This window comes from Trichosurus vulpecula, chromosome 9 (assembly GCF_011100635.1).
Source record: "Trichosurus vulpecula isolate mTriVul1 chromosome 9, mTriVul1.pri, whole genome shotgun sequence".
Lineage (NCBI taxonomy): Eukaryota > Metazoa > Chordata > Mammalia > Diprotodontia > Phalangeridae > Trichosurus > Trichosurus vulpecula.
In genome coordinates this window covers 854,214-923,917 of record NC_050581.1, presented here as the reverse complement: position 1 = coordinate 923,917, position 69,704 = coordinate 854,214, and the positions used below count along the sequence as shown (strand labels likewise).

The 69,704-nt window shown below is 46.5% G+C and overlaps 3 protein-coding genes and 1 long non-coding RNA gene across 9 annotated transcripts in view; 1 reads left to right on the top strand and 3 right to left on the bottom strand.

Annotated features, from left to right (window-relative positions):
* The window catches only part of LOC118830718, a 3,074-nt gene extending 1,153 nt beyond the window's left edge, over window positions 1-1,921 (bottom strand). The window contains exons 1-2 of one of the 2 annotated variants that reach the window (XR_005009103.1): window positions 1,349-1,921; window positions 162-362 (exon numbers count right to left, since the gene is read on the bottom strand). This is a non-coding gene — a long non-coding RNA (uncharacterized LOC118830718). The remainder of the gene's footprint in view (window positions 1-161; window positions 363-1,348) is intronic. The other variant, XR_005009102.1, reaches the window with a different exon arrangement.
* Window positions 1,922-21,469: 19,548 nt separating this feature from the next.
* On the top strand, window positions 21,470-39,440 carry SRRM2 (serine/arginine repetitive matrix 2). 5 transcript variants are annotated; one of them, XM_036738834.1, is made up of 15 exons: window positions 21,471-21,716; window positions 25,263-25,533; window positions 26,292-26,399; window positions 26,748-26,912; window positions 27,123-27,200; window positions 27,673-27,735; window positions 27,821-27,853; window positions 28,032-28,082; window positions 28,292-28,384; window positions 29,075-29,285; window positions 29,669-36,612; window positions 37,528-37,818; window positions 38,091-38,204; window positions 38,356-38,463; window positions 38,840-39,440. In XM_036738834.1, exons 2-15 carry the CDS (start codon window positions 25,292-25,294, stop codon window positions 38,847-38,849), a joined length of 8,511 nt encoding a protein of 2,836 aa, XP_036594729.1. In that variant the 5' UTR covers window positions 21,471-21,716; window positions 25,263-25,291; the 3' UTR covers window positions 38,850-39,440. The 5 variants fall into 5 exon arrangements, with proteins under 5 accessions (XP_036594730.1, XP_036594731.1, XP_036594729.1 ...); XM_036738832.1 differs by having other exon boundaries at window positions 21,472-21,716; window positions 38,353-38,463; XM_036738833.1 differs by having other exon boundaries at window positions 21,472-21,724; window positions 38,353-38,463; window positions 38,840-39,439.
* Window positions 39,441-42,021: 2,581 nt separating this feature from the next.
* ELOB (elongin B) lies at window positions 42,022-44,990 on the bottom strand. The gene is made up of 4 exons (XM_036738943.1): window positions 44,912-44,990; window positions 44,529-44,663; window positions 43,579-43,684; window positions 42,022-42,206 (listed from the first exon to the last, which is right to left on the bottom strand). Exons 1-4 carry the CDS (start codon window positions 44,912-44,914, stop codon window positions 42,094-42,096), a joined length of 357 nt encoding a protein of 118 aa, XP_036594838.1. The 5' UTR covers window positions 44,915-44,990; the 3' UTR covers window positions 42,022-42,093.
* Window positions 44,991-46,406: 1,416 nt separating this feature from the next.
* Window positions 46,407-69,187, bottom strand: LOC118831102 (transmembrane protease serine 9-like). The gene is made up of 11 exons (XM_036738262.1): window positions 69,184-69,187; window positions 67,440-67,602; window positions 66,221-66,492; window positions 65,728-65,897; window positions 64,898-65,154; window positions 52,567-52,703; window positions 51,706-51,732; window positions 51,393-51,567; window positions 49,947-50,221; window positions 47,943-48,091; window positions 46,407-47,164 (listed from the first exon to the last, which is right to left on the bottom strand). The coding sequence occupies exons 1-11, from the start codon at window positions 69,185-69,187 to the stop codon at window positions 46,880-46,882; spliced, it is 1,914 nt and encodes a 637-aa protein (XP_036594157.1). The 3' UTR covers window positions 46,407-46,879.
* Window positions 69,188-69,704: the final 517 nt, after the last annotated feature.

Genomic DNA, 69,704 nt, shown 5'->3' with positions numbered 1-69,704 from the left:
ACAACCACCACCCCTGAGGACTACAGGGGATACACTCGTAGTCAATAGCAACCTTTTTCTCGATTTCATATCATGAGAAAAACAGCAATAGAAATCCTGCTGCCTCAAGATCCCATTTTGTCTCTCTTTTGTCCTGGAGAAAAGATAGGAAAACCACTTACCAGTACCCACAAACCCCATTATTTCTCCTCCGTCTCCTCTGAGGAGGAAATCCATGGTCCAGAGTCTTGAGGTCAGAAGAAGGATAAAGATCATAGAATGTTGGCACTAGAAGTTCCAGGACCTTAGAAATCACCTAGATAAGCTGCTCTTCCCTTGAGATCCATAGATGGATTTCCATGCAGTGGGGAAGGGTCTGTGAACTTGGATGCAAAAAATAGTTACATCTTTATTTTTACTAACCCCTAACCGAAATTTAGCATTTCCTTCAATTAATTAAAAATGTTATTGTGAGAAGGGCTCCCTGGCCTTTATCATACTGCTCGAAGGGTGTATAACACAAAAAGGTTAACTCCTGACCTAGCTCAGCCTGCTCATTTCGCAAAGGAGGGAATCAAGTGTAGGAAGAAACCTGCTTAGTGTGACACTGTTAATAAAATGGAGACCTGGAGCTAGAGTCCAGGTGTCTTGTCTTCCAGACAGATGTTTCTATAGCAGGGTCCCAGCCGGAAGATTTAAACCTATTAGTAGATTAAAAGCTAATGCTATTGGCAAACTTTCTTCAAGATTCATAGGAGAAAGGAGGAATACCACTTCTATTCTTTCTCTAGCTTCATTAGAGACTTTACCATAATCATCTGTCCCCACTGACCTCCAGGCCTGAGAGAGAGACAGAGAGAGAAGGGAGAGAGAGAGAGACAGAGAGAGACTGAAAGATTGAGAGACAGGGAGAGAGCGAAAGAGAGAGAGAGAGAGAGAGAGAGAGAGAGAGAGAGAGAGAGAGAGAAGTAAACCTCACACAAAGATTGGGAAGCCCCTATTACACCATTCTAACTTTGGTTGTCTCAGTCAAACAGAGACCTGAGAAAGAAATTAACTTAAAAAGGCCAAGGTCTCCCACCACGTCCAGGACCATCTCTAGTTATCCTGATCTATATCTGGCCATTGGTCCCAGGTGGCTCTGGAGGAGAAAGTGAGGCTGGTGCCTTTACACAACCCTCCCTTACTCAAATCCAATTCACTTGCAAGTCACGGCATCACTTTTCTGATGTCATGGTCCTTTTCAAGAATGAAGGACAAATAACAATAACCCAACTGAACCGAGCCCAAGAGTCCTGCTGCACATTCCCTCCTTATTAGAGGATAGAGCTTAGATAGGTCAGAAGTCAGGCAGAGGTGGCCATCTCACCTGTGGCTTTGGAGGTAATCATACTCACAAAAGTAAATCCAAAAATTGGAGTTCCTTTATACATTTTTCCCGTTCTTGTCTCTTGTTTCTGAGTAGGCAAGTATCCTGTAAGGCTAAATGCAGAATTCATTTCTCTGCTAGCCTACACTTTTGCTTATAAACTCACAGACCAGAGATCTCCATTCAGATGTTCCTGTTGTCTCCTTGATCTCAGGAATGCTGACTTTTTCCCTCCTCAACCCTCTTCCCCATCTAATCTCTTGACTCCATTCCCCTGCCAGAATGCAGTATCAACCCAACTGTAGCTTCACTTTAAATTGCTTTTGCTGGATCTCCATCCCTTCCCTCCTTTCACTGAGATCCGTCTCCCCTCTTCTTTTTCCTCTCTGCTTCCACAAACAACAAACAACAAACAGCTTCTTTTGCTGACCTTCTATCAGACTTAGAACCTCTCTCTCTCCTTATTTGTGAATAAACGTCAAGGATTAAGATTCCACGATAAAGGCTGAAGTTTAGAGGAAACGGAAAGCAAATTCTATTTACGGAAGCTCTAACTCCATGATCCTGCTAGGAATTTACCCTCATTGGCTTGAGACTGTGAGGAAGGAATGTGGGTCTGATTGATAATTAACAACTTTGGAATCTAACAGATGAGTAGTTAGTAGTAACTTCAGTAGTGGTTGGAGGAGGAAGAGTCAGGTGGTAATCAGCTACTACCACTCCTGTGGACGCTTGAGAGACCAAAGTCTAGGGAAGTGAGGAGTGCAAGGAACCTGGAGGCCAAAGAGTTCCGAAGGTTTGGGACTGAGATGAAGAAGACTGTAATTATTGGGAGTAGTGATAATGATGGAGAAGAGAAACAAAGTATCAAGGTGACTCATTAAAACTATACAGAAGAGAGCAGAAGGAAGTTCAGAAGAGGACGCAGCCAAAGGGGCAGTATTGTTACTCCTGTGTTAAATTGAATACTTTTTGAAAAATATGTTTTGATTATGTCATTAAATAGTTCCCAATTACATGTAAAAACATTTTAACAAACATTTAAAAAAAATTTAGTTCCAAATTCTCTCCCTCCCTCATATGTAAATTTGGAGGCAAAGGATTGTAAATTTAGAAAGAGAAGGGGCGTGGGGACAGGTTATTCAATTCAACCACCTCATTTTAGAGATAAAATTGAGCACCAGACAGATGAAATAAATGGCTGGTCCCCAGTTACACAGGGAGTAAGAGGCAGAGCCACAGGTCCTTGGACTCTACATAAAGAGGTCTTTATGCTGCACAATAACAGAAAGGTTTTCAGAGGGTGCCATGGGAAGAGGGGAGTGCTGAGTTTACTACATCTGGGCTAAGTGCATAAGAGCAGTAGTGGGCAGGGGAGCTTTGAAGGCTTAACTTTGTGACCTTATGACCTTGGCCTTGCTGGATCTATTTTCTCATCTGTACAGTGGGGATGATCCTCCCTGCCCTCTCTGCCTCACAGATTTGACCAAATGAAATAATGGATGTGAAAACATACATGTAAGAATTAAAAAATTGTTCAGATTTGGAGAACTATTATAGACCACTCTATTACTACAAGATTAAGACTAAGTTGCTAAATATTAAATTTATTGGAGTCAATAATTATTATCACTTACCTAGGATATACTATATATATATATAATCAAAGACAAGTAAACAATACTGTTTGTGTTCTAGATTCCTTAATCTATCCCTACCACCTTCTTCCTACAAGCCAAACTGTAAACTCCAGCCTATTCCCGTCAATGGTTTCTGACTTGGAAATATAGACCATCAGAGCCAGAAGGGACTTCAGACATCAGCTAACTCTATCCTCTTTCCCTCCTCTAGCCCTACTTCTCATTTTACAGAGGAAGAAACTGAGGCACGCAGAGAGAAATCGACTTGTCCAAAGTGATACAGCTGGTTGGTTGGCAGGAACATTGAACATTGCTCTCCTGGCTCCACTATATTCTCCGAACACAGATAATCTCTTCTCAGTTTCTAGCTCCCCCACTTTTCATTCTCCTTTAATTAACAATTCAGTCATCTGGGTCCTTAGCCTCGGATCCCCCTAGCATGTATTCTAGTCACTCTTAGGCTCTTGATTCTTTCCCATCAGCTCTGGTCCAAGCCCCTCCTCTAAGGGTTCTGAGGTTCCTGTCTTTGTCTGTCATTGACAATGGAACAAAGGGGATTGCATTGGGTTAGGACGGGGTTAAGTTTGGGGGCTGCTCCACTCACTTCTGAAGTAGTTGCCTTTGGGGAAAGGAGGGGACTTCTCCGAAATCATGTGACAGGAATTCTTATAAAGCCAAAGGAAGGAGGTAGTGGCAATGTTCCAGTCCAGGGTTACACACCCACACAAAACAGCTAATTTGCTCTCCTTCTCCCTTGATGTTCAAAACTAGGGTTAGGAATTCCTGCCCTGAAAAAATGCTTAAATTCAGCAAGTTCTGTGCTTCTGAATTTAAACGGGGTAGGAGTAGACAGATTCCAGAGATGCTGTGATTCATCCTCACTGCCACTTCAGGCCTTCATTTCCTCCCCCAATACATAGCTCCTTGCACATATCAGGTGCTTAATAAACACTTATTGATCGATTGCTTCTCACTTGACTTTGGTTATAACCTCCTAAATTACCTTCCTACCTCCAAACCCTCCCTCCTGTGATCCATCTTTCACAACCTGCCAGGTTAATCTTCCTCATGTATAGTGCCAACCTTCACAAGCTTTTCATTGTTTATGGAGTATCCCTCACTGTGCCCAACAGTTCCACATCATAGGCATTAAATAAGTGTTAGTTGAATGAATGAGCTCTGTTATCCTGGCATTCAAAGCTCTACAGAATCAGGCATCAACCTACCTTTCCAGCCTCATCTCACACTCTATCCCTTCATGTACTCCTTTCGTCAGACTGGATCATCAATCAATCCACTATTAATGAAGCGCCAGCACTGGGCACTGAGTTAGGGGCTTCCAATATAAAGATAAAGATCAGACAGTTCCTGCTCTCAAGGACTTTCTGTTCTATTCCAGAGGGAGATGACATAAATGTGCAATAGAGCTTTAGGGGCTCCATTTGTAATGAGGCTTTCATGGCTCATTTGTAGCAAATAAGGTTGAGTTCCAGGGGCAGAAGAACCCAGGCAAAGTCAAGTGTCATAATTCCTCTCCTGGCTTCCTCTCTCTCTCTCTCTCTCTCTCTCTCTCTCTCTCTCTCTCTCTCTCTCTTGCTAATGGACTTCTAACATTGTGCTGGTGTTGTATCTAGGGATGAATGCAAGTTTGATTATAGCATTCTACCTGTTCTTTTTTTACCTCTCTTGTGTATTTCTTTGGACTGCCTTAAAGCTCAGTGGGGGATGCAGCTGACACTCCAGGCAAGAGAGCTCACTGTTCTCCTACTTCCGTCCTAGGGGGTGTCTTTCCTACTGGGCATTGAGTGAATCTCTTATGTGCATTCTGGACCAAGTCCATCTCCTCTCACCTCCAGTTCTACCCCCAAATGATCACACAGCCAAGGCTAGCATGCTTTAAAAAAGTTCTATACATCAGAGATGATGAATTAGAACATAAAAGGGGGGAGGGGATCAAACAGAGTGCTCAGTGGGAGGGCAGGAGTTAATCAGAGTAGTTAATGTATAGCAGGGTCTGACTTGAGGGATCCAGAAGGGCTTTCTGCTTATACACTGGAGAGATCTTTCCCTCAGGGTGGCAGTGACAGGGGCCAGGGAGGGGATAGTGTCTATGACGGGGTTATCTTACCCAACTGGAAAGAATTCATTATAACACTCTCTTCAACGTTTCTGTCTGGATTAGTTATGCTGGGGAGAAAACAAGTCACTCCACATATTTCTCTTCTTCAAGGTGGAGAATGTTACTTCCCCTTGAACTCTAAGCATCTCTCTCTTCTTCCCAGGATTCTACACAAACCTATCCCAGTCATATACATCTATTCCCCAGCATCCTGTCTCTGCTGTTCCTTGAAAGTCAGGTTACTTACATATTTAAGTGTATGCAAATTACAGACAAAATAAGTAAAAAGTAATTTTGGGAAGGAAGGTACTAGCAGCTGGGGAGGGGAAGAGGAGGATCAGTAAAGTTGTCTTTAATATGCCCATTCAGACCAAGCTTGACCCCAACAAGAAATGAGAAGATGGACCTCCCTTTCTTCACTGAAGAGATGTGGAACTACAGGTGTAGAATGTGGCACACGATCCTTAGATACAGCTGATATGGTAGTCTGCTTTGCTGAACTGCTTTAAAAATTTTTTTACAAGGAAAGATTTGCTCAGTAGGGGAGGTCAGTATATTTGGAAACAGATACGATGTAAAAACAAAAAGACATCCACAAAACTTGGTAAAATAAAATGCACATGTGTTTGGTAAGTCCCTGAACCTTCAGGGGATAAGATACCTCAAGCTGGGGGGTATCTGGCTAGGTGGATGGGTAACAACTAAGGTGGAGAACTGTGAAAAGCAATGGAGTTTTGTTTGAAAATGAAGGAAATATGTCAGTTGGGGAATGGTTAAACAAATGGTGGCACTCGAGCATAATTAAAACATATTGTAAGAAATAATAGAAAGATAATATATAATATATAATTATACCATATATTACATAATATATGGTATAATTTTTAAAGATGTATTGGAGCCATTTGAATACAGAGAAGCACTAGAAGACTTCTAGGAACTGATACAACATGAAGTAGACAGAACCAGGAAAATGATCTACGCAAATGACAATGGGAGTGGAAAGAACACCATTCAAATGTTGAGAAATCACAATCACTAAGCTTTACCCCAAAGAAGGGTTACGAGAAGTTGCCTCCCCATTCCATCACCATGTCTTCCTTTCCTTCTTTGCAGAGATAAGGGGAGGAGGGGAGGAACAATTCTGACTACAGAACATGGAACAGGCAGACTTTATCAATATATTGGTTAGTTTTGCTGCAGTTCCCCCTCTCCCCCCACCCTTTTAAAAATCTTTATTATAAGGGATAACTTTGGGATCAGGGGAGGAGAAGGATACATTGAAAAATGTAGCTGATTTAAAAACAAAAGGTATAGCTAAAAATGTAATTTTAAAAACTAAGGCCATGATATGATAGATAGGGGAGGCAGAAAAGGACACAGCTCACTGATAGAGAAACAGGAACAAGATGGAAAGAAGAGAATATCCTATGCTTTAATACAGAGCCACTGAAACCATTTGGCAGAGAAGAGCTAGAGAACAGACAACAGAGGAACATCCTCCTCCAGACATCAGAAACAGAGGTAAAACAATAACTTCAATTGGCCACTGAATGATGGAATCAGGGGTAGAACAGGATAAGTATTAGAGTAACTGTGGTCTAGTAAGAAGACCCCCAGGTCAGGAGTCAAGATCCCTGAGTTCTGGACTATAGGAGTGGTATCAAACTTAAATAGGCAGAGAAGTTGGGTGAGTTGGAGGGGGTGCTACGTACATCCCTACATGAGGATCCTTGAGGGCTGTACATTGATTGTTTTAAACAGTAATATTATCTATGTTTTATGCATTCTTATATGTTAAATATTTCCCAATTACATTTTAAACTGGTTCTGGCTATATTCAGGAGTCCTGGGGACCACATGGTCATAAATACTTCCTTCCTCTGGACCTTTGTTCCCCCATCTGTAAAATAGGGGGTTAGAGTAGATAATCCTGAAGGCAACCTCTGGATATTCTATATCCTAAAATCTCTTCCAGCTCTGACATTCTGTGCTCTAATATTTTAATGTCCCTTTTCAGCTCGATGGAATAGTTTGCATGGTTCAATGAATGTAAGCCCCAGGGGTCAGAGACAGTGTACTACAGGTGTGTGACAGACAGTAAGGAGACTGGATAAGGCGCTTTAATCCAGAACCAAACTGATCGGTTGGCAGTGTGTTTGTAAGACACCTCAGCTGTGTATAATTTTATATGGAAATTCTCTCACATGGGAGCAAAGGGTTAAATCCCTAACCTGGTCATCAGCAACCTTTTAGGAGAAAATAGATCCATTTGGGATATAATCATCTTAAAATATGATTTTTAAAGCTGTATTTTATGTATATACATATATACACAGATAGATATACTCACACATTTGTAAAATTTAGTATATATCCATTACTTAAAATATAAAAAATTGATGACAGATTTTCTATCAACCCCAACTGTAATGATTTATATATTTTTATTATTTTATGCATATGTTGCTTTTCTAATAAAGTCCTATTCTGACACCTCATCCTGGTGTGATGGTGATCTTGGACTCTTAAATGCTATGCCAACAGCGTTCAAGCACTGCTAAGTATTGACCAAGCTGCCAAGTATTGACCTTGGGATGGAGGGTGCATTTTTTGTCTAAGGATCACCTTCATAAGTTTGAAGAGCCTTGTTGCTACCATGTAATGATTTGTTTTTGGCCATGGTCACCATGGATTTGTGATCCCTGCCAACAGAGGGAATATTCACACAGATAAATTTGTTCCTCGTTTGAAGTATTGAAGTTAGGTAACAAAATATAACTGAGTAAAAAATATCCTCTTATTAACATACCTTTTTTTTCTTCTGAAGCATATTTAACATTAGATATCTCTAACAGCAAGAAATATTTCCAAGGTTAATGATTTGTTGTTTATAGTAAGTAACTTATATTTGGTTACTGAGATGAGTTGACATATGCTACAACTAACTTGTTTATTTTAGCTAAAATAAAGGCATGATGCCCTTGACCTACTGGTTGTTGACTTTTCTCCTAATGCTTCTGACTTTTTTGTACCCAGGAGCAGTAGAGAAACCAGAGAGTATAGGGAAAATCCTCAACAGCAAAGAAATCACCTTTTCCCCCCTTTTGCCCTTGGGTAAATACAATAATCACTGAATGGGCCTTGCCTCAGTCAAATTGAGAATTGTTAATGACCTTAACTTGAAAAGTCCAAGATCCACCACTGCATTCTGGGCCATCTCCTGTTGTCCTGATCTGTATCTGGCCACTAAATCCAGATGGCTCCAGAGGTGAAAGTGAGGCTGGTGACTTCGCACAGCCGTGCCTCACTTAAATCCAATTCACTTGCATGTCATGGCATCACCTCCCTGATGTCATGGTCCTCTTCGAGAATGAAGGACAAACACAACGACAACAACAAATACAATAATCATGCCTTTTCAGTTTGCAAAGTCCTTTCCTTACAACAGTCTCATAAGATAGAGTTGGAACCCATTTTTACCTATTTTAAATGACTGCCACTTGTGTGAAGAAGGGGTTTACTGGAGCCAGCTCTGAGTCGAGTGTTAAATTTTCAGTATGAGCATTTCCACCTTAGAAATCTGCAAACTCTACAAATTAGGGCTTGATTTACTGTTTTTGATTATCTAGATTTAAGAAAGTGTTGATAATGCAGTTGAAATTTGTGTGTTGTGAGAACTTTTTTTCAGGAGATACATTGTTAAACTTTTACCAGTACACTGCTGTGTGAGAGAATTTTGAGTGTTTCAGCACTTTTTTTGTGTGTAGAGAAAATTAATACCTGTCTCATACATGAATCATATTGTACATTGAATACCTTTTAATATCCCACTTTCAGGGAAACCTTGCCTCTGTTACAGGAAGTAAGTGGCATGTTTCTTTGTGAGTCCCCTAGAATGATGACTGGTCACTGCCTCCATTAGCACTCCTAAGTCTTTCAAACTTGAGCCTGTTGCTATTGTGGTATATATTGTTCTCCTGGTTCTTCTCCTTTCACTATATTTCAGTTTATATAAGTCTTCTCAGGTTTCTCTGAAACCATCTCCTTTGCAATTTCTTAATAGTGTTTCATCGTATTCATAAAACCTAGCTTGTTGGTGCATTCCTCATTAATGAGTACCCCTTCAGTTTCTAATTCTTTGCTACTGCCAAAAAAAAGGCTGCTATAAATATTTTTGGTTTACATAGGTCCTTTTCCTCTTCCTTTGATCTCTTTGGGATATAGCCCTAGTAGTGGTGTTGCTGGGTCAAATGGTATGCACAGTTTAATAACTTTTGGGCATGGCTCTAAATTGCTTCCCAGAACAGCTGACCGGTTTAAAACTCTAGTGACAGTGCATTAGTGTGTCTGCTTCTCCACAGCTCCTCCAGCATTTGTCATTTTCCTTTTTTTGATGTGTGTCAACTTGGCCCAAATGCTGAGTGTGAGGTGGAAACTCTTATTTTAATTTGCATTCCCTAAACCTAATCTTTAAATAATTTTTCCCCGGGCTGCCAGGACAAGGGGTTTAATGAACCAAAAAGAATGAGAAAAGTGAGCCTATCCCACCTCTTATTGGAGTCCTTGGCTCCTCAAGGATTGAACTTGGTCCATACTGTATTCCTGAGTTCCAAGCAGATGAGTTCCTTAATAAAGCAAGGAGTGGTGCAATATTCCAGCCCCTTAGATGGGGGATTCATCTAGTTTTTGAGGGGCTCATTCTAACCAATCCCAAGCATACTTTGAACTAAACCCACTTACTTATACTATCATCAGATGAGTTAGAAATTCCATTTGGATTGTCTTATGCATTAACAAGGATATAGTGGGAAAATACAAGATCCCTTCTCTCTCTCTCTCTCTCTCTCTCTCTCTCTCTCTCTCTCTCCACACACACACACACACACACACACACACACACACACACAATTTATATTTATATATAGGGACTCAGAGAAAAATTTCTATCCAGACCTCCAGTGGAATCATCCTATGTGTTCAGGGATCCCTGAAGAAATTTTTGTATGACTGTTATGTTGAAGAGACCCTTGGAGACATTTTGTCTGCCTTTCAGTTGGATTACCGTATTGCTGGAATGCTTACCCAAGGACAGTTTAGTTCCTAATCTGAGGTGAGGGGTGTCACTTTCTGTTGACCCCAGCTCCCTAATTCCTGTGGGGTGAACCCCATGTGTTCTGGGAGTTCGCCTGGGACTAGAACAGGAGTGAGGAACCTGTAGTTTCCAGGCCACATGTGGCTGGCTAGGTCCTCAAGTGCAGCCATTTAGGCAAACGGCTGCAATTGAGGACTTAGAGGGCCACATGTGGCCCAGAGGCCGCAGATTCCCCAGCCCTGGACTAGAATTTCTCTTTCTGAAAAAGGAAGCTCTGTTTTTCCTTTTCCTTTCTTGATTTTTTTCACTGTGAGTTTTTTTATTCCAATTTTCAATTCCCCCACTTTCCTCCCCACTCCCTCATTTTATTGGGTTGAGACAGGACCTCTTTAAGTAGTAAGTGACCTCTGATAAACTATGTACAATAGTTATTACTTATTGAATTGGTGTAGCTCTTTATTCCATGGAGTTTAAGATCTCCAAGTCTATCAGCATAGTCCCTCCCCAAAAGACTGATTAAGAATTGTGTCACAGAGTCTGTTTGAGATTCTTTAATTGTAGGCATTGGGAGGGTACTTAAAGCGATAATGTTTAAGCCTCCCAGTGATCCCAGGATTGGGGAAATGGACAAATGTATTAAACGCAGGACTAAAACAACTAAATGCACCCCAACAGATTTACTGAGGATAGCAAATATTTAACCACGGGAAGACTAGTGGATATTGAATTGGCATATAGAAATGATCCCAGGCAGCATTTGCCCCTACGCACTCATGGGACTATCTGGGGACTGGAACTTAGTGATTCAATAGAATCTGTGCCAGGATTTGCAGGCAGCTGATCCAGCTCTGAGGCCTGAGAATCTGGGCATGACCTTCAGGACCCATCCCAATGATAGTTGAGACAGGGGCTCATCCAGTAGCAGCGCTACATTTGGATATGAACTTGGTGTGACGAATACCATGTAGGAACGTGGCTGGACTGTGGCAATCGGCTTGTTGAGCTCTGTGCATTAAGTCTCTCCCCTCTCCCAACCATCCTCCACGGAGCTGCCAATGTGATATTCCGAAAGCACAAGTCTGATCATGTGACTCCCCTCATGGGAGCCCTAATGGTTCCCTGTTACTCCAGGATAACTGCAGCCTCCCTTTCCTGGTTTGTCACCTATCAGTCTTTGTCACAAACTCTACATTTCAGCCAAACTAGCCTTCTTGTTCATTTTTACATTTGACACCCCATCTCTTACCATTGTGCCTTAGCAGGCTTCTACTCCATGCCTGGAATATACTCCTTCCTCACCTTTGCACTTTAGAATCTCTGACTCCCTTTAAAGCTCAGCTTATGTGGCATCTCTTATATGGGGACTTCCTAATCTCCGAAGGTAGTAGAGCCACCTCAAATGACTTCAGATTCACCTTATATGTACACTTTGGCATCTATTACTGTGGCCCAGGGGATAGAAAGCTGACCTGGGAACAAAGAAGGCCTGAGTTCAAGTCCTGGCTTCTCATGCTTACTGGCTGCGTGACCTTGGCCAGTGGTGAAACCTCTTTCTTAGTGCTCTATGCAACTTTCTGAGATTATAAATTGCAGACAAGGTCCAATCTGTGTTAGTAGAAGCAATTTCCTATGCTAATCAGGTCCATTTCCTATCCTATAATTTGTAGTTATGGGGGTATATTTTCCCCCGAATAGAATATAAGCTCCTTTGAGGGCAACAACTGCTTTACTTTTGTTCATTTATTATAGAGACTGGAATATAGTAGGTACTTAATAAATATTTGAGTGATTTCTTAATGAGGGTTTCTTAAAGTGGACAGACTTGTATAAATAAGTAGTAGGAAGAGAGCTTTGCACAGTTTTCCTCCTTGGGAGATGGTTAGTGGTGACACTGTCCTGTATTACTTCTGCACGTAATCTCTAAAGTCAACCGGCACATAACTTACTAAGGTAGGCCTGATGCTCCTTTCCACATGGTACAGCATATGGCCCATTTCTTTCTGCAAATCAGTAAACCATTTAGAGTTGTCTTAAATCAAAGGCTAAGACTATTAGGTCCAGCTTGAGATATGCGGAGTAAAAGCAACCCTGACAAAGGGAAAACTAATTCTCCTGTCTTTTCTAGTCTAACTTTTAAAGTCTAATTCTTCAAGCCTGCATATCTTATAAATATCCCCTAAATCAAGGGATGGGGAGCATTTTTGCTATTCTCCCCCTCCTCCTCCATAGGCAATAGGCAGCAGCTTCCAATCAATGGCTATTTTAGGAAAAATCAAATTACTTTTTTTTTCTTTACAGAGAAAAATATGAGGTTTAAACTGATTTTGCAAAAGAAATATCCTTTGCAAGGGGGTGAATGAGGTTGCTGGTTTAAGGTTAAGGCTGAAAACTCAATCTGGAACTTGGCATAGAAGCTGTGAGGATATAGAAAAGGACTACAGACTTTTTCTGGGATTCTGAACTGGAAGTGGGCTAAGTTAGTGGGCTGGGCAAGGTTATTCAGAACTTAGGGATCTCTATATCTTTGCATGGACTTCTTTCCTCCTGGTATAGAGTTCATGTCTTTAGAAATCCTCATGCCTAGAGTAGAATTGTAGGGCTTAGGACTGGAAGGTTCTTTGGTGATCATCTAGTTCAACACTTAATTTTATTTTATTCATTTATTTAATTTCCAGGAGCAAAAGGTGGAAGTTATGGAGAAGTATAGTCTTAGAGCAGTACTTCCTTAGAAAGTAATGAGGTACTCATCACTGAAGGTCTTCATGTGAAGGTGAAATGTTGAAGATGTTGTAGAGAGGATTCCTCTTTAGGTACAGGTTGGCCTACAGACTATTGACCCTACAGAGATGAAGAACTAGAAGGGATATTAAAATTATTTAGTCCAACCCCTCAGTATAAAGATATAGAGTTTATAGGTAAGGAAACTAAGGTCTAAGTATATTTAACTTGTGGCACTTAATAAATGCTATTGATATGTTGAGCATACACACATGACATATATGTATAACACACATGTGTGTGTCATAAATATTGCATATATATTGCATATATAGAGTATGTGCATCAGAGCACCTGATCAAACAGGGGAGGTTTCCCAATCGACTCTTTACTAGAACTTAAAGGAGTTTTCTAACCAACCTGACAGCATAATAGGGCATTGGCCATTGGATGAGGGCAACTGCCCAACCATGCTTTTGGGCCTTTAAAGAGTGAGTTGACCCCACCGAGTCAGTCAGCATGAAGAGTGGACTTGAGTCAGCTTTTAGTAGTTAGCTCTGGAGAAGGAACGGAGCCCTTCAGGAAGCTCTAATTTTTGAGGACTATCTCGTCATCTTTTTCCCTTGCAGCTCTTGAAGAATTGTGGTGAGGGGGACTTCTTCCTAACCACCCACCACTGGCAATGGCAGAGATACATGGAATGAAGCCTGAGAGGGGCATTCAAGGACACAGTCTTCTGAACATTAGCCTCTTATATAGAGGAGGGAGCATTTGGAATGCCCTGGATGGCATTTTCTTCAACTCTAGCCTTCTAGTCCAAAGAAGGGGGATCAGACAGAGGTAGCTGCTATCTACAATGTATAAGAACTTTATAGAGTTGTAGAACAAAGTGCTATGTGAGGTCCCAGGGACTTAACACTAGAGCCCTTTGGCTTCCACTGCTTGTGGAAGCATTTGTTGCATTTATTATTATTATAGCGAGGTTACATCTCACTGCTCTCCCAGGGTTCTCTAGAGCTCTAAAGAGGTGCTTAGGCTCTCTGTCATTGGCTCCAGCCCCTATTGATGGTGTTCCCTCAAGTGCAGGGGTCCCCAGCCCTACCAATTTCATGTAACCACTAACAGCATATTAACTTTTACAAAGAAACATTTACTTCAAAGCTGTGAAAACAAACATAGAAACATACTCCTTTGCCCATACTGTCTCAGTCTCTGAGGAAGGGAAGGAGATTAGATTCATAGCTTAGCTCCGTTCCTATAGAGGATTGTCCCCAACTACCAACTCCAAAATCCTCCTTGGACTGGTATCCCAGGCACCCTGGCTTCTTGGGGCCTCCCTGCTGGGATGGCTGCTTGTAACATACTGACTGGAGTCCTGACTCCAAGATCACCACAGCTCAAACTCTTGGTCCAGAGAGGATTACCTCCAATACCTGAAACAGCGAAGGACAAAGGAAACAGAACAAAAACAGAGACACTCTAGGCCCATTTGGGGGGATCTACAGGGTAAAAAGAGACAAAGGAAGAAGGTATCCCCATTCTAATTCAGTTCCTGGTACAGGTGCTGTGGGTGAACTGTGTGTCATCTTTACCCTCTGGAAATGGCAGAAAAGAGCGTCCACTAAAAAAGAGAGACTGTCTCAGTCTGTTAGTTTTAAAGACCGGGCTATGCAATCAAGAAAAGAAGGCTACTTCCACCCATGTGGTGTGGGAATTCAGAGAAGCAGTGCCTTCATTTAGAAGATCTGAGTGTGTACTAAACTACACTCCTTACATTTGCATTACAACTGATAACACGAATGGCTCACATTTACGTAGCATTTTTCATTTTCTCTGAACAATCTTGGTAGATAGTGGCACAAATTTTACTTTCCATATTTTATGGATAAGGAAGTTCATATCCATGGTTGTAAGGCGCGTAAGTATTGAAGGAGCCAGGGCTCCACTGAATGTCTTCTAAGTTAAGCCTCTTTCTGTTGTACCTCCGTGTATATACGCCTTCAGTATTAATGAACTATGTTCTCCCAGGCAATTTGGCTGCCATCATTATGACAATATCGCCAAGACTCACAAAACTGGCAACTAGGTTTCCCTGTCCTTCTTTGTATTTCCTCCTTAACGTGGAGGGACAATGCAAGTTCTGGGAGAATCATACGCGCTATGGCGGATAGAGGGCTAGACTTGGATTCAGGAAGACCTAAGTTCAAATCCAGCCTCAGTTACTGTTTGTGTGACTTTGGGCAAGTTAATCTCCCTCAGCCTCAGCTTCCCCATCTGTTAAGTGGAGTGAATAATAGCACTGACCTCACAAGGTCGTGGTGAGGGTCAAATGAGAGAAGATACGTAAATTACTTTGTAGATCTTAAAGAGCTACATGAATGCTAGCAGTTATTGTGATTATAGAATCAGATTTAGATCTAGAAAAAGACTTTAGAGACCGTCTAGCTCACATGTGAAGAAATAAATATTTGTTGGTCATCTTATAGTTTTTAACCTATCAGGGTTAAATATAGGGTTAGCCACTTAGCACAATCTGGGGGCAAAGGCATAGAAAGGTAAACATCCAAACCCATAATTATCTCTGCTTGTTTGAACACATAGCAAACCACCTTCCTTCTCACTAGAAACATACACACACACACACATTAAAGGAACCCATCTTAAGCTTACATCAAGTTCACACATGGGATGTTATAGGGTGTGTGACACAGAGGGAGTGGGATGAAACCACAAAAGTCTGGCGTTCTGTGAAACTGACTGATAAATGGCTACTCTGGCTGGTTGTCATTTGCCCAAAGGCTGATACAAATGTTTGATAATACACCTTGATGTATCCTGAGGACTTCCATCCATTTTGCCACTGAACCCTGAGGATCTTCAAGCCTCTGTATCTTCCCTGCAGTTGGACCCTCCTTTATGTGTTGTCTCCTCCAACTGGAAGTGAGTTTCTTGAGAGGGGAGGGGATGTTATTATCTTTTTGCATCCCTAGCAGTAGGTAGAGTGTTTGGCACACAGCGAGTACTTAATGGTTTTCCGTTAATTCATTAATAGGAAGCCCTTACTTCCCTTTAATAAGCTCACTAATGATAACAAAAGACTCCCATTCTTGGCCTCCTCCCTGTGGAACACAGCCAAACGATATAATGCCAATATATTATAATACATATATACATACTATAATCATCCATAATATAGACTATAACATCCTGTTGTGGTATTATGTATTACGGCACAACTTTTTAAGAGTTTCCAACAAACTCTAGGTCTGCAGAAGTTGCTGATGTACCACAGGGTATTCTAACATCCTTTGTTTGGGTTACTAGTGAGAACACAATTGATTAGAAGACCTCTGAACAATTGCTTTTTCCCAAGACTAGCTGATGAAATTATTTAATACACAGACAGGTAACAGAGACAACAAAGTGTTAACGTCTTAAATGAAGGGTAGAGAAATGTCTGCACTTCCTTGCCTCTTTTTGAGGTGTGAAATTCTTTAATCAAATGTAGAATCAGAGGGCAGCTAGCCATTGACTGGCCAAAGGATTGCCCCCTGGTGGCCCTTTAAAAAGCAAGCTTATACTATACTCTCTAGAGATTCAGGTGAGACATGAGGAGACATAAGCTTTCAGGAGTACAATCTCTGGCAGTAGAGAAGAGATAGCTATAGAAGAAAAAAAGGAAAGTGTGTCTCACTTTAGTGGGGGCAGAGGAGATTTCTCTCATTGTCCCCCTTCCCACGGGCTATGGCGTCTTGCATGAGAACTACAGTTGAACGTCAGTGTAGGAAACACCAAACCCAATAGAAAGTAGGCCCAGACGGTGAAGACATGAAAGTCGAGAACTTTGAGGAGTATGAGTTGTGCATTGATAAAGGAATGAGACTTAGTTGTGGAAGGCTGAACTGCAGAGACGAACAGACCCAGGGAGTTTGGCTGAATGAATGACTTGTCCAGGAGAGATGCTGCATCTCAGGAGAACAGTATGGGGGCTCCAAAAGGAAGAGGCCATGAGAAACCTGCAGTGCTGGAGGTACCTGGACCACATGTGTTCCTTAGGTGTTTGCCTCTCTGCTGAGGTACTCTATAGGAGTACCCATTCTTCCCACTGACAATATGTGAAGTTGTGGAAGACTGAGCTCCAGGTTTATGGGGGAATGTTTTGTTACAATTGTTCTTCTGATGTTATCTCAAGAGATGCCTCTGCTTTGAGCTAAAGGTACCTACTGGCTGACCATTAAAGGTAAGTGCACTGGTGGGGGTGGTGAGCTGTAGTTTTAGGATTACACACTCATAGAATACCTTGAACCTCGAGGGTAGTTATCTCCCTGGACACTCAACCTGAAAATGTGGGATTTGAGGGGTAGCCCAGAGAAGGGAGGTAAACTAGTGTTAAGGATGAGGCATAAGGTATCGACTACCCAAAGTTCAACCTCCTATAAAGTACTGCATCTACCTCTAAGAGCTTGATCTCCCACTACTTCATAAGATTCTATATTTCACCCAAAGAGCCTTTCTCACAGCTATCTGAACACATCTTGCAATTTCTCTATTTCTATGAAGTTCTTTCTTCCTGCAGTGTAAACATCCTGAGAGCAGCAAGAGGTTCTCTTTTGGTTTTGTATCCTCAGCACCGAGGACAATGCCTAGAACTTGCTGGGGCAGTCAGTTAGTCAATTGGTCAATAAATGTTTATTAGATGCCTACTATGTATCAGGCATTTCCTAAGTGTTGAGGATACAAAAACAAAAAAGAAGGAAAGACAGTTCTTACCCTTAAGGAACTTAGTGGCCTAATGGAAGAAGACAACACACAAAAGGAAGCTGAAAAGAGGGAGTGGGAAAGTATGTAGGGGGAAAGATACCCAGGCATGGGGAGGTGATAGATTTCACTCCAAAAGAGAGCGGCTGGTGGGAAACAGAGAGATGGCCGGCTTGGGAGGCCTCTTCAAATGGAGGTTTTGGGAAGAGCTATTTGCTCTGACTTCCAGCCCTCCTTAGAGGAGCATAGGGTACTGTGGGTACTCATGAGGTGTTGAGTGTCCATAAACGCTGGTTGATTAATTGATTAGAATCCTCATCTCCAGCTAACAAAATCCAACTCATCCCTCTCGTAGCCACTCAGTAAAGGGTTGGTCGAGGGATTCCCCACACTGGTGAAATCACAGCTTTTGAAGTATTTGAGAAAGTTACAACCTAAATATGTGATATTACTAAGGTACAATAATACAGTATTATGATGCTGCCTACTGAGTGTGTCTTCTGTGATAAATCCTTTGTGTGAAAAGGCTATCATGGGGGGTAATTAGTTCAAGGGTCAGGTATTTTTGAGTTTATGATTAGAATACATCCCTGAAGACTTTCTCATTCCCAATTGAACGTTCAATTCAACAAACATTTATTAAGCTCTATCACGTAGGGGGTACTATAATAAGTACAGGGTGCTCTACAGAGATAAATTCAAGACACAATTCCTGGTCTCAGGGACCCCATAGTCCAGAGAAGTGTCTGTCAGAAGCCTTTGAGTCATATCAAGCTCTTACTACTTACTAGCTATGTGAATTTTTTTGTCACTTAGGCCTCTGAGCCTCAGTTTCCTTATCTGTAAAATGGGGATAACCATACTTGTATCAACTACTTCACAGGATTTTTTGTGAGGAAAGTGTACTGTAAACATAAAAACACTATGAAAATGAATTTTCAGAGGCTTTCTCTTGATTATGATCAAGGTTCAAACTCATTTGCCTATCACTCAAGGTCCTCTACAATCTGGTGACACTACCTTCTCAGTTTTATATAGTGCGAGAACATGGTGGATGGATTGCTGTTAGGAATCCTGAGTTTGAAACCTGGCTTTGCCATTTATTAACCTTGTGACCTTGGACATCACTTAATCTCTTTAGGTCTTAGTTTCCTCATCTACAAAATAGGGCAGGAGGATAGATTAAAATGCTTTTAAGTTCCCTTCCAACTCAGATCCTATCAGTTCTCTATAATCTTACTTCACTTCAAACTGTTACAACACTTTTGCTCCCCTCCTTGGAATACCTTCTTTCCACTTCTTCACATTTAACTTCCTACCCATGCTGTAAAGGTCAATCCAGACACTATCCACTCCAGTACAATTTTATCTCCATGCAGGAGCACCTGATTCAAACAGATAATGCCACAATTAGATCAGTTTGGTTTTTTTTTGGGGGGGGGGTAGGAAGGGAGTTGTTTTTGTTTTGTAACAATGGCAGATTTATCTGCTCAATTACATTTGGCTTAGTCTATTATTACGACTAGCATTCCGGAAACATACACCAGGTGAAAGTGGGAGGAAAGAGTCTAGAAAGCATGCTGGCAGAGAAAAAGCAAAGCCTGGGATTAAAATTTTGCAACAGACAAATTTCAAATAGCATTGAAATGCTTTATGTTTATTATTTCCAAACCCAAGAGGAAGCCTCTTCTAGACTCTGTACAGAATCTCCTTACTAAGAGTAGAAAAGACATTTTAGTGAACAAATATCACTGTCTTATGACTCATTTGATATTAATATTTAGAGATGGTATTTGTCAAGGAATCATATGATTTTTGGGGGGGTGGGCGGGTGATTGGGGTTATAAGTGACTTATCCAAGGTCACACAGCTAGTACATGTGTCAAGTGTCTGAGGCCGGATTTGGACTCAGGTCCTCCTGACCCCAGGGCCGGTGTTGTACTCACTGTGCCACCTAACTGCCCCCGGAATCATATGATCTTAACCTGGGCTGGGAGCACTCCTTACAAGAAAACTGAATCTATGCTTCTTTGGATCAACAGTAGACAAAGTGGGATCTTGAATTCTCTGCACCTTTCAGTCAATTTTGTGACTGTGAAGGTGAAATCTACTGTGTAAAATTGTTCAAGAGAGCTTCTTGGTTCCCTTCTATTTTTTTTTAAATTAAGGACACCCTCTAAATGTGTATAGATCAATCTCCTATTTTATAGAGATGGGAAAGTAATTTCATGTTTGTCCTTGTATTCTCAGCACCTAGGTAGTACTTTGCACATAGTAGGCGTCTAATAAATGGCTGTTGAATTGAGAAGCTGCTATTTCTTGATCATGTTTTCTGGTAATGATACCATCCCTGATCTTTTCCATTCTTTCTCTCTTTGAGGTATCTTTAAAAATTGACCCTTATGTAACTGTAGCACTTCCATTATGTTTTTCTTCCCTGTGAAATGATGACAACTCACATTTCTATATCACTTAAAGATTTCCCTCAGGGCAGCTAGGTGGCACAGTGAGTAGAGCACCAGCCCTGAAGTCAGGAGGACCTGAGTTCAAATCCAGACTCAGACACTTGACACACTTACTAGCTGTGTAACCTTGGGCGAGTCACTTAACCCCAATTGCCCTGCTTTTCCCCCTGAAAAAAAAAAGACTTCTCTCAACAGCCCTTTGATGATGTATGTACTTAATACGCGTGGATGGAGAAATATCAAGGATCTTTAATTTTGTGTGGAAGCAGGTCATAACCTCTTGTCAGTTCAAGACATGGATTTCCAGGGTTCCTGCGGCCAGCTGGTGGGTGGCAGGTGTCTGCGAAGGTGGCTAGGACGGCCTGCGGACAACACTCACCTGGACGTTGCTCACAGCTTTTACGCCTCACTGGGACACGCCAGACGGGCTCCTTGTGCCTCTGAGAACCCGGGGTGATGTCTGATGCGGCCTAAAACAGGATTTCGTGGAAGCCTGAGGGCATGGCCACTCTCCTTTTACATGTCAGGAACTGAGGCCCAGACTAGGAGTGACTCTCCCAAGGCCACGCAAGGAATAAGTGTTAAAGTGAGCATTTTATGTATTGCACCAGATTGCCTGAATGACACACAGATAGCTGCTGGGGGCCGGTGGGGCACTTCCCTCATTACGGGGACTGCTCTAGAAAATCATGGTTTAAGCCTGCCAATTCTCTGTTATTTTCATCAAGTACACCCTGGATAGGTTTGTAGACCATTCCCATAAACTTTTCACCCAAGTGAATTATGGGTAAAGGGCGATGAGAGTCGGGCCATCGCCTCTCAAGATGGCGACAGACAAAATGGCAAGCCCATCCCCCCCACCCCCCTGTTCCTGGGGTGATGCTAACACACAAATTTCCTCTCCCCTCTAAAACTACGACTCCCAGAATTCCCCTGGGGATAGAGGAACTGTGGTTTAGGCCTTCTCAATGCCTTATGGGCATCCTATTGATGTGGCGTTAACACAATACTCCCTTTCCCCCCAGTGGCCAGCCTCCAGAATACATTTCCGCTGCTTTCCTTACTGCGCGCACCTCCCAACCCGAAGTGCACGACGGGAGTCGCAGTGAGTTCCTGGTGGTATTAAGCAGACGTACGTGCTCACGGGACTACACTTCCTTCAAAGCATCGCGATGCGAAAGTTTGCAAGGGTGGCAGTCTCGGGGGGGTAAATAAAGAAAAAAGACTGGAGGCTGGCGACTGCGCGGACAACCAGAATAAAGAGCGTGGGAAGAGGGCCTCAGACACTACGCTTCCCGGCGATCCCCGCGGCGTGCGTGCGTGCTGACGTCCTCTGTTAGTCGTGCTGACGTGCAGCGCGGCCCAGGCGGGGTGCGAGTGGCGCAGTCGGAGCCCGCTGCGGCCCCCGAGGAAGCGAGGAGGCGGTGGCGGCTGTGGCAAGGCAGAAGAGGAGGCAAGGCGAGGCAGCGACTCCAGGCCCCGGAGGACCCAGGACCCCGCAAAGCAGTCGCGGAAGAATTCCCCCCCTCCCCGACCCGGCGGGCGGAGGCGGAGGAGGAGTCGTCGGCGGCGGGTGAGCGGGTGAGAGAGAGCCGGGCGGTGGGGGGAGGGGCGGCCGCGCGGTGGCCCCGGCGCGAGGCCAGGCGCGCGGAGAACCGATCAGGCCGCACACGCGCACGCGCGCTCGCCGCCTCGCGCTCGCGCTTATTCCTTCCTTACTTTTTTTCAATCCCCTTCTATTTCCTCACTTCCCCCTTTTCTCGTATCCGACCCTGACGCGCGTACTCCTCTTCCCCCCCACCCCCTCCCCCTCGGCTGCGGCGCGCGTCGCCAACCGAACGCGGTCTCGCGCGCGCGGGGGAGGGGATGTGGGGGGAGGGGTGGTGACTGAGGCTCGAGGGACGGGTGCGCGCTTCTGTAACTAACCCCCCCTTCCCGTTCCACGTGCCAGTTGTGGAGAGCGGTATGCCCGTGACTCCGACCTGTGGCCAAACCCTTCCCCTCCGAAAGGAAAAAATTGTGTTCCCCCACACCTTCCGGTGGGGGAGCCGGGCACTCTAGTAGGCCAACTCCGACGCTCCCCTCCCCGCTCATTTTTCCTACTCGGCCCCTTCGGCCTCCGCGTAGGCCCTGGACCCCCTCCCACCCTCCCTCCTCGCGCGGCGTCTTCCCTCTCCCCAGGTTCCTCTTAACCCTTCGCCTTTCCTGTCTCGGCCCTCCCATCAGCTGCTTGCTGCCCCCTTGTCCACCCGTTATGTTTGTTATCGGTCCGCGAAAGAGAGCCAACGTTTCCGAAACCTGTTTTACCTCTTTATCTGCCATCTTGGAGGGCTTCTTCCCTGGCCTGCAGAATTGCCAAAAACGTGTGTTTCGGTGGCCTTTTGTACTACTGGGCACGCCAAAGAGCGTTTAAAATTGAACTGGAAAGCCTCTGCCTTCGCTGCCGTAGGTCTCGAAAAGGAGGCATGCGAAAATATGCGTTCAGCCTAGCTGTGAAGATTATGCTACTTTCCCTCCTTTTTTGCTATAAACGAGCTACTGTGTGCTAACCTGTGGGGGTACAAAAGGAGGCAGAAGAGCCCGTGCCCTCCAAGAGCTCACAATCTGATTGAGGTCTCCCTGAGAATAGGAATGACAAGGGAGACCGCCCAGGGGGGATTTGGGAAGCCTGGGTTCCTGTGGCTAGTTGTGTGACCTTGGGCGAGTCACTTCTCTTTCCATCTCTAAAATGAGGGGTGGATTAGATGAGCTCTGAGGTTCATCTCTAACATGATTCTTTGTGGATTCCCTTTCATTACATGCACAGTTATTTTTCCTGACTTGCTGCTCTCCATTATAATCATCTAGTGCCGTTTTATAGCTCCATGTTGCTGTTCTGATCAGTCAGAAATAAGATTTTTCCCAACTTCAACGGCTTTAATGTAGCTCTGAAGCTAATTCATGTGTCCTTTTCCCAGGCCCGTTTGATGTATCCTGGTAACCTCTTCTTTCCCCTGTTATGCTTTTACTTGTAGATCCTTTTCTTTTAGTCCTTTGGTGGCCTCTGATTTTTTTTTTCTGTGGCTCTCTTGAGAGATTCCCTACAGTGACTCCTTCGTACCTTTTTCCATAAAGGCCCTCCACAATTCATAAAACCTTCAGATTAATCATAATGTTGTCTGTATGTCCCTTCTCCCCCCACATTCCCACTGCCCCTAACCCTGCAGTCTTTTCTTACACCCACCCTTTTCTGAGCACTGCTTTGGATGTGTGTCGTGTCCCCCGCCCCCAAGGGCTTCCTTTTACAGTTTTCTCTCTCTTTCTCAGTGATTCTTCTCTATTATTTCCTGAAACGAAGTCACTTGGTTTTCTCTCTCTAGGGGAATGGAAGGGAGTTTGGGTGAAATGGTATGGAAGTGTGGGTGAGTGAACAGAACTGCAGGACATTGGGAGAGAAGTGGAAATGAGAGCAAAAGGGAAAAAGAGGGCTTGGGCTTTTGGGGAGTGAGGAGAGGGACGAGAAGATGACAGGATAGGGTTCTGGACTATTGGGGAAGCCTTTCATTTAAAGTTTTCCTGTTCCTTTTCTCCTGTTTTCATTTGCCTTGCTTCTCCCCTTTCTTGCCCCTTCTCATTTCTTTGCTCTGGTTTTATCATCCTCTTTTGCTTTTTGCCTTTTCCGTAAGGCTTGGAGGCAAGGAAAAACCCAGGCCTTAAGGGTTTGCCCCTTTTTTCAGAGTAAGTAGAGTTCTTGGGCAGGTCTTTCCTCTTTCGAATCTCTTTCCTACATTGTCCTTTACTTCTTTCTAGCATATATTATCTACAGTTCTACGTATTTAGTTCCCTTGCTTCTACCCTAGTCTTTACATTTTTTCCCCTGTACTTGGGGCTATACCTTAGTTGACTACTTAGGATTTCTCTTCTTTGATTCTTTCTCTCCTTAGGACATTTTGGAAAGGTGGGAGAAAGGAACAGGGTATACAGGGAAACAATTTAAGGGAGGGGGCATGTGATAAGGAAATGTGGTAGGAGGAAGGTCATGCCAGGGAAAGAACAGTATGATAGGTCAGAAGTTTGAGGGGGGAGTAAGAGGTAGGGGACAGTGATTTGAGTAAGTGATTATAGAATTAAAATACTCTTGGAAGTGAGAGATGGTAAAACTGAGGATATTTGGGGAATGAGTGTGTAGAAAAAGGTCTTCTGATTAAGAAGGGATGAGACAGGAATGCAGTAGAGAAATTAAGGTAATTGGTATTGTGGGGGGAAAAATTTGGGGGAGGGATTAGTTTTTCTAAGTCATAGGTAGGATTCCATGTGAAGAAAGTTAAGTAGAAAATTGAGTAAGTTGACTAAGAAATTGAAGGTATTTGGTTTATGGCTATGATATTATACTGAGAGGCTATATGAGGCTAGGAATGTGAAAATGGTGGTGCTAAGAGGGGCGATGTTGACTGAAGGAAGAGTACCTATTCCGGTACTATATTTCATATGGATGTTGGCCTTTAGCTCTTGTCTGGGACTACACAGAGCATTTCTGTTTATCCCAGTAATGGTTTCGTCTACTTGATTTTCTAGAACCTTGAGCCTCTTACAAGATGACTCTGTGGTGTTGTAAATCCCTGTTCAGACCTCAGCTTACATTTTTGAAGGGCCCTTGGTGACTCGGGGGTGTGGGAAGTTTTTGTGCCTCTGAAATTTATGCCTTGTGTGTGTGGTGCCCTCTTCTGGAGGCCACAGTCAGCTCCCAAAGGTTTGGAGTTAGTGTTGGTTGTCGGTACTGAGACCAGAGGTAGCTACAAGGACTGATAAGATCAGAAGAATGTGAGTCCCTGTTGGTTGTGGAGGAATAGGCCGGAAACGGGCAATCTGGAAGGGATCCAGGTCCGTGGCGAATGTAGAATGGGGGGTGGGGGGGGCTGTCTCAGTAGGATGGAAGTTTGGGGAAATGGAGATAGTGCAGGAAGGGCAAAAGAGAGGCTGTTGTAGAAAAAAAAGCAAATGATGAGGGCGGAGGAAGCGCAGAAGCTTTGGAGGTGGCAAGGGTCTGCGGATGTTACAGAGAAAGAGATAGGGATGAAAGAGAAACAAGGACTTTGTGTGGGGTCCGGGGCCTGACCCGTGTCTCCCCGCTCGCCTTCAGGAGCGGCGGTGCCCCCTGGGCACGGGGCCATGTACAACGGGATCGGGCTGCCGACGCCCCGGGGCAGCGGCACCAACGGCTACGTCCAGCGCAACCTGTCCCTGGTGCGGGGTCGGAGGGGCGAGCGGCCTGACTACAAGGGCGAGGAAGAACTGCGGCGCCTGGAGGCTGCCCTGGTGAAGCGGCCTAACCCTGACATCCTGGACCACGAGCGCAAGCGGCGCGTCGAGCTGCGATGCCTCGAGCTGGAAGAGATGATGGAAGAGCAGGGGTGAGGGGAGGGCTGGGGGAGAGCTAAAGGCTGAGTGGTTGAAGAGCAGGAGGGAGCTGGGAGTGAGATTGAAGTACAGTGCTGGAGGCTTAGGATTGGTTGAAGAGGATGTAAGGAGGAGTTGGGGAAATGAGTAGGGAAGAGTTAAGTGACAAGTTGGGAATGTTGGGGAAATGACAGAAGAGTTGTGGTTTTATGGAGTATTGGGAACAGAGGGGAGATAAGAGAATGGGGAACTGAGTTTTTCAAATTGATTCTTAGAATGTGGGGGACAAGGGGCATTAGGGGAGAAAATATAACAGGTGTAGCGGATAAGCAGGTGTTGGTTTAGATAAAGCAGTGTAGGAAGGTGGCTAGGGTTGGGGTACGAATTGAAACAAATCTTAGGGATAGCTACAAAGTCACGAGAGATTGCGAAAAAGCGAAAGGGACTGGGGTTAAGTGGAATGCTGACAGGACAGGAGTGTGAAGGGAAGAAAGGGACAGAATAGATAGAATTTGGAACTGGGTAGTGTGTGGAAAATGTAGGCATCGAGGGGGAGGGAGCACTTAGAGATTGAGAAACTTGTAGAGTATAGTTAGATGGAAGATTGGGGAGCAGGATCCTTTGGGTGTCAGAGTGAAAGGTTTGTGTGTGTGGAGAGGAAAGGGTGTGTGTATGGGGGGAACTCAGACCCTGTTGGAAGACAAAGGGAATATTATATAGGACCAAGGGGGGATGACTTGTCAACCTCTAATCAGAGGAGTTTGTGCTGCAGGTACGAGGAACAACAGATCCAAGAGAAAGTGGCGACCTTCCGACTCATGTTGCTGGAAAAAGATGTGAACCCTGGGGGCAAGGAGGAGACCCCAGGGCAGAGGCCTGTGTGAGTATTTTGTCCCTCTTGTGGACTTTTTAGCCATTACACTTCTGTGCCTGTCTTCATATCTATCGCCAAACTTGGCTTCTCTTGTACTCCGCTCTATCCTTCCAGAGGCTACTACTGGTCCTGCTTCCTGTACCTACTAAGCTCCTGTCTGTGGTATTACCCTTTGCTTTATTGTAAGAGGGCCTTTTTCTTTAATCTGTTACGTTGTCTTGTCTTTTTCTAGATCCGCTTTTCACACATTTTGGTGCTTTCTCTTTCTTTACCCTTTGTTTCCAACCTCCCCAGGCTCCCAGTCCCAGCTTTGCTTCAGTCCAACCTTTGACCTTGATTTCTCTTTCTCTGCAGAGTAACTGAGACTCACCAGCTGGCAGAGTTAAATGAGAAAAAGAATGAGCGGCTCCGTGCTGCCTTTGGTATCAGTGACTCCTATGTTGATGGTAGCTCCTTTGACCCTCAGCGTCGTGCTCGAGAGGCCAAGCAACCAGCTCCAGAACCTCCTAAACCTTACAGGTACTCAGAAGATACAGGTGTTCGTATGTTAGACTCCGTTTCTATCTGTCTCTTTTTCTCTAAGCCAAGGTATTCTACCCTAGTTTTGCTTGAGAATATTCTTTCTGAAATTCTTGCATTTTGATCTAGGAGCCTATTTTTCTCTTGGGGTACAAGTGTCCCAGGCAACTGCCCTTGTTAACAATTTTACTTTCTTCCTCTACTTTCTAGTCTTGTTCGGGAGTCTAGTAGCTCACGTTCTCCTACCCCAAAGCAAAAGAAGAAGAAAAAGAAGAAAGACAGAGGCCGGTGAGTTATGTTGAGAAAGGTGACTTTTTTGAGATAGTTAGGGAAAGCTTATTCTTGTGCTGCAAAATTGGGTGTGGCTATCAGTGACCCTGAGCTCTAGGGATGAGATATTAAGTGGTGTCAGGTTTAGTCTTTATAGGCTGAACTAGAAAACAGTATTTGGATTTCTCTCATAAAGTTGGGACTGAAGTGGGGGTGTTTTTGTTTATGAATGGAGATCAAAATCTGGAGCTTTTTTCACCTAGAGCTAATAGGCAGGGTATCAGGGAACTGTTCATTTAGTATCTATTTATGAAGTATTTTTAGGGGTTTCTTTTTATCTTTTGTCTCCTTGAGAATTAGAAGGTACAAATAGACCAGAGATCATTGAGAAGGTGTGTTTTTGGGGGCAGTATGAATGGAGAGGGTGGATCATGGCGGAATGTTGAAGGTGTGACCCATCCAGTGACTTTGCTTCTGAATACATCTTTAGCAGGTCAGAGAGTAGCTCTCCTCGAAGGGAGAGAAAAAAGAGTTCAAAGAAGAAGAAACACAGGTATGAGTCCTGGGCATTTGACATGATTGGGGACCATGAAAAAACCTTGGGAAATAGATGTTAATTTTTATCTTTCTACTTAAAGGTCAGAGTCTGAGTCCAAGAAACGGAAGCATAGGTGAGAGCTCATCTTATCTTGTAGGGGTAACTGGTGGCATGGGCTTTATTCTCTTTTTGTTACCCTATAATCTTTAGGTGTCTTTCGGTGGAGACTCACCAGACTGTCAGTAAACTGTTTCCAGTTTCTGTCGTTTATTCTGTTTTTTTCTTATTAATTTCCTTATTTATATTCTCAGATCACCTACTCCAAAGAGCAAACGCAAATCTAAGGACAAGAAACGGAAACGGTGAGTTGATTATGATTAGGGAAAAGGGAGTTTCGGGAACTAAAGTTAGGATATCTGGATGCTTGTGCTTGAGGAAAAAAAAAATGCCTGACTTGTGGGTAGTGATGTTGGTGGCAGGAAGACACCTAATTTGAGAGGTGCAGAACCAAGGTACCACATGTAGGAAACATCAACATTCTTGGCCATACTCATATCCCCTTCTCTTTAAGGTCTCGAAGTGCGTCACCTGCTCCAAAGAGCCGCCGGGGTCATCGTTCAACCTCAGCTGACTCTGCCTCATCTTCTGACACCTCCCGCAGTCGGTAAGGGGTGGTCCAAGAGGAAGGGAGGGAATGGGTCTAATGGGTTAATTAATTTAATATTTATTGAGCGCCCACGGTGTGCTAGGCGCTGCACAGAGCATTCCGAAGACACGGTCCCTGCCCTCTAGGAGCTGACAGGCTAAAGCGACAGGATGGACAGACATATACATATCCCCATCTCTTTTTGTTGTTTTTGTTATTTTTTTTTTGTTTTGTTCTGATGTATATGGACTGCCAGGCTAGGGGGGGTGGGTGGTTTGTCAGCAGTTCCCTGGGGGAGGAAGGAATCCTTACCCTGGCCTGCTTAAACAGGGAAGGCTTCCTGGAGGAGGTGGGTTCAGAGGTGAGTTATAAAATGAGTTGGGGGGTAGGGAGTGGAATGGGTGGAGGGCATGGGAAAGCCATTCCCAGGTGGTGGGTATGGTCTGGGTGGGTTAAATAAAGGGTCCGAGGGAGGGATTGTCTTGGGAAACAAGGGAGTTAATACAAGCCAGGGAAGAACTGATTTCCAGTTTGAATGTAGTTTGAATCTTCTGGTTAGAACAATGAAAAGACTAGGAGAGAACTTGAGAAAATAGGTGATATGGTCAAAGAAGTATGGGTAGATGAAGAGGGAGATGGGGAGGGGGCCTTCTCTTCTCCCACTAGCTGATTCTCCATCTTCTCCCCTTCCCCAAATTCCTTGCATAGGTCTAGAAGTGCTGCAGCTAAATCCCGTACAACCACCTTAACTCATCGAAGCTCCTCTCCTGCTACGCGTCGTCATGGAGAGGGAGATGCTCCGCCCAGGGAATCTGCAGCCATCAGCACAGAGCGAACCCACAGCCCTGAGCTGCCGCCTCCTACCCAACAGTCTAGCAGTCCTCACGAGGACAAAGATAAAGAAAAAGACAAGAGGGAGGTAAGTTCCTAAATGGAATTATCATTGAAGTTCTAGGATTTAGAAAATGGGTATAGGAGCAATTGTAAGAAATGAGAGTCTTTGAATTCTTGAAGTTTGCAGTGGGCACATGGGATGAAAGTTATTAGGGAGATCAGGATCTGGTGGAATTGGGAGGTAAGGGCTAATGACGTACTGTTGTTAAAAATAATACTTTAAAGTATAAAATTGTATGTGCTTTATTTTTTTCATATTCTATATGAGCGTAAAGTTATAACTTAGAAGAGAGAAGTGACTAGTTAGAGACACTTAAGGATGGTAGGGAAAAAAGGTTTCTTCAGAAAGCATGTTCTGAAATTTTGGTGTTTATGCATTCCCATCCCTACTTTTTCTTCTAATCCCAGAAATCTGCAACCCGAACTAGCCCCTCCCCGGAGAGGAGCAGCACAGGCCTAGATCGACCTGCCCCTACCCCGCTCCTTGCTGAGCGAAATCGCAGTTCCCCGGAACCCCCTGCAGCAACTCCCCAGAGTCAGGAGCCAGTGAAGCCCTCAGCTGAACCCTCCCCATCCCGGGGTCACTCACCCCCTAAGTCTCCCGAGAAACCTACCCGGTCCTCTTCCTCAGAAAGCTGCCCAGCGTCTCCTCAACCAGCCAAAGCTCCCCGACATGGCAGTTCCTCACCTGAAAGTCCCCCCAAACCTGTACCAGCTCCTGCCCCTCGCCGGGAGCTTTCTCCCTCCCCTACAACCAAGAGCAGCCGTTCACGGGGACGTGCAAAGCGGGACAAATCAAGATCTCACACACCCACCCGTAGGGTGGGAAGGTCTCGCAGCCCGGCCACTACTCGAAGGGGAAGATCACGGTCCCGGACCCCTAACAAGAGGGGTCGTTCTCGATCCAGGACCCCACAGTGGCGTAGGTCACGGTCTCCACAGCGCTGGGGGCGATCTCGAAGTCCCCAGAGGCGTGGCCGCTCCAGGTCTCCTCAACGGCCTGGCTGGTCTAGAAGCAGAAATGCTCAGAGGCGAGGAAGATCTAGGTCAGCAGCAAGGCGAGGCAGGTCACGCTCTAGATCCCCAGCTACCCGGGGAAGATCTCGGTCTAGAACACCAGCTCGAAGGGGAAGATCTCGCTCTAGGACACCTGCCAGACGGAGGTCTCGCTCCAGGACACCTGCAAGGCGGAGGTCTCGCTCTAGAACTCCAGCCCGTCGTGGTAGGTCTCGTTCCAGAACACCTGCTAGACGAAGGTCTCGTACCAGATCACCAGTACGAAGGAGATCTCGCACCAGGTCACCAGCCCGGCGAGGTGGCAGGTCCCGTTCCAGAACACCAGCTAGACGAGGTGGAAGGTCTCGTTCTAGGACCCCAGCCAGACGGGGTGGCAGGTCCCGTTCCAGAACCCCTGCCAGGCGTGGTAGATCCCGTTCCAGGACGCCAGCAAGACGAGGGAGATCTCGTTCCAGGACCCCAGCCAGACGAGGGAGGTCTCGTACTAGAACCCCAGTCCGACGTGGAAGATCTCATTCTAGGACACCACAGAGAAGGGGCCGGTCTGGCTCATCATCGGAACGGAAAAACAAATCAAGAACATCCCAGAGAAGAAGCAGATCTAACTCCAGTCCAGAAATGAAAAAGTCTCGTGTTTCCTTGAGGCGTAGCCGGTCTCTCTCTTCACCAAGGCCCAAAGCAAAATCTCACCTGTCCTTGAGGCGGAGCCGCTCTGGATCTTCTCCACGTCCTAAACTTAAATCTAGGACACCACCCAGACGAAGTCGGTCAGGGTCATCTCCCCGCTCTAAAGCAAAATCTAGAACTCCTCCTAGGCGCAGTAGGTCTGGTTCCTCTCCACGTCCTCAAGTTAAATCTAGGACCCCACCCCGGCGAAGTCGATCTGGATCCTCACCCTCAAAGCAGAAATCTAGAACTCCGCCACGACGAAGTCGTTCTGGGTCTTCTCCATGTCCAAAGAGGAAATCTAAAACGCCAACAAGAAGAAGCCGATCAGGTTCTTCTCCACTCCCCAAAGGAAAATCTGGAACTCCACCCAAACAGAATTCTGGATCAAGCCTGGTGACAAATGCAAAATCTAGAACACCCCCAAGGCGAAGCAGATCTGGGTCTTCACCTCATGCCAAGGGGGAATCAAGACGTAGCCGCTCTGGTTCTTTTCCTGGACCTGAGGTAAAATCTAGGACTCCGTCAAGACGTAGTCGTTCTGGTTCTTCTCCCCACCTGAAGATTAAATCTAGGACATCTCCAAGACGTAGCAGGTCTGGATCTTCCCCACGTCCTAGTGTGAAATCTAGAACTCCACCAAGGCGTAGCCATTCTGCATCTTCTTCTCCAAGCCCTAGTAGAGTGACTTCTAGAACACCACCAAGGCAAAGCAAATCAAGATCTCCCTGCCCCAAGGTGAAGTCTAGAACACCCCCAAGACAGAGCCATTCTCGGTCCTCTTCACCTGATACCAAAGTAAAGTCTAAAACACCACCAAGAGAAAGTCACTCAGGGTCCACTTCACCGTGTCCCAAAGCAAAATCTAAAACACCACCAAGGCAAAGCCATTCTCGATCAAGTTCACCATGCCCACAGAGTAAATCAAAAACTTCACCAAGTCTGAGTCACTCTGGATCTCATTCCCCTTGTCCCAAAGTGAAGCCTAGATCACCCCCAAGAAGGAGTAGATCAGGCTCTAGCTCTCCACAGCCAAAAGCAAAATCTCCAACTCCACCAGGTCATGCATCAGATTCATCTTCACCAAGTCCTGAAGAGAGAGCTAGAACATTGTTAAAACCTAGCTGCTCTGAATCTTCTCCATCTTTGAAAAGGACATCCCAGACACCCCCTCTGGGCAGCCGGTCTAGGTCTTCATCTCCCAGTCCTGAAGTGGCATCCATAACTTCATCAAGACAGAGAGCAGGATCTTTAAGTCCTAAGGTGAAATCTGTAACACCACCTCCACAGCAGAGCAGTTCCAGGTCTGAGTTTTCACCTTGTCCCAGAATGGACTCTAAATCTCCTCCAAGACTCAGTAGCTCTGGATCCTCTCCAGAACCAAAAGAGAAAGCTAGTTCACCTCCTAAACAGACTCTCTCTGATACATCTCCAGGACCAAGGGATAAATCTAGACCACCTTCTGTTCAAGGTAGCCCCGAGTCCTCACCATTGCACAAAGACATAACTAGGAGCTCTCCAAGGGAAAGAAATGGTTCAGAGTCTTCTCCAGAAGTCAAAGAGACACTACCCAGGCCACATCACATTGAGGTATCTGCAGAAATGGTAGAGAAATTTGAAATACAGTTAAACGAAAGCTTGCCTCATGTATCTCCAGAACTTAAAGATATAGCTGGAAGCATCTCTGAGACATCTCCAGAAATAAAAGAAAGCCCTGCTGTGCCTCTGGGGCAGATTCTGCCACAGCCATCTTTAGATGTGGCAGACATTCCAGCAGTGACCCAAGCCTGGACTGTGGTGTCACAGTCTCCAGAACACAAAGAACTACATAATATTGCATTCAAACAGCATAGTTCTGGATCTCCTTCAGAACTCAGAACAAACATCATTACAGAAATTAAACCTGCCTTATCCCCTGAAATCAATGAGGATTTAGCTGTTGCTTCCTTAAGTCAACTTGGGTCAGGTCCATGTCTCACTGTAAATGAGCAATCTAGAACATCTAGGCACAGCAGTTCTGAGTCATCTCCCGAAGTAGAGAAATCCAGAATGTTTTCAATTCAGAGCATTACTCGGTCACCTTGTGGATTCGATGGTGCACCAGATACACCCTTAAGAGGAAGAAGTGGTTCTGGATCTTCTCCAGAACTCAAAGATATACCTAGAACCCCATCAAGGAGGAGCAGGTCTGGGTCTTCTCCAGGACTTAAAGATGGGTCTGGGAGTCCCTCAAGACAGAGCCATTGTGGTTCTTCACCAGGAATCAAAGATATACCAAGAACACCCTCGAGGGGAAGGAGTGGATCAGATTCCTCCCCAGAATCAAAAATGCTCGATACACCAACCAGAAAAGGGAGTCATTCTGGATCATCCCCAGAACTGAACAACAAATGTCTGACACCACAAAGAGAAAGAAGCGGTTCAGAATCTTCAATAGAACACAAGGGTGTTCCTAGAACTCCACTTAGACAAAGCTCTGATTCTTCTCCAGAACTTGATGTAAAACCCAGAACACCTCCCCAGGGAAGAAGTGAATCTGATTCTTCTCCGGAACCCAAAGGTACAACTCAAACTCCAGTTAGGCAAAGGAGTCGCTCTGGATCATCTCCGGAGGCTGACAGCAAACCTCGACTAATTCCTAGACGCAGTAGATCTGTTTCCTCCCCAGAAGTCAATGATAAGCCAAGAGCTTCGCCCAGGGGTCAGAGTGGCTCAGAGTCCTCTCCTGAACCCAAAGCTGCTGCACCTCGGGCTCTGCTTAGGCGAAGCCGATCAGGTTCATCCCCAGCCAGTAAAGGGAGAGGAGCTTCACCTGCAGGGAGCAGCAGTTCTGAGTCTTCTCCAGAGCACCAACCAAAATCCAGAACTCCTCGTAGAAGTTCTAGGTCCTCTCCAGAGCCTAAGGCAAAATCTCGTACACCACCTCGGCGGCGTAGTTCCCGGTCATCACCTGAGCTGACTAGGAAGGCAAGACTTTCACGTCGAAGTCGATCTGCTTCATCTTCTCCAGCAGCCCGCTCCAGGACCCCTCCAAGACGCCACCGAAGCCCGTCAGTTTCATCCCCAGAACCAGCTGAAAAGTCAAGGTCCTCACGTCGTCGACGGTCAGGGTCCTCCCCAAGGGCTAAGACAGCTTCCAGAAGGGGCCGTTCTCCATCACCAAAGCCTCGGGGACTCCAGCGTTCCCGTTCCCGCTCAAGACGGGAGAAGACTAGGACAACTCGTCGTCGAGACAGATCTGGTTCATCTCAGTCAACATCAAGGAGGCGGCAGCGGAGTCGTTCAAGGTCTCGTCTTACCCGTCGACGGCGAGGAGGCTCTGGTTATCACTCTCGGTCACCCACCCGCCAGGAGAGTTCTCGGACGTCATCTCGGCGTCGACGAGGACGTTCTCGAACACCCCCCACTAGCCGCAAGCGCTCTCGTTCACGAACATCACCAGCTCCTTGGAATCGCTCTCGATCTCGAGCTTCCCCAGCTACTCATCGGCGATCTAGGTCAAGGACACCTCCAGTCACTCGGAGAAGGTCGAGATCTCGAACCTCACCAGTAAGTCGTAGGAGGTCACGGTCCAGGACATCCCCAGTTACTCGACGAAGATCTAGGTCTAGAGCATCACCAGTTAATCGTAGAAGGTCCCGTTCCAGAACACCACCAGTAACTCGCCGCCGATCAAGATCCAGAACACCAGCAAATCGCAGGCGGTCACGGTCTAGAACTCCACCAGTGACTCGTAGGCGATCCCGATCTAGAACACCTCCTGTGACTAGAAGGCGGTCTAGAAGCAGAACCTCACCAATTACTCGCAGAAGATCAAGGTCCAGAACATCTCCGGTGACTCGTAGAAGGTCTCGTTCACGTACTTCTCCAGTGACCCGAAGGAGATCCCGTTCACGAACCTCTCCGGTGACTCGGCGTCGGTCTCGATCTCGAACACCTCCAGTTATTCGGCGCCGCTCCAGGTCCCGGACACCTTTGTTAACCCGCAAACGTTCTCGAACTCGTTCACCACCTGCTATCCGCCGGCGTTCTAGATCCCGTACTCCACGAGGAGCTCGTGGCAAGCGTTCTCTGACTCGGTCTCCTCCAGCCATTCGACGGCGCTCTGCATCTGGAAGTTCCTCTGATCGTTCTCGGTCTGCCACTCCTCCAGCAACCCGGAATCATTCTGGCTCCAGGACTCCTCCTGTGGCTCTTAACAGCTCAAGAATGGGCTGCTTCAGTCGCCCTAGCATCTCACCAACTCCTCTAGACCGCTGTAGGACTCCCCCTGGAATGCTTGAATGCTCTGGCATTTCTGGGGCCTTGGGGAGCTCTAGAACACCATTATCTGTTCTGCAACAAGCTGGTGCCTCTATGCTTGATGGACCTGGTCCTAGAATTCCTGATCACCCTAGAACCCCTTCTGTGGCAGAAAACCATGCTCAATCTAGAATTGCTCTCGCCTTGACAGCCATCAGTCTTGGCACAGCTCGACCACCTCCCTCAATTACAGCTGCAAGCCTGGCTGCCAGAATGGCTCAAGTTCCAGCCCCTGTCCCCCTCATGAGCCTTAGAACGGCTCCAGCTGCAAACCTTGCTAGTAGAATACCTGCTGCTTCAGCAGCAGCCATGACCCTTGCCGGAGCTAGAACATCAGCTATGCCACCAGCTGTGAACCTAGCTGAATCTAGAACACCTGCAGCGGCAGCAGCCATGAATTTAGCCAGCCCCAGAACACCAGTGGCACCCTCTGCTGTGAACCTTGCCGATCCCAGAACACCTGCCGCTACAGCAGCTGTGAACTTGGCTGGAGCAAGAACCCCTGCTGCTCTAGCAGCCTTGAGTCTTGCAGGCTCGGGCACTCCACCAACTGCTGCAAACTATGCAGGTTCCAGAACACCACAAGCCCCAGCATCTGCAGGCCTCGTGGGTCCTCGGACTGCTCATGCTCCAGCACCTGTTAACCTCGCGAGCTCTAGAACACCTCCAGGTCTGGCACCTGCGAGCCTTGCTGGCTCTAGAATGCCACCGGCATTGTCAGGGGCAAACCTTACCCCTTCAAGGATGGCTCTCTCTGCCTATGACCGAGTCAGTGGGAGAACCTCACCACCCCATCTCGAGCGAGCCCGTTCTAGAACCCCACCTGGAATCCCAGGCTCTAGAACCCCACCCTCTGCCCCAAACCAATCTAGAATGGCTTCTGAGCGTGCTGGCTCTCCTCCTCCTCCCCCCCTTACCTCTCGAATGGCCCTGGCTCCTTCTCAGTCTATTCTCCCTCCACCTCAGGATCGGGCTAGGTCCCCCCTACCACCTGTTGTTTCAGACCAACTCCATTCCTTGTCTACCCAGACCCATCCTCTAGGAGGGTCTCAGCCCCAAGCCCCTGCTACGGTGGCAAAGACCATGCCTCCTGCTGGTGATTATAATGGCGCCCTCTCTGGTCCTGCTTCTGGAGGACCATGCTCTGATGGTGCAGAACCAATTTCTGCAGCTGGCTCCCAGCTGCCTTCCTCCCCACTGGCCAGCTTGCAGCCTGCCAAGGAGCGGAGGAGCTCTTCTTCATCCTCATCATCATCCAGCTCCTCTTCCTCCTCATCCTCCTCGTCGTCCTCGTCGTCCTCTGGATCTAGCTCCAGCGATTCAGAGGCCTCTAGCCTCCCATGTCAACCTGAGGTGGCGCTGAAAAGGTGAGAAAAGGTTGGGCTTTTAGGGAGGCATGGGGAGGGGAGCTTAGTAAAAGTTTCTTTTTTTTTTCCCACGTACTGTACATTTAATGGATGGTTAAATTGAAAGTCTGGAAATAATGTTGGGGAGGGCAAAAGTCTTGGAGAGTGCTGGATTTAGTTAGCTTGGATTCAAATTTCGGGGGGGTCTTATTAAACTACCTATGTAATCCTGGCCAAAGCAGTTTATCCAGGCCTGCTCCCTCATTTAAAATGAAGTTGGACTAGATGACATTTTAAGCTCCCTTCCAGCTCTGAATATCTGTTTTCCTAAGAGGGGAGGGTAAGCTATGCAAGGGAGGAGGGTCTTGGCTCTGTGGAGATGGGGGAAACTTAATCTTTAAGGTTGGGTGGTGGGGGGTACACAAAGTCTCCAAAGGTTTACTCTCTCGAGGGTAATGATAGTTTTCCATCTCTACAGAGGACAGAACTAGAGGAAATGGACTTAAATTTGCAGCAGGAGGGATGGCAGTTAGACCTCAAGAGGAACTCCCTGGGCTGGAAGGATCTTCAGAGGTCATCCTATCCCTCTCCCTGCCTCTAGGCAGGCCAGCCCCTTCCCCAGCCCATACACACAAGGGCTTCCCTCTTTCCAAGGAAGGAGATAACCCAGCCTTCCACACCTGAGCCAGGTTCTTGGATTCCTCTGTCAGGGATATCTTGAGGTTTAACCTTTTCTCTGTTGTGCTGTGGTGCTCCAACTTTGTGCTTATGTTAGCAGAGGTTGGAGGATACCAGCTCACTATTCTTCAGAGAATAAACACTTGGGGAGACTGAAGTCCGTTCAGTTACCCCTCCACTGCCATTCCTCTAGGCCAAATAAGGTAGGGTTGGGGTTGGGGCACTTCTCTATCTGACAAAAAAAATTTTTTCTCACAGGGTCCCTAGCCCCTCCCCAGCCCCCAAGGAGGCTGTCCGAGAGGGGCGCCCCCTGGAGCCTACCCCAGCCAAGCGGAAACGGCGCTCTAGTAGCTCCAGCTCCAGCTCTTCATCTTCTTCATCTTCCTCCTCTTCCTCTTCCTCTTCTTCCTCCTCCTCTTCATCCTCTTCCTCCTCCTCCTCCTCTTCATCTTCTTCTTCTTCCTCGTCTTCTCCTTCCCCTGCCAAGCCTGGCCCCCAGGCCTTGCCCAAACCTGCAAGTCCTAAGAAGCCGTCCCCTGGGGAGAGGAGGTGAGTACTGCTTAGGTTTTCAGGCCCTACCTATCCTGGGATGCCAGCTTCCTGCTTAATCTGTGTTGGGGGTATGAGTGAGTGGAAACATTGGAGTCAGGCTGCCTGGGTTCCAAGTTTTTTTTTATATAAACGCCATTAATATACTTATATGAAGGATTTGGGAAACCAGATTCAAGGCTAGTACCTGCTTATGGTGATATAGGTGATTAGGGAGAAGATAGAGAAGTGTTAGGGAGGGGGCCTTGGATGATTCCTCTATTCCCCCTTAGATCCCGAAGCCCCAGGAAGCCCATAGATTCCCTTAGGGATTCCCGTTCCCTTAGCTACTCACCTGCTGAGCGCCGCCGCCCTTCACCACAGCCCTCTCCGCGGGACCAGCATAGGTAGGAATTTGTGTTTTTTATTTACTGCCTCCCAATGGTATTGCCATTGGACTCCGCTATTCCCCTTTCCCATATCTCTAGTCTTGGGAGACTTAATATATGGGCTGGTGGTTCCAGGTATACCTCATACGTCTGCTTTGTATTACAGTAGCAGTGAGCGGGGATCCCGACGGGGCCCACGTGGGGATAGCCGTTCCCCAGGCCACAAGCGTAGGAGAGAGACACCCAGCCCTCGACCTGTTCGTCATCGCTCCTCCAGGTATGCACAAAAGGAGAATGTGGAAGGGTTTTCTTGAATCATAGGTTGTCAGAATTGGAAGAAACCTTAGTCTGACTTTCTCACTTTATAGATAAGGATTCAGGATGGGAAAGGAATTTGCTTAATCAAAGGTCATACAGCTTAGTTCGTGGTAGATTTGGGTCTAGAGTTCAAGTGTTCTGACTTTTGACTCTGACCCAGCCCAGGGCCCCTTCTAATGTACCTAGTTGTCTCTGTTCTTAAGCCTCAGTGAGTATCTTTTTTCTCTGTAGTATATATTCAGAACATTCCTTTCTTAGTTTCCCTCCTGATACTTTCATAGAAAATGTAACTGGAAGTTGGGATTTGAACTCAGTATCTCTCACTTCTCTTACAGGTCTCCATAATTCCTTTTTGGGGAAATCACATCGCACCCCAAGTCCTGGAGCCACAGGGAGCACCCCTCTTATCTCCCTAACAGAGCCGCAGGGGATGGGGACCCCCATCTGCCTCCCTCTCCTTTGAACTCTGGCAGCATCTTGGGGGGAGGTCCCCTTTCTTCCCCTCCCCCCTTTAATTTTTTTTTCTTTGTTCCTGTGAAATGTTGATCTCTGTGAGTTTTTTCCTGGTTCACGTGTTTTGGGGGGTTTGGGGTGGGAGGGTATGAGTAGGGAAAGGTACAGTTTTGGGGTTCCCCAACCTTGAGTTCACAATGACAGGAGGGAGCTGCTGCCCTCTTACCCCTCTCAGACTCCTGAGTTTACCAGGGGCTGATGGTTTGGAACTTGGGTGGAGGGGACTACAGGCAAGCTCCCTGGGGGGCAGGGTTAGATTGGAATGAGTTGGTTAGCTCCATGTGCCGCCCCCCCCCCCACCCAGATTGGCCATGGGCCCCTCCCCCCAACTTTTCTTCACGTTTCTTAAAGGCATTTTGGTTTTTTTTTAATCTGTACAGCGAGAGCGACTTTTTCTGTCGAATAAAAATGAGAAATGCAGGAGCTGGGTGTGGGGGTCTATTTATTTTTCTGTTCAAAGTGAAGGTGGAAGGACTGCATATCTGAGTTATTCAGCAGGGTAGGATGATGGGGAAGAGAAGTCAGAATCTCTAGCCCTTCCATACTGATTAAAGTTATCTCCACCACAGAGAGGTTTTTTTCTTGGAAGTGCTGGTCTGAAGTACTCTGGGTAGTTCCCCCCCTGCTGGACAAAAAGAAATTACAAGCCTTTTGGTGATAGCTCTTGGTGATTTCCCTTCTCTTCGAAGCCCTGCCTCTTTTCCTCTACCAGGAGGCATTTCTTATAAACCAGAAACAAGATGACAGGATAAAATTTTATATAGTCAGTGCTTTATTAAATGGCTTTGAGGGACTGTCATATGGAAGAATTAAAACTACTGTTCTAGGAGGGTAGAACTAAAACTATAGGACCATAGCATGACAGATTAGAGGGAGGTGGCTTTCAATAGGTTTAAATATGAGGACTTCGTAATAGGCAGTTAAGTAAACTACTTTGTTAACTTGTCGCTGAAAGTCTTGGGGGAGACAGCACAAAAACCCTGTGAGGTAGATATGAAATGTTCAGATAGATTAGCTGTATTCCCATTGGAATGATGATCCAGCTGAAACAACTCCCTAGCTCGTGTCAGTGCTGTGACTGACTTGGCTCATCCTGGGCCTTGTCCACTACCCTTTTCAGAGCTCCTCCGGAGCAATAGTCAATTTTGATTATGTGGCTTATCAGTGAACAATTTACATACGCACTCCCTAGTATGTGCATAAATTAAGAATGCCATGCTAATAGTGTATTAGTACGTGATAAAACCAAAAAATTAAAAAGATGTGTTAAGCATAGCAAACAAACTTTGTGTAGTGATAGAAATACTGTTTAATATGATTGAACATGCCTCATTCCTGAGAAATCCTGGGGATAGGGTAGACTTAGACAAGGAATTGAATCTTTTAATATTTTAATAAAACTGAAAGGTAGAATAAAAAATCCATAAATGTGCAAAACAGCTTTTCAGAAAGTAATATTTCTCAGTAGGTTATATACAATGCAACAACAAGCAGTAATAGGTAATTTCCTGTTTATATTTGGATATTTTAGTGGGTTTTTTTTTCCTACAAATGGGGTGATGTGGCCATGCTGTAGAAAAACTTTGACATTGTGTGGAGGATTGGAATGGGGAAAGACTGGGCAACAGTGAGGAGACCACTGCACCAATCCAGGAAAGATTTGATGATCCTATTAAGGTACAGGAGTTGCTAGCAATATTGTGGACTGAGAAGTGGGGCTTTGTAGTTAAGAGATGTGCAGACTGAGAGAGTGAGACATCTCAAGACAATGAAGTTGGAAATGAATGTGATTGGAAAGATGGTTACATCCTAGACAAAAAAAAAAATGGAGCTATACAGAAAAGAGGTGAGTTTGGGGAGAAAGGTAACATGAGATCTATAGTACAGATTATAATCCATCTATGGATGCTCATGCTGTCACTGTCCCACCCAAAATAAGGGCATGGGGTCTCGTACTGTCACAGACTATATAGCCTATCCTCCATAAGGCTCCTGCTGCAGTTAGATTTTGGGTGGTAAAGGGGCAGTGACTATATTGTGTAGAAAGAGAAGTGTTCAGAGCATGTAGGTGTGATTGCGTTGGAGATGAGCGAGCCCCTTAAGAAAAAGAGGCAACCTGTTTTCCCACTCTCCGATCTTAAATCCCTTGGGGGTTATGCTGGTACCCATCCTCCTAAGGGCTCAAGTGTTCTTCACTTTGGGATCATTGCTTTTAGAGAACTGAGTACCTAGAACTCTAAAATCTCGATTCTAAATGAGGTCAAATAAGGTGTATTCCATCAGTTCCTCCTGCACAGTGTTTCAGAACCATCTTTGGTTTCCTTATGTTGACTGCTACCCAGCTCATGCATCACTCTGGACTCAATTCTAGTTCACCTAGAACCAGCATAGATGAGGGAAGCAGAGTATGCATGATGGTCTATACCTCAGATTATATTGATCTTTTAGGTTAGAGGCCTTGAACTTAAGACCAGCCAAAGAACCAGATTGAAACTGGGAAATGCATAACAAAAATAGTATGATGTAGGGGTTAATTTATGATTTTCCAAGTTAATATGTAGTCCACAGGGACCCCTTTCTATTTGCCTTTTGATACTGATTTAGGTAGTAGCTAGGTTTCCAAGGCCTCCCAGGCAGTTGACAGTATAATTTCCCTAAATAAACCGTCAGTTCTGCAATCAGGGAATAACAGAGTCCTGTATCCATCACCTGCCAAGGGTCCTCAGGTCTGTTTCACTACGGCCACGGAAACGGCATGCAATCTGCCCAGAGGACAGGGCTGGGAGCACAATCTCGGGTGTATTTGAAATCTTGGAGAGGGAGACCAGGTATGTTTGATTATTACAAGGGAAAAGCTTGCGGTGGCAAAGAGAATTTAGAAGTACCTCTTGGGACACAGAATAGGGGAAGATTTGGGAACAAAATGAGAAGGAATCCAGTGTTAGGTAAAAATAAAAGGAATATTGGGGAGGAAGAGAGGCTCGAAAAAGAGGCCACAGGAAGATGGAGGCAACAGCCTAACACCAAAATTTTTTATTGTATTAGGTCACTATAGGGGGTGTGGGGCCTTAGGCCCTCACTGCACAGCTTGCTCATTGGTGCCACTTCCAGAGTCTTGAGGCTTCATGACATCTGGCAGTTCTGGAGGGCTGGAGAAAGACTCGATGCGCAAGGTTTCAAATACATCATCTGTGGAGTGGGAGAGAACCGTTACCAGTTGAATCCCTTGTTTCGCCTCGCTGAATGTCCCTTCTTTGGTCCACAGTGGCTACAAGTGGTTCAGAGCTACTAACTATTTTGGTTGTAGGATTATACCTTCTTCACTTTATTCCTTGGAGGTTACTAGAGCCTTAGGGTTAAGTCCTTTGCTTGATACCCCATCTTTCTGGATCTTCACCAGCAGGCACCCTCTGCTTTAGCAGGGCTCACTTGGACATTCTTTAAACCTAGCTAGTTTCAAATCTCACCATTAAACTTTCTCTGCCTTTCCCTCTGAATGCTGCTACATCACTTGCTATCTCTGCCACAATTGAGTACTTAGTAAAGATGTACTTAGAATCTGATTTTATTATCATGGGTGCCCCCCTACACCAATGCAGATAGTCTTCCATATTTGCTGTAACCAACAAACTCATGACTGTCAAATTTAGTTATCAGCTTTTTCCTAGCGTAATTCTCATTTAAGTTTCTAGCCCACAAATTCTGGACTTTGTTTCAACTTGTCAAAACTCTGCTGGCCCAGTTTACAAGAACACAGAGTTATCTCCACATCACAGTAGGATTTTAATGGGGGATGTTCTTTTACACTAGTTACTATTAAGTTTTATCTGCCTCACTGGACTGTCAGATCTCTGGCACCCTCCCTCCCTCCCCCCTCCCCCCGCACAGTGGAGGCTTGTTCAGTTCTCCTGGACTGACAGTTATGGCTAAATGAACTTTTGTTAGTGGACAGATTTGGTACCTACATTCTGAACTCTTGTAGGGCCCAGCTAGATTAGTGCTCTATGTCTCTCATCTGCAAACGGCATAATTGCAACCCTGGGCACATGACCTCAATTGTGAGAAAAGTACTTTGTAAACCTCAGATGGGAGATGTTACCAATAGAAGCTTCTCTTCAGGCTATTATCATATCACTACATTTTGAGGCTAGGAACAGCTGCTGTACTGCCTTTTCCCTGCAAGGACAACCTAAAACTTGTTTTTTCTGTGGTTCCCTGAAAAGACGGGATCCTTGAGTTACATAGTAAAAACTCTAAAACAGAAGCCACTGGGGATGGGGAACCAATGAGCACAAACTTCCTTACAACATAGAAGTATGAAGCTGAACCACAGAGGGGGAAGTTTTCAGACCCATTAGTGCAATTTTATCAACATGTCCAAGGAAAATGCTGTTTGTGGTTTCATGGTAGTGCAATACAGGAGAGATACAGCCTTGTGTATTTCAGATACAAAGTCTCAATGTCACAAAAGTGCCAATTCACACCCTAATTTCCAGGTAAAACTTTGTATTCTTGGTTCTAACGGTACTCAAACACCCTCCCATTTTTTTTTTTCCCTTACCGGCTCGAAAGGCCAGCCCCACAGTGGCTGGTGCTTGAGGCCTGGCTGTCTGACTTGTGAAGCCACACTCGCCCAGGGTCTTACTGTCATCCAGCAGCTGGTCATCCTGGGGAGAGAAAGGTGATGGTGGGGAGATGCTAAGAAGAGGTCAGGGACAGGGATAGGACTGCTGGCATGTGTGGTCCTATGGCATTCCCTCCTGGAGGCAGGAGAAAGCTGGGAGAGGTAGGCATTCTGGGTGGCAGGAAGAGAGCATGCCACGCAGGGTTATGATGACAGTGGTTGATAGCCCCTTGCCTGCATGATCTCATCTGATCTTCCTCAGATAGGGTACTATAACTATCCTCATTTTATAGGCCAGAAAACTGAAGCTCATAGAGGTTGTAAGACTAATGAGTAACATCGATGAAATCTAATTCAGGTCTAATTACTCCAAGTCTGGAACTCTTTCTAAACCACCATGCAGCCTCTTAATAAGATGATGCCACTCAGCAGCGATGTACAGTAAGATGACCACAGGGGACGTATAAACAATGACCAGCCACAGCCGGCTCCGAGTTGGGGGGGGGAGGACCAAGGTCCTTTCTCCGCATGGCAGAGACAGCTGGCTCCTGGAAGTTACCCAGTACAACCTCTGGTGACCAAGTCTCTCCTTTATCAGGGAAGCAATGTCGAGGCTTGTAGCGGGGGGATGGGATGGGAGAAATTACTGAGCTGAAATAATCCTGCCTTCTCTCCCGAGGAAAAAGGTGTGGAGACCTTGGTTCCAACGCTGGCTGTGAGCCCCGCTAAGTGGGGATGATCAGGGCCAGTTCAAGATTCAGACCTTGTGGGTCCAACCCACACACTCCCATCCTACAGATTGGGAAGCCGAGTCCCCACGAGGTTAAGTGACGAGCTCACAACACCGTCGGAGGTGGGCGGCGGGGGAGGAGGGGCGGGCTACGAACCTTGTAGAGCCGCTGCTCATCCGGGGGCCTCTTGAGGATGCCTTCCACGATGCGCTTCAGCTCGAACACTGTGCTCGACTCCTTCGCGTCTGTGAAGATCGTGGTCTTGTGGCGCCGGATCATCAGGAACACGTCCTGGGGGCCAGGGGCGGGAGTGAGTCTTCTCCGACCCGGCCAGCCCCGGACGCGTCCGAGCCCCTCTCCCTCCAGCCCCGCTCAGAGCGGGGCCTTCTCCATACATTCCTAGGCCCGGAGCCCGGCCCGGGGGCCCGCCTCGTCCCCAGCCCCCTCGCCCCTAGCCCGGTCCGGGGCCCCTAGTCTTCAGGCCCCGAGCCCGACCCCTCCCCTCGGGGCGCCCCTTGCTTCTCTTCCTCCTCACTTACCATCTCGGCGTCTAGCTTCCCTCCCCCCCAATCAACTGCCCGGCGCAATCTCAGTCCGCCTCAATCCCGGGATGCTTTGAGGACGCGTCGGCGAAAATTACTTGCCGGGAATATACGTGCGCGTGCTCGGACGTCCTCTCTTTTCCGTGCGTCTCTGCCGCCATCTTAGTAAAGGTTTGTATTATTAAAGCGCAGTCCCGAGTTGGCCCATGGTGAAGACATGGATAGATTGGTTAGTCTTACTGAAAAACTGGGAATCCGGGAAGGGGTAGTGGCTTAGGGAATACTGTTTCGAAAGCACGAGGCGATTGCCACCTTGGTAGAGGTAGAAGTGAGGCCGCCATATTGGTAAAGTCAGGGGAGGAAACAGTGCGGCGGCGACACGACGCCATCTTACTGAGGTCGAAGCGGGCGGCAGGGAGGTGACCTAAATATAGCAGGGCCAGTGCTGAAACCCCAGTGGGATGTGATAAGCCGATGCGGGAGTGAGGTGGTGTGGACCCCGTATGTTGACAGATGTAAGAAGCAAAGTTAGGTTTGACGTAAAGAAAAAATACCAATAGAATGGGCCGGCCCGGCCAGAAGTGTCGGACTCCCTCTCACCAGGGACGTTTGAATAGAGACCCGCGTGGACCACCTGATTAGCTGGTCGTAGAGGAAGGGATACTTTTGGTGGGGTATGAGTTGGCCTACGTCGGGACTAAACGGAAGGCAGCCCCAAAAGGCGGCCATATTGAGAAGGTCTCCTACGAGGGAGCCTGGCCTCCCGGTTCTAGTCAGAGGGCGCTTCCGGCCGCCATGATGAGAAGGGCATTCTGAGCCCTCCCTGGACTTCCATCTTGGGGTAGGGCCCGGTTGGTTAATTCGCACCTCCCTGAGTCGGAGAAGGCTTCCCGGAGGGGGCGTGGGGGAGGGAAGAGGAGGAGGCCATCAAGTCAGGCCTGCTTGAGGGAAAGGGAAATAAGTTTGATTTAAACCAAAGGGCTCGAAGTCGGACCGAAGTACTTCCTGTTTGTAGGCGCGGTTTGAGCCCGAGAAATTTGAGGCCGGGGAATGAAAAACGTGACCCCCTCTCCCCCTCCTCTCCGCCTCGGTGTCTCTGACCCTTGTCTCTCTCTGTCCCTGTCTTTCCTTGTCTCTTTTCTGTCTCTGCCTCTGTCTCTCTGAATCTCCCGGTCTTTTTATCTGGCTTCGCTCTTTTATGTGTGTCTCAGCGCCCCCCCCCCCCCCCCCCCCCCGCCTTTCTCGCTAGCCATTGGCGAGCGCCTGGTTGCCTCAGTGTCCCCTAAAGGGCACCCGGTTCATCATAGAGCCCATTCTAGGCCGAGACCTGGGGCTGCCGCTCTTCCAGGGCCCCTTTCTCGGGCCTTTTCACCCGCGTCCCCAGCAAGCCCAGGCTGCCCGTTCTCGGAAGCCTCCCTCTTGGGTCCGCAAGCAGAGACGAGCTCCTGCCCGGAGGCGCCGGCCTCTGCCTGTGCATGAAAACAGACGCTGCTAGAGGCTTTCACTGTTTACTTTTCGCTTTGCGTTCGCTGAGCGAGGCCTCAGTTTGACCCCTGGCCGGCTCCTAACTTACTGGAGATGGGCGTGCCTCGGAATTTACAGAAGGGAAAATGAAGCCCAGGAGAGGAGGTGCTTTGCCCCACGAGTCGGTGGCAAAGCGGGAATTCCCACCGGGCTCTTCTGGCTGGCAGCTCGGCGCCTACGTCCCCTCTGCCCCCTTGCTTGGCTGCGACGGCCGGTGGCACTTGTTCCGCCTTACTGTAACCTTTCTCCTGGCATCGATCTCGGAGAGAGACGGAGGGTTAAATGCTGGCGTGCCAGCTCCATCCCGACCCGGCTCTGGGGTGGGAGATGCGCTGGCCAGGAGGAGGACCCAGGAAGGGCCTTTTGGAAAGGGAAGGCACTGGGAAAAGAGGGTTTGGCTGTGTCTGGACGCGGGGTGGCGGGCGGGGAGAGGGAACAGGGTTAAATGGAAGGGAAGCAGCCGCTGTTGGTGAGGCCCCACAGGACCAGCAGGAGGCTGGAGATGTGCGGACCGGGAGGCCGTGCCACCGCAGCATTCCACACTTGGATGTCATAGGAGCCCCGCTGCACCTCCGAGGCGTGGCTCTGCATCCAGTCCCCGTAGGCAGACACGAGAGTGTAGACACCTGGTTTTCCGGGTCGGGCACAGCCGATGCCCCAGCTTACGATTCCCACCAGGAACCAGGAGCCCAGATCGGGACATACCAAGGGACCCCCAGAATCGCCCTGAGGTTAGGAAGAAAGGCTTATTAGTTTGGGCTTGAGTAAGAACCTGTTTTTTTAGTCTTCTAACTTGCCTTATCTTCCTCCTCCCTCCCTAAATTCCAAGCCCACCTTCTCTAGGACCCCCTCAGCTCATTCACCCAAAATGTAGACTATGAGAATATGAGACCCCTTCGTTGAAAGGATGAAACTGAACCTCACATAACTTGCTGAAGGTCACACAGCGACAAAGCTAGGCCCAAAATTCAGGTTTCCTGACTCAGTTTAGGGTTTTTTATAATTAATCTGGAATCACTACCCTAAAATTATAGGATTTAGCTGACATAGCAGAAAGAGACCTGAACTTGGAGTCTGAAGACCAGGTTTTAGGTCTGGCTTTGCTATTGACTTACTTGTAACCTACATTATATTAGGCAAGTCTATCTTTGTGCCTCAGTTTCTCTATTTGTAAAATTTTGGGGCTGGACTAGATCAGGGCCTTTTAACCTAGGATCTGTAAACTTTTTTTTAAAAAAAATGATAACTGCAGTTCAATATAATTGGATTTTGAGTAATCCTGTGTTTTATGCATTCAAGAAGGCACCCATAGGTTTCTCCAGATTGCTAAAGGGGTCCATGACACAAAAAGGCCAATAATCCCTGGACTAGAGATAATTTCCAATGTCCCAGCTCTGACACTGCCTGATTTTACAATAATTTCCTCCCAGGGTCTGTCCTCAGGCCCTCCCTCCCCCAAACAGGCAACAGTTGTAGGAGACCCACCTGGCATCTGTGCCCTCACCTGACAGGCATCCACACCCCCATTGAGGTAGCCAGCACAGACCATTTTATCAGTGATCTGCTGACTGTGGCTCAGGATCTTGTCACATTCCTTGGCTTCGATCAGTGGCAGCTTTGCTTCCTGCAGGGGGTATGGTGAGGACAGCTGGACTGGGGGATGGGAGAGAGAGCAGAGAGCTGAACTCTAGTCCCTCTGCTCTTTGCAGGAAGGCAGGAAGAAGATAGGCTAGTTCTGGGGAGGGGATGGACAGATAAATATAAATACCCCTGTGTGAACTGACTTTCTGATGTTGAGTGAGCAAAGTTGAATTCGCTATAAACTGTACTGGCTGTAGGACCGTGTGTTGCTGTGAAGCACCTTGAAAGGCCGGATTCTAGTCCTACCTTGGCTACTTACTACTTTTTTCCATCTTGGGCAAATCACTCTCTTTGAGGCTCAGTTTCCCTATTTGTAAAATGAAAGGACTGGATCTTTACAAGTCACTTCTAGTGATTAGATTTCTAATCTCAGGTTAGTCTACAAGTTACTGATTCTAGGCAACTATGATTCCAGACTCTTTGTCCTCAAATTCATGGCCCTTTTCAGTCTACCCCCAATCTAACTCTCCTACTTGATTTGTAGTATAATAGATAAAATGCTAGATCTAGAGTCGGGAGGATCTGGGTTCAAATTCTACCTAGTTGTGCAGTCTTAGGCAAGTCACTAAACCTCTCTGAGCCTCAGTCTTATCATCTGTAAAGTGGAAAAGAGAATATTTGAGGTACCGCAGAGCTCTGTTGTGACAACATTTGTAAAGCATTTTGCAAACCTTAAGAGTACTCTGAGGGGCAGCTAGGTGACACAGTGAATAGAGCACCCAGAATCAGGAGGACGGGAGTTCAAATCCTGCCTCTGACTCTTGACACTTACCAGCTATGTGACCCTGGGCAAGTCACTTCACCCCAACTTCCTCACCAAAGAGTACTATGTGAATATCAGCTATTATTGTTTCCCAGTGCAAATCCGCTGTCCAATGAGCATGCCAGGGGTTTGTCCATTTCATTCCTAAACTTGGACTTCCATTTTTTGGGGGGTGGGTAGGATATTTTCAGGACTTCATGTTGGCCCATTTCCATCAGAGCCTTCCTTGATCACCCCTACTACCTAGCAATCTCTGCTTTTTTGGAACATCTATAGATGGTATTTAAAAACCAGAATCTTTCACTTTAACATTGATTTAGATATCCTTTCCTACTGTGCAATTTTCCTACTGGGAGTTTTATGTTCCTGATTGTGTGCCTCTGAGGACCAGGACACTGGGACCTGGGTCTTGTCTTCCCTAGTAGCACCTAATGCAGGTCTGGGCTAAGATTGGTGAATTGAAAATGTACATTTTTATTTCGGAGTGATAAGATGAACCCCTGTCCCCTAGACCCAAGGAAGATATGCTTCAGCAGAAAGGGAGAACAGTGGTGGTATTTCCCCTTAGCTTCCTGTTCTGTGTCAGTCTGAGAGCTGGGGCCATAGGTGGCTCCCCATCTGGGAGAGAAGGGAAGGGTGGAACAGGAGGACTGGGCTTTTTCTATCGATAAAGGTTTTGAGGACATCAGGCATAGCCATAGTGCGAATCTCAGCTCCAGTCTTAGTAGCTAGGGAGGGGCAAGGCATTTTTTCTGAGCTTGTTTCCTCAATTTTCACTGGCATAATACTACTTGCACTACTGCCCTCACAGGGCTGTTGAGAGGAAAGCACTTTTGTAAACCTTAAAGTGTTACAGAAACCTGAAGTATCATTATTAAATAGATGCAGCCCAGAGATAAGGAGAAATAACTTAGGCATCATCTCCCTTGTGGAATTATTCAGGGCCACCTCCACCCATTCCTCTGAGAATTATCGGCTGCAATCCTGAATTTCCCCGAAGAGGCTAGGCTGGAGAATTTAACCTGGATCTGGGAAGAAGCTTCATCAAACTCCCCTCTCCCTCCATGAGAACCTCCCACTCTCCACCTCACTCCCAAGGCTCACCTCCCTCCTTTAGGTTCCCCCATCCTGTCACGACACAGGTCACATTAGTATGAAAGGGGTTGTAGGCCCCAGGGAGACAGGCAGGCAGAATCCAGGGAGAGAAGTCAAAAGGCTGGGCCAGCTTCAAGAGGGCGATGTCCCCTGTTGACCCATCTCCTCCGGAGTAGTCTGGGTGCAGGATCACTTGGCTCACTGGGCTTGAGATGGACTGGCCTGGGTTGGAAAAGAGCTGCAGTTCCCCGAGGACTACCTGGAACTGGGACACCTGGAAAGGCCTGCAAAGGGGGTGGGGATGGGAGCAGGGGGAAATTGTTGGGACAGGACTGGAAATGTGTTGGGAGAGGGGAACCCTAGGCCCAGCATGAGGGAGAGTAAGCTTTGCAGGAAATCCTATAACTTGATCTTGCAGTAACATTGTCTCTGAAAGTTACCTCAAGTGTATGTGAACTCTCTAGGGTCAGGGGCAGACTGTCTCACTGCGGGGAGGGGGTTGGAATTAGGACTGTCGGGAAGATTGATTGTTTATATCTTGATCTGGGAGGAGGAAGTTGGGTCTGGCTCACTTCTCTGGAAATGCAGGTGGCGCAGCGCTGAGACCAACCTGGTGACAGAGAAGTTGTACCAACCACTGGGGACCAATGTTTTGAGCAATTGCTACAGCTGCTATTGTATTTTTCCTGCAGGAAAGGAGAGCAGGGCAACCAGATAACACAGATTTATACTGGATTCAGTCTTCCAGACCAACCTTAATTCTTCTTGGGTGCTGGCTTTTCCAGCAGCAGCTGCCTCACGAAGATCTCCACCCATGGTTGGTTTGAGGGTGCATTTAGTGCTGCTTTCCCCATGAGCTGTTTTGTGCTACTTGTCTTGGGTGCCAGAATGACTAGCTCTGCCTCCCTTTCCCCTCCAACCCCCAAACGACTGGAAGGATGGAAAACAGCAAAATATAGCTAAACACAGCTATGAAGACAGTATTTTCTATTTCTATAGAAATATTCAAAGCAATTTGGATTATCCTCTCTATGTGGCCCAAAGATGTTAAAATGTTCTCCACCTGCCACAGCCAGTGAGTTGTGGAACTGGGACCAATCACAGAGAACCTAATCCAAGATCTTGCTTCTAGCCCAGGATGCGACCAGCTTGGCCACATAGCTACTTCTGGGGACCTGCAGACATCTCAGACAAGAGAATATGGTAGGAAAAAGAGCAGTGGACTGGAAGTCAGGAAACCTGATTTCTAGTTCCACCTCTGTCAGTAACTGGTCGTGAGACTCTAGGCAGGATAGTTCCCCCTCTCTGGGCTTCAGTTTTGGACACACTTGTGTCTGTGGACTGGATCAAAGGACTCTGGGAAATTTAGCTGTTGGTACAGCTGACTCGGATGGAGTTACAGAGTTTTGGGGGGAAGAGGTGATTGGTTGAATGAGAAGGGGCCTGGTCACTCACTGTTGAAAGCAATGGGCTGCTGTCAGAACCCAGCTATGGGAAATGAGAGTGGCCCCACAGATGTGGGCCTTGTTCTGCCTCAGACTGGCCTGCCATGGCCACGCCCCTTCATGGGCATTTTTGCCTCCAACGATTCGCTCATTCACCTGGTTCTTCAGGATTTGCTGACCACAGCCTAAACAGGGAAGGCAGACTTGGGACCAAGGCTCTGCCTTGCCCCAATTTGCCCAAAACCCTCCAATTCTCCCCAAAGCCTCTATACCTTCCCCTTAATTCCACCTCACCATCCCCTTTCGAGCCTCCCGTGACCTACCTGAACTTATCCAATGACCTTCTTCACCTGGTAAAGGAAAGGACAGGATGGCAAGTAGTGTGGAGAGGGATCTTGAGCTAGTGTCATGATTAATTAACTTGGCTGCCTATTAGGGCATCTAGCTGGGCTGTTGGGGACCTCTCCTTCATCTGCTCCTTTTACCCTACTTCTTTTTCTGCCCCTCAGTCTCTCATCTCCCCTTTTATTCCCACCCCCAGCCCCATTTAGATGCCTCAGTATTCCATCTAGATTCTCTGTTGTCACTCTCTGGATCTCAGTTTTTACTTTCTTCTGCCCCCCATCCCTATAGATCACCCTTTGCTTTTCCTTGGACTGATTTTTCAGTCATGTAGGGTGCTTAATTTTCAGTTACTGGTTTCTCAGGGATCCTTGTGCTGTGGGAATTGATCTCCGAACAGATAGAGGGAAGTATAGGACTCTAGCACCCTGGATGGCAGGGAGCTTTCTGGAGCAGGTTGGGTCCCAATTTGTATACAGGAGAAGGGGGGTAGGACATCTGGATAGGGGAGTGATCTCAGGGTTGTCCTGTGGACAACTAGAGCTGAGGTACAGTAGTACATCTGAACCCTGGGGGAATGAGTACTAGGGATAGATGCCAGGGTCTTAGGAAGTCTAGTCCTTCCTAGCGGGACAAGACACCTGGGTGAGAACAAGGACTTGGGATATTACCCCTGAATCCTGGGAGGAGATAGGGTACTTGATCCTCTGGGGGCAGCGAGGCCCTGGTGGTAGGAAGGACCCTGGGTTAGGCTAGAACAAAGGGCACTGAAAAGTGAGGAAGAGTGACCCAGAGGGATGCTTGGGTCCTATGGACAGGGGTACTTTGGGGCCCGAACTTACCTTTTGTCATAGGCGGCAGCAGTGGCAGCGACAGCAAGAGCCAGGCAGTCCCCAGTTGTTCCATTTCCCTTACTGGGCCTTGGGGCAGTGGGCAGAATGCCAGGGTTCCACAGCTGCTGTCCTTTTGTCCCCAGGGCCTAGAGAAAGCAGAGGTGGGCAGGTCTGAGAATGATTAACTCCACCTCTTCAGAGCTCCCTGTGCCAGCACCCCAGCTTGGGTGTTTCCTTGAACTCATGTCTGGCGCTCACGTGTGTGTGTGTGTGTGTGTGGGTGTGGGTGTGGGTGTGGGTGTGGGTGTGGGTGTGTTTCTCCAATCATGGCCTGTTCTCCTACTTGCCCAGGGGGTACCAAGAACTTCCTGCTCTGCAGGCCAGAAAAGTACCAGCCAAGTCAATAAGTTGTGGTTTCAATTTTTGATAGGACTGAAGTGGAGGGAGCCAGCCATTCCACTCCAGCCTGCTTGCTGCTACTCAGCCCAGCCACCCCTAGCCAGAGCATTTTGATCTTGGCGTCCTTATCTGGGTCTTCTAGGGTTAAAATCTCAAGAGACAGAGGTTTATAGCTACAGGGAAATGGTTTATCTTATGCTAGGAACTTTTGGACTGTGACTCAGACATTTTTGAGGAGTAGGAGAGACCTGGAGACAGAGAGGCAAGCATATTCAAATATAAACATGTCAGGCATAGTGGGCTAGGGAATTTCCTCCATTGTTCATCCTTGTTTCTCCCTTTCAAAGCCAAACAGAATAAGCTCTCCACATTCCTTGCCTCTACTTATTTATCTCCTACTCACCTCTCAGCCCCTTGCAACATGTCTTCTGACCCCAGTGATAGACTGAAATTACTTTCTCCATGGCCACCAATAATGTCTTACTTGCCATGCTTTCTGAGTCTGCATCCTTTTCGACCTCTTTACAGCATTTGAAACTGTGATCATCCTCTTCTCTGTCTGGCTGCTCCTTCCTAGTATCCTTTTTGCAGGATCAGTATCTCTTTCCTGACTCCTATATGTGTGTCCCTAGGGCTATGTTCTATGCCCTGATTTCTTTCTATATTTTGTGGGTGAGCTCATCAATTCCTATGGCTTCCACTCTGTTTCTATTTATAACTTTCAAATCCAACCCTCATCTCTCTCCCAAGTTGCAATCTCAATCCCTAATCAACAAACATTTACTCAGTGCCAACTGCCCACCACAGACCAAGATAAAAATGAAAAAATGAAAGTCCCTGCCCTCAAGGAGCTTACATTTAGTCACTAACTGCCTGGTGGGCATCTCTACCTGGACGTTCCAGATTCAATTCAATTCACTTTCACCTCATACATCCAAAACAGGGTGGGAAGCCAGAATTCTAGGTCCTGCGGTGGGAGTGGGAGTTGCAGCCTCCTGGTCCTTTCCCCTAAACCTATTCCTCCTAACTTATCCTCCTTCCATTCAGGGCAATAGAATGTCTTTTCTCTCTCCAATCCATTTGCTGTACTGATACCAAAAGGATGTTTCTAGAGGTCAGGTCTGACCATATTACTCCTGTGTGGGATGAAAGACCCTCACCAATTAAAAGTTAATTTATAATAAGGAACCATAGGTGGGAACAGAAATAAATTTTATTCAGTTCTCAAGAATAGGGTGTCTTCTGCCAGAACAGATCTAGCAAGGGAGGCGCTTTACAAGGAGCAAAGCACCAATAATTATACCTAACACAAGAGAATTCCCACCCACCTCTGACCCTTCTCACCATTGGTTGGGAGGCAGAATTACAATCTGAGCACAAAAGCTAGACAAAGAACAGGGAAATCGAGGCACGGAAACTCCAATTCCCATTCCCTTAGTTAATGATTACAACTGAGGTGACATCTATAAATCTAAAGAAGAAGAATAGGATAGGGGGAGGGGGAGACCCTCTCCATTCTTTTACAGTACTTGTACAGTAAAGGAAAGTAGGTCACAGTGACCCTATTCTTACTGAGCAAATCTTTAAACCAGAACCATAAGAAAGAACAAAAAGTTTCAGGGTAAACTTTCGCAGAGGCTGAGCCATCAGACTCTCATGGCCTCAGGATTTTTCCACTTCCCTATTTCCCTATTTCTTGATTTTTAAACATTTCTTAGTATAGATATAGATATATATTTATACATATCTTCCCTGTGAAGTCTTCACATTTTATTTACCTCATACACTCTGTTGTTCAAGAAGCATCGATGGCTCCCTCTGGCCTCAAGATATAAAATACAAATTCCTCTGTGTGGGAATCTGGCTTCAACCTGTCTTCCACATGGATGTATTTCATATCACTCCCCCTCATGAGCTTTGTGTTCCAGGCAAACTGGCTTACTTCTGGTTCTCTATTTAGGATATTTCATTGCTTGCCACTTTTCCTTTCCATTGGCTATGCCTAGAATACTCTTCCTTCTCACTTTTGTCTCTTAGAATGCTTAGCTCTCCTCAGGCATCAGCTCAAGTACTGCCTCCTATAAGAAGCCCTTCCTGATTCCTGAAGGTCACAGGCCTTCCCTCACAGGAAACTGTTTTGCACCCACTTTGTCCATGTCTCCCATCTGCGTCCATGTTGTTTTCCTCCAATATAAGATCCTTGAGGGCAGGGACCACTGTTTTTGTCTTTGTTTCCTCAGAACCAAGAGTCTGATGGATCTGAGTTTTTGTCTAGTACATGGCTGGCTTGTTGAATTGTAGATGTCTGCACATAGACCTACATAAGTACAGACATTTTATTGAAATTTTCAAAAATTGTTTTATTTTTATCATATTCATTTCTGAATATATTACTTTCTTCTCCCCCATCAAGCGGTCCATTCTTTGTTAGTAAATAGAAACATAAAGAGAAAAAAGGGCAGTTCAGTGAAATCAAGAAAAACTCATCAGGACAGTATGTGCAACATTACATGGATGTAGTATCCCAACATACGTACACATGTGTAAGATACACTTGGGCACACATACAGACATATGCATAGCTATACATGTTGTCACGTAGGTCCACACATTGGAAATGATGGGCTACAGGCTCTGGGCACCCCCTTAAACTCTCTTGGAATCTTTGTTTTATGCCCTCACCTCACCCTAAACCTAGCCTATCCCTCCCTTGGTCTGTTATCTCCAGATAGCCTCTGGCTGCTTCCCACCCTTAATCCCATTTTTTTGGGTTCCCAACCTCTAGTCGCATCAAGATCCTCCCTAGGACTCCTCTTCTAGTCACTTGGGGTGACTACTTGGCCACTCTTAGATCCCTTCCTCACTCTTTCTGTATATAAGATCTATCTTGGTTCCATGAAAGTGCTCAGATCCCATCTGGCCCCTCTACATTAGCCTTACAAATGCTGAGATTCCTTAAGAGTCTGGCCAACATGGTGGATTTTTAATAAACCTTGTTTTTCTTTGGCTGAAAGAAGGCTTGGGTCGAATTCGTTCAGGCAGGATGTGCGTGTGGCTATTTTGGGCCCCAGCACTCCTAACCCTCAACAGAGATACACAGACGTATGTTCAGATACACGTATACAGATATCTGTAGCCTGAGAAAGGAGGAAATTTAAAAGGGAGAAAAATGCAGACACATAAGGAAATTGAAACAAAGTTCTAGGGAGAGAGAGAGGGACAAATGGTGTGGCTAGGGACAACAATCAATAAACAAGTATTTATTACATATCTGCTATGTGCCAGGCACTATGCTGGGACAAAAAAAAAAGGTAAAGAAAGAAACAGTCCCTGACTTCAAGGAATTTACATTCTAAATAGGGAAATGACACTTACAGTATGTACCACACATGTGATATGTCCTCTGATGACTTCCTGCGGTCTGAGATTTCACAAAAGAAGTAGAAGAAAAAGAGAACCATTACAAGATCCAAGTCAGAGAAGACTGGCAAATCCTGCCCTACCCCAGGACCTAAGGGTGACCTCATACAGCCTGATGACTGAGCAGGTGATATAAAAAGTTAATTGCTAGTGAATAAACAAACCTGTGGCTCTCTCAGAAGAGCCAGAGAGACCCTGGATTCCATGAAACAACAGTTTAAAGAACTTGGGGGAGAGAGGAAAAGAGAGGGAGTGGGAGAGGGGAAAGGAGAGAGGGATGAGGAGTGGGAAGGAGAGATGGGGAGAAACAGAATGAATGAATGTGAATGCAAGCAAAGAATAGGAGAAAATGATGGGGTAGGGGCCCAAGCCTAGACCTTTGCCCCTTATGGGCAAAGAATTTTGGTTTCATTTGCCTATGAGCCCTGGAAAACCCCACCTTGAGCTCTCCTTGAGTCTTCCCATTTGATTTGGCATTCACCTGAGGTCTTTAAGCCTTTCATGCCTCATTCTCTATTACCCTTAACCTAGCCTAGCCCTCCAAGGTCTGTTATCTCCAGATAGCCTTTGGCTACTTCCCACCCTAGATCCTATCAAAACCCCATTCTTTTGGTTCCGGGCTTTAGTCACCCCAGTCTACTGGCCACTCCCATTAAGATCCTCGCTAGACTGCTTCTCTAGTTACCCCAGACTACTTGGCCACCCCTAGATCCTTCAATCTTTCTGTATGTAAGATACACCTTGCCTCCATGAAGGTGCTCAGATTCAATCTGTCCTGCTTACATTAGCATTACAAAGGATCAGATTCCTTAACAGTCTACCCAATATGGCAGATCTTTAATAAACTTTGTTTTTCTTTTGCTGAAAGAAGGCTTGAGTTGAATTCATTGGGGCAGGATCTGCGTGTCACTATTTGGGGTCCCAGCACACCTAAACCTCAACAAAAGGACAGGTAAGGGCCAGGAAATGAAGCTAGATAAAGAAGGGGATTAAAAAGAGGCACCAGGAACCAAGCAAGGGGTCTTAGGTCATATTCATCCCCTAAACTGGGTTGTATTGTTGCTGTAGGGTGGGAACTTTGAAGTAGTATGAATCTGTGTGGGACAGTGACCCTTCCCCAAATTAAATTCAGAGGCTTCTCAAGGTAGAAAGTAGGAAGGAATTTTATTGCTTTCTCATGAGAAAGGATGCCACCCAAACATGGGCATTTTAATTATGTTTTACATTTGTTCTGTTTGAATAAATGGGCACATCCCCTGAACAGAGTACAGAAGAGTGCAAAGGACTCAGATGGATGTCAGTCCTTTTATTGACTTTCTCTTTGAGTCTCCTGCCAGGCTCTTCATTGGCCAGATACAACCCCCTGACTGCCTACTCATGCACACAAGCCTCTGACCTTTCACTCCACCCACCTGAGTCCTGGTTTCTGCTGAAGCTGGGGGGTGGGGGTTGGGGGGTGAGGGGTGGGAGGGAGGGAGGTGGAGGGTCACTTTCAACTCTGTGAAAACAAAACCCTTCCCCCCATCTCTTACAAATCATACCCTCCTTTTGTGGTCTTCAAGACCCCCAGCTTGAGGGTGAATTACTGTCAATATGGAAGCAGCAAAAATATCACTGGACTGGGAGTCAGAAGCTCTGCGTTTTAATTGTGAATGCTATAGACTAATTTGTGCCCTTGGACAAGTCTCTTGTCTGTGTTTTCTCATTTTCAAAATGAAGGAAATGGAATCACTAGATGATTTCTAATATCCCTTCGAACTTTACATTTTTGATTGTGCTTTAACATTGAAAAACTGCTTCTGAGGTCACAGAGTATTGTATCACTCCCTTTTCCTCTCTTTTGGAACCCAAGCATTGTGTTTGCTCTTTGGGGTACCTGTCCTCTAATGAATGATAGGGCAATGTTCTCACACTCTTTGGTTCGTAAAATCTCCACCATGGATGCCCCAGGGAAAATTTATTAAAATCCTAGGTTATGGCATCCATCTAGGGTTTCTTCAAATGGGAGTAGGAGGGTATTCAATGTATAATACGAATCAGATATGGGACAGGAATTTATTTCCTATACATGAAGGGAATGCTTAAAAAGAGCGTTTACAAACATGCATACAAACTTGACATTTTCCCACCACTTAACAGTATTTTATTTTTTTTCCAGTTACATGCAAAAATAGTTTTCAACATTCAGTTTTACGAGATTTTGAATTCCAAATTTTTTTCCCTCTCTCCCCGCCCAAGACAGCATGCAATCTGATATAGGCTATAATTGTACAATCATAATAAATATATTTCCATATTAGTCATGTTGTGAAAGAAGAACCAGAACAGAAAAAACAAACAAAAAGACAGTATTTTCTATCATGAGTTCTTTGGAATTGTCTTGGATTGCTGAGAAGAGCTAAGTCTATCAAAGTTGGTCACTGCGCAGTGTTGCTCTTACTGTGTACAATGTTCTCTTGGTTCTGCTCACTTCACTAAGCATCAGTTCATATAAATCTTCCCAGGTTTTTCTGAAATCTGCCTGCTCATCATAATAGTATTTCATTACATTCATATACCACAACTTGTTCAGCCATTTCACCAACGGATGAGCATCCCCCCAATTTCCGATTCTTTGCCACAGCAGAAAGTGCTGCTATAAATATTTTTGTACATGTGGGTCCTTTTCCCTTTTTAAAAATTTTTTTTATCACTTTATTTAATATTTTAGTTTTCAATATTGATTTCCACAAGATTTTGAGTTACAAATTTTCTCCCCATTTCTACCCTCCCCCCCATTCCAAGATGGCATATATTCTGATTGCCTCATTCCCCAGTCAGCCCTCCCTTCTTTCACCCCACTCCCCCCCCATCCGTTTTCCCCTTACTTTCTTGTAGGGCAGGATTGATTTCTATGCCCCATTCCCTATATATCTTGTTTCCCAGCTGTATGCAAAAAGCAACTTTTTTTTTGAGCATCTCCTTTTAAGACTTTGAGTTCCAAATTCTCTCCCCTCTTCTCTCCCCACCCACCCTCCCTAGGAAGGCAAGCAATTCAACATAGATCACACATGTATCATTATGTAAAATACTTCCACAATGCTCATGTTGTGAAAGGCTAACTATATTTCCTTCCATCCTATCCTGTCCCCCTTTATTCAATTTTCTCCCTTGACCCTGTCCCTTTTCAAAAGTGTTTGCTTTTGATTACCTCCTCCCCCTATCTGCCCTCCCTTCTATCATCCCCCCTTTTTTATCCCCTTCCCATTACTTTCCTGTGGAGTATGTTATTCTGTGGAGTGTGTATGTTATTCTGTCCTGATGAGAGTAAGATTCACTCATTCCCCCTCACCTGCCCCCTCTTCCCTTCCAACAGAACTGCTTTTTCTTGCCACTTTTATGTGAGATAATTTACCCCATTCTATCTCTCCCTTTCTCCTTCTCTCGATATATTCCTCACTCACCCCTTAAATTTATTTCATTTTTTTTAGATATTATCCCTTCATATTCGACTCATCCTGTGCCCTCTGTCTATATATGTGTGTGTTCCCTTCAACTCCCCTAATACTGAGAAAGGTCTCATGAATTACATACACCATCTCTCCATGTAGGAATGTAAACATAGCAGTTCAATTTTAGTAAGTCCCTTATGATTTCTCTTTCTTGTTTACTTTTTCATGCTTCTCTTGATTCTTGTATTTGAAAGTCAGATTTTCTATTCAGCTCTGGTCTTTTCACTGAGAAAGCTTGAAAGTCCTTTATTTTATTGAAAGTACATATTTTGCCTTGGAGCATGATACTCAGTTTTGCTGGGTAGGTGATTCTTGGTTTTAATCCTAGCTCCTTTGACCCCTGGAATATCATATTCCAAGCCCTTTGATCCCTTAATGTAGAAGCTGCTAGATTTTGTGTTATTCTGATTGTGTTTCCACAATATTCAAATTGTTTCTTTCTGGCTGCTTGCAATATTTTCTCCTTGACCTGGAGACTCTGGAATTTGGTGACAATATTGGGAATCTTTTTCAAGAGGTGATTGGTGGATTCTTTCAATTTCTATTTTACCCTCTGGTTCTGGAATATCAGGGCAGTTTTCCTTGATAATTTCTTGAAAGATGATGTCTTTTTTTGATCATGGCTTTCAGGTAGTACAATGATTTTTAAATTATCTCTCCTGGATCTATTCTCCAAGTCAGTGGTTTTTCCAATGAGATAATTCACATTGTCTTCCATTTTTTCATTCCTTTGGTTCTGTTTTATAATATCTTGATTTCTCATAAACTCTCTAGCCTCCACTTGCTCCAATCTAATTTTTAAGGTGGTATTTTCTTCAGTGGTCTTTTGGACCTCCTTTTCCATTTGGCTAATTCTGCCTTTCAAGGCATTCTTCTCCTCATTGGCTTTTTAGAGCTCTTTTGACATTTGGGTTAGTCTGTTCTTTAAGGTGTTATTTTCTTCTGTATTTTTTTGGGTCTCCTTTAGCAAGTCGTTGACTTGTTTTTCATGATTTTCTTGCATCACTCTCATTTTTTTTGGGGGGGGGCAGGGCAATTGGGGTTAAGTGACTTGCCCAAGGTCACACAGATAGTACATGTGTCAAGTGTCTGAGGCTGGATTTGAACTCAGGTCCTCCTGACTCCAGGGTCGGTGCTCTACTCACTGCGCCACCTAGCTGCCCCCACTCTCATTTCTTGTCCCAATTTTTCCTCTATTTCTCTTACTTGCTTTTCCAGATCCTTTTTGAGCTCTTTCATGGCCTGAGCCCAATTCATATCTTTCTTGGAGGCTTTTGATATAGGGTCTTTGATTTTGTTGACTTCTTCTGGCTGTATGTTTAGACCTTCTTTGTCACCAAAAAAGGAATCTAGAGTTTGATTTTGAGTCTGAGTTCATTTTCGGTGCCTGTTCATGTTCCCAGACAACTACTTGACCCTTGAGCTTTTTGTCAGGGTATGACTGCTTGTAGAGTAGAGGGTACTTTGTCCCAAGCTTTAGGGTCCGAGCGCTGCTGTTTTCAGAGCTACTTCTACTCCACCATCACCCCAGGCTCTGTCACTGCAGCCCTCCTCCTTCCACAAGAACTGCCAACCAGGACCACAATCCAGATCCAAGCAGGGCACAGCAAGAGAACCTGCCTTTGTGTCCCCAAAGCACTCCTTGCACTCCTGCTCTTATCTGCTGCTAGATTCCTCCCACTGTGTGAGCCAGGGACTCAGGAAACAGTTGACGCTGTAGCTCTGGAAGCAGCCTCAGGAGCTTTCTGCTGCTGCCACTGCCACTGCTGCACCACATCCGCCACCCCAAGGGCTGGTGGCCAGACTGGTCTCAACTTGATCCTGCAGTTTCCTTCTAACCTGCTCTTTGGCATTTGTGGGTTGAGAAGTCTGGTAATTGCCACAGCTCAGTGATTCATGGCCCCAAGGCTTATTCCGGCTGGCTGACTCTGGCTCTGGTCTGTCCTGGAGTGGCCCACACTGGGCTGTGCTCTGCTTCCAGTGCCATGCCATAGACCCTTCCTGGCGACTATCCAGGCTCTCTTGGGCTAGAGACCTGTTTCCCTCTGCTATTTTGTGGGTTCTGCAGCTCTAGAATTTGTTCAGAGCCATTTTTTACAGGTGTTTGGAGGGATTTGGGGGAGAGCTTAAGCAAGTCCCTGCTTTCCAGCCGCCATCTTGGCTCTGCCCCGCCCACCCCGCCTTTCCTTTTTTTATGATGTCTTTGGGATACAGCCCTAGTAGTGGTATTGGTGGATCAAAGAGCATGCATAGTTTTATAGCCCTTTGGGCATACTTCCAAATTGCTCTCCAGAACTGTTGGATCAGTTGACAACTCCACTTTTCTGTGTTCCACTTTTCCCACATCTTCTCCAACGTTTATCATTTTCCTTTTTGGTCATATTAGCCAAACTGTTAGGTATAAGGTGGTACCTCAGAGTTGTTTTAATTTTTGTTTTTTTAATCAATACAAACTTAAAAATTTTAACTACAATTATACTCTCTCTAGAGATTGTACTGTCTAAATCACTCCAGGTAACACATCTGTTAGTAAAAGGGTCTGCCTTGGGCCAGTCCTCTTTTCTTGGAGACATTTCCCCTGTTAGCCAGCTCCATTCCTTGGACTCAGGATTTTGACTTCTCAGACTTCTGAGATCTCTTCCAAACCTGGACACGTCCACACCAAGGCTAGTGTTTTCCTATTCAGGGAATCAAATACCAAGCAGAAAAGGCAGCTAAGGAAACTCACTTGTTGAATCAGTGTGATTGGTAGATGGAGGAAGCAACTACTCGGGGTTTGCTATGTTATAACAAGAAACCCAGGTCCTTTCAGTGCTGGGTCAACACATGGCCAGAAGCCAGACCCAAAGATCCTACATGATTGACTAAAACCAAGAAGGGAAACTTCCTAATGTGTAGTTTTGGCGATGTCACTCACGTCTTTAGTAAAGTCAATGGTTCCTTATTGCTTACAGGATAGATCAAATATAAAATCCTCTGTTTGGCTTTTAAAAGTTTTCATACCTTGTCTCCTTCCTACCTTTCCAGACTTCTTATACCATATTCCCCTCCACATATTTGATTCTATCACTTTTTTTTTTGAGGGGAAAGGCAGGACAATTGGGGTTGTGACTTGCTAGTAAGTATGTCACACAGCTAGTAAGCGTATCAAGTGTCTGAAGCTGGATTTGAAGTCAGGTCCTCCTGATTGCAGGGCTGGTGCTCTGCTCACTGCACCACCTAGCCACCTAACTACCCCATCTGTTGCTCTTTCTTGCTGTTCCTAGATACTACAGCTTTCTACTTTGCGTTTTTACTGGCTGTCCCTTGAGGCTGGAATTTTCTCCTTCCTCTTCTTGGTATCCTGGCCTCTTTGGCTTCCTTCAAGCCCCGGCAAAAATTCCACCTTGTACAAAAAGTCTGAGCCCTCTTTAATGTTAAATCCAAGATTTTCTCCAAATTATCCTGTATACATCTTGTTTGTACATAGTTTGCATGTTGTTTCCCCTATTAGATTGTGAGCTCCTTGAGGGCAGGGACTGTTTTTGCCTTTTTTCTTCTACCCCTCTGGCTCAGTCTGGCACAAAATGGGTACTTAATAAATGCTTGTTGACTCATTTATGGTCTTGGTTATGCTATGATCCTCCTTAGCTCTGAGAGTATGGTTTTGGGGGTGGGGTGAAGGATGAACAAGGCTGTGGGTATGTTGTGTTCCTGTGGTCCTGTGGTAACCTTGTTACTTCTAGGCAGGATGGCATCCTGATTTCTTATTGGAAAAAAGGGGGCCAATCATAGACTACTAGAGCTTGAGGGGAACTTTACTTTTTATTTTTTTAAATAGTATTTTATTTCCCCCCCAAATACACATAAAACCTATTTTCAACATTCGCTTTGAAAAATTTGATTTCCATATTCTCTCCCTCCTCCCTCTCTGAGATGGTAAGCATTTGATGTAACTTATACATGTGCAATCAAGTAAGACACGTTTCCACGTTAGTCATTTTTGTGGAAAAGAACTCTAACCAAAAAAAAGTGCAAAATAGTATGCTATGATCTACATTCAGACTCCATCAGTTCTTTCTCTGCAGGTGGATAGCATTTTTCATCACGAGTCCTTTGGGATAGTCTTGGATCATTGTATTGCTGAGAATAGCTAAGTCATTCACAGTTAATTATTGTTACAATGTTGCTGTTACTGTGTACAATGTTCTTCTGGTTCTGCTCATTTCGCTCTGCATCAGCTCATGTAGGTCTTTCCAGGCTTCTCTGAAATCATCCTGCTCATCATTTTTTTTTCAGCATAATGGTATTCCATTACAAACATATACCACAGTTTGTTCAGCCCAGTTAATGGGCATCGCTCAAGGGGAACTTTAAAAATCAACTATTAGGGATGAAGGAAACCTTCAATTATCTAGCCCAGCCCCTTTCACAGATGGAGAAAATGAGGTCCAGAGAAAAGTGACTTGCCTAAGTCACACAGTTAGTGGCAAAGTTGGGATTAAAACACAGGTTTGCTAAGTCTGGGTCTAAATTTCACTCTAGTATAACATCCTGACCCCTTGCTTGTGTATAGACTGGCTAAGTTTGGGGAACAGAGGATATTTTTGTGTTTTACTCTTTGCCATGGTTGTATCATCTTCAACTTTTGCATGGCTACATATTGGTTTTTGCTCTTGCTACTCTTTGACTTTTAGATGCATTTTTTTGGAGGGAGGAGGTAAATGTGAAGAAAGGAAAGGGGAAATGAAAAGTGGAAGAGTTCATGACACTCAAACCACAAGTTAGGAGTCTATTCAACTTTATTGGGTACCTTAGATTAAAATTAGGAAGCTTTCAGAGTCCCCCAGGGGCAGAACTAGGTAGAAGGAGCAATTCTAGAAGTGGGAGGAGGATCCTGGGATCAGGTGGCCAGCCCCCTGAAGTTGTCAAGAAGTGGGGGAGGGAACCAGAAATTCATCACTGCTTCTCCCCTGAAAGAACCATCACCCAATTTTCCATGCAAATACCAAGTCTCTCTTCTCTTCCTATTTCACTTTCCCAACACGTACTGAGCTGAGTTGGCCATTTTTAGAAACCAGGAAGGAATAATGGCAAGAGGTGGTGGGATTGGGGATGACTGGATTCTTGGTGGGGGGGAGTGCAGGGTGGGGGTGCTTATGTGGGCCTGAATCCAAGGCCAGTAGTGGGCCACACTTGTGTAGACACCTGGGCGGTTGGGCAAAGCACATCCCTTGCCCCAACTCACCACACCTTCAAGGACCCATCGACCAGACTGGATGCACACCAAGGGGCCTCCGGAATCTCCCTAAGGGAAGACAACAGCTCAGCTCTCCTGGTACTCTCTGACCCTGATCCCCTTCTCAGAACCCAGGCTGTTGCTGTCCCAGCTCCCATCCCCCAAACCTCAGCATCCCTCCTCTCTTCTTAGCTTGCCAGCTCCTTCTTCCATCTTGGAACCCAAGTGTCAGGTCTTAGGGCTGCTACAGCTGAAATCCTATTCACTGATGGATGGGGAATGGGAAAGGGTCTGACTCCTTGAGAAGTTGTTCCTTCTCCCACCCCAACATGGGGCCACTGGAACCAGTCAGTCCTGCTAAAGAAGGCTCAGATATGAAACCTTCAAATGATTCCCACATGTCTTTGGCCAGGTCCGTGGATCTCCTAATGTCCTACCATCACTTCCCCTGGCCATGGCCACGCGGGCCATACTTGTAGCAGTACCCTAGTCAGTGAAGACACCCTGGAAGGGGTTTTCACAATTTCTGATGCATCCAGTTAACATCCCCATTTTGAGGCTGAGAGGGAGAGGAGGCCCATCTCTGTGGGCTGGTATGACTGGAAGGGCTGTAATCCTAAATCCCAGGGGGTGGAGCCTCACCTGGCAGGCATCCTTGCTGCCTCTGGCATAGCCTGCACATAGAGTGCCAGGCAAGACTATGGGCTCGGTGAGTGGGATGTCGGAGTCCACGTGGTAGAGCCGGTCACAGACCCGTCTGTCTATCAGCGGAACCTGGACGCCCTGCAGGGGCCGGGAGCCAGGCAGTGGCGCTGCGGGGACAGGACAGGACAGGGATGGGGCAGCCTTGGGGCATGAAGAGGAATAGCAGGCACTCAGAAATACTTCTCTAGGAGGGGTAGGGCCAAGGAGAGCAACAGAAATTTGCCAGAAGGGATAGGAGCACACCGGGATGCCCCACTGGTGGGAAAAGAACGACTGTGGGTTCGATGGAGAATGAGGAGGGGGAGCCCTCCTGGGCTCAGTAGTGAGGAGGTAGGTATACAGTTTTCCCCCCACGTGGGGGTAAGTGGGTGGGTAGGATACCGAGTTCTCTGCCCGGAGAAGACTCCTCGGTTCCTCCTTCCCAGCTCACCTCCGGGCTGGAGGCTGCCCCAGCCCGTGACCCAGCACGGGGTGCCCGGGGGTGGCAGGGCTCCGGGTCCAGGCAGGCAGACCGGCCGGATACGGGCACTGAATGGGACTGGGCGGCGGAGCTGGACCAGCGCGATGTCGCCCTGGGCCCCGTCTTCGGTGAAGTTGGCGTTGAGCACGACCCGCAGGAGCTGCAGGGAGAGAGCTTGAGGCGAGGGCCGGGCCAGGCGGAACTCCCCCAGGCGTACTCGGTAGTCCGACAGCCTCACGGGTCTGGGGGCGAGAGAGCCGGGAAGAGGTTGGGGAGGAGGCGGACGAGGCGGATTAGAACTGCAACCCAGGGCCCGGGAACGGAGGAGCCACGTCCCTCAAGGATGCCCAGTCACCTCTTCCTCCAACAGCCCTCCTGCTGCGGTTGGCTCTAGGCGCAGCATTCCACAAACCTGCCCGCGCACCCCACCTCTCCTGGAGTCCCCCACCCCAGCCTCCACGTGGTGCTGGCTTCTTTCTGTTGGCCGCTCCCTGCCCGGCGGTCTTCGCGCCTCTGCCTTGCAGAGGGGTCAGGCGTACTACTGGAGAGGTGCGAGCGAAAGCGTTTTTATCTTCCTAAGGTTTACTGCTGGAAGGATCTCAGAGGTCACGTTGCCCAACCCTCCCATTTTACAGATGGGGTTCAGAGCAGTAAATTGAGTTACCCCAGGTCATCCAGGCACTAAACAGAAGAACTGGATTTGAACCTAGGTGCTCTGGCTCTAAAATCGGTGTTCCAAACACTCTACACCCAGGCCAGTTGGTCCAACTCTAGAACTTCTTTCCTCCTGGGACGCAGGGGTCTTCCCCCTTCCTGTCCCTTTCCCCACTCCAAAAACCCAGGTATCTTCTGCTTCTCTTCTGGCTACTTCTCCGAGCTTCCTCTGAGCTCTTACCTTCCCAAACCCAGGTGTCCTGCTCTTCCCATCCCCTGGCCCAGAATGGGAGGGGAACAGGAATCTAGGCGTCCTGTTTCCTTGCCCCCTTTCGTCTAGGCTTTAGGATTCCTAGGGCTCTCATTTGCCCCCCAACCACTCAGACATGCACTTCTGACCATTCCCTGCCCCGGGCATCAGGCTCTTTCCCCCTCAGATCCATGCATTCACTTCCAGTCTCTGTCCTACCCAGATCCTTCTCTTTTGTTCCCTCCCAGAACCCAAGGTCCCTGGAGGATTACATCGTCGACAAACCTTGGGAAGCAGTGAGCTGCGGTCAACACCCACTGTCGAGAGATGAGTGAGGCCCCACACGTGTGGGACCGATGGTACTGCAGGCTGGCTTGCCACGGCCACTCCCCCTCCCGGGCATCCCTCCCACCCACGATGCGGCCAGACATCCGGAGCTGCCCACAGCCTGGGGAGACATAGGGGCAAACCTGGTGTAAAGGGGCACTTGAGTTTTGTGAAAGGTATGAGAACTTGGGAGTGGGACATTTCTGGTTCTGGGAATGGGGTGACAACAGGCCCAGAGGCAAGATGCTTGAATTCTGCCAAGGATAGAGTAGTAAGGCCAGGAGATAGATCAGGCTGGTGCTAAGTGGGTAGAGAGGCCAGTTCTGGGGGCTTTGTACCTGGAGACATCTGTGTTTCTGCAGCTCCTGGAGAAAGAATAAAAATTATAACTTTTATATAGTTCTGTAGTTTATGTTTGTAAAACTTTGTGAAGGAGGTAGGCATTATCCTCTTCCTTTTAAAGGTAAGAAAAGAGGGCTAAGAGAGGCAATGTAGTGTAATGGAATGACCACTGGATTTGGAGTGGGCAGACCTGGTTAGGAATCCGAGCTCAGCTACTCCTTGTGCAATCTCGGGCAAATTTGTTTCCCTCCTGTGGGCTTCAGTTTCCTCATTTGTAAAGGCATTGGACCCTGATCTCCAAGGTTCTTTCTAGCCCTAAGTCCTATAAATGACCAAAATAAGGGATTTGTCCAAGTTCACACAATTATTAAGTGTCAGAGCCAGGATTCGCACTGAGATTTCTATCACACCACAGATGCTCCACAGAGAAAAGAAAGAGATGGGACTGGATGATCTGATTGTGGGTGTAAAATAATACTGAGGAGGGGAAATAACATAGAGAAGGGCTTAGAAATAGCAGGAATCTGACAACCGAACATGGAGGGGATAAGGGGAATGATTATGATGATATAGAGTTGGACAGAAAAGGGGGATATAATTTGAGAATGGGGAAGGGGGTGACAATGTGAATGACAGAGAAAATGAGTAAGAAAACATGGGATGCAACGTATATCAGCTGGTGCTTGGGGCCTGGGTCACAATAATCAGGCAGTGGTAGTGGAAAGGTAGAAAGGAAAACGCCTGGAGTCTAGACTGGGGATCCAGGAACTTCTTATATGTCTGGGTTGCAGGGGAACCTTCAGAGGAGAGAGTCTCAGAAGTGAAACCTCTTCTCACCCTTAGGGATGCAGAGGTTTCAGAGCAGTGGGCATGAATAAGCTAGAAAGGAAGAAAAGCTGAAGGAGGGAAGGCAGAGCAGGAATTCCAGGAGGGGAGAGAAATAGCTTAGTGTGCTAAGAATCGGTGTTCCTCAATATCTGTTCTCTTCCCCACTTGCAATCACTGCAAATCCTGTCCACCCCCTCCCCTCACTTACCCAGCAATAGCAGTAGTAGCAGAAGGCCTTGTCGGCATGAATACTCCCTCATTCTTTCTCACTGGGTCCTGAGGGAAAGGGACAGAGCCAAGGAGGGAGGGAAGACAACCCTAAATTGGTGTGTAGGAGAAGTCTGAGTGAACTCAGAAGCCTTGGCCCCCTCTCCCTGGTCAGTAGCTCCCATTCCTTTTCACCTTGCGCCTTTGAGGGTCCCAGTTCTGCACCCTTTCTGCTATTGTCTCCCAGAACCCAGGGGTCTGGATTCTTCAGTCCTTATAGCTTTTCTGGGACCCAGGAATGCAGTATCTCTTTCTCCCATCTCACCCATTGGTCCGGGCTCTTCTCAGTGACTTTATGGAAAACATTGAAGGGGGTGGTGCTGGTGGGGGGAGAGTTTAAAGTGCTCCAGAGGGGAGGAGGCTGGGGGAGAGGGGAGTAATTAAAGGGGCTGGGGGCAGGCCTGGGGTGGTACTCTCTGAGGCTAAAGAAACAAAGATGCTTTCAGAAGCTTATTAGTGTGTGGTGAGGTAGGGAACAGGACACCTGGGTTTCCGGAAAGGAGCCGCTTCTCCAGCTCAGGACACCTGGGTTTAGGGAGGGTGTCAGCCTGGGAAGGGGTGGGGTGAGGGCTGGAGAGTCGGATGTCCTGTGTTCTGAAAGGGCAGCAAGCCTGGGGGAATATTCGAGAATCTGGCAAAAAGGTGCCAAGTAGGCTGAAATCTTTGCTAGACTCCCGGAAGCCCCTAGGAGGATAATTAACAGCTCATCCCTGAGGAGCCTGTCTCCATTCCGAATCCTGTCTCCATTCAGCTTCAGATTTCACTTTCTAAGCCACTATTGTTCAG

Coding starts and splice junctions, on each gene's coding strand:
- SRRM2 (XM_036738832.1), top strand. CDS start 25,292: ATGTACAACGGGATCGGGCTGCCGACGCCCCGGGGCAGCGGCACCAAC. Junction 27,201..27,672: donor AAGAAGAAAGACAGAGGCCG/GTGAGTTATGTT, acceptor ATACATCTTTAG/CAGGTCAGAGAGTAGCTCTC. Junction 37,819..38,090: donor CCGTCCCCTGGGGAGAGGAG/GTGAGTACTGCT, acceptor ATTCCCCCTTAG/ATCCCGAAGCCCCAGGAAGC.
- ELOB (XM_036738943.1), bottom strand. Junction 43,685..44,528: donor ATGAGCAGCGGCTCTACAAG/GTTCGTAGCCCG, acceptor TTCTCTCCCCAG/GATGACCAGCTGCTGGATGA. Junction 42,207..43,578: donor GGGGCTGGCCTTTCGAGCCG/GTAAGGGAAAAA, acceptor CCCACTCCACAG/ATGATGTATTTGAAACCTTG.
- LOC118831102 (XM_036738262.1), bottom strand. Junction 66,493..67,439: donor GCAGCTCACTGCTTCCCAAG/GTTTGTCGACGA, acceptor TCTCGCCCCCAG/ACCCGTGAGGCTGTCGGACT. Junction 48,092..49,946: donor GGGGAACCTAAAGGAGGGAG/GTGAGCCTTGGG, acceptor CCCATCCCCCAG/TCCAGCTGTCCTCACCATAC.